Below are 72,089 nucleotides of genomic sequence, written 5' to 3'. Positions count from 1 at the left end.
TAGTCCAGCTCCACCTGGCTGGTGTCCTGGATGAGCAATGGTTCGGCATGGACGTACTTCTCCGACAGCTTGTCGAAGAACTCCTGCACCCGATCCGCCCCCGGCTCGGCCCAGTTTGGGTCGAGCCCGTGCGCGTTGAAGTCCGGCATCATGGCGATGATGTCGTTTCGGCGAGAGTTGTTGCTTAGCGGGACCACTCCTGCCGGCAACCCAAACAAGGGCCACTTGACGACCTTGCCGGCCTTCGCGGCCTTGCCGGACCTCTCGGCCCTGCCGTCGTGGTACACGTCGAGCTGAAAAAGCATCTGGCAAAGGTGGGTGTGCCTTATCACCGTGAAGTTGTGGTCCAAGCCTGGGCGAAGCCTCATCATGTCAGCCGCGTTCCTGAAAGCCAGGCCGGCCTCCCCTTGTTATGCAGTGGAGCGATTCGGCGGCGGATGAAATTCGCCCCAATCATCTCAAGGGTGAGCCCGGCCATGGTGAGGCGGTGAATCCTGGTGGTGGCGACCGTGAGCTTCTCATCATCGGCGTCGACATTGCTCCAATCATCTCTGCGAACTGGAGGCGCCTGGCAGACTCGGCAAAATTCCTGTGGGTCCTCCTCCTCAATCCAGCACCATCGGCCCCGCCACTCCTCCCACCTCTCCTTCTGAGCGCCCTCCGGATATGTCCCCTTTCCCTGGCTCCTTGGGATCCAGGCGACACAACCGGAGATGGCGCCTCCCTTTTGGATACGAGGATAAAAGTAGTGGCGGAAGAGCGCCGTGCTCGGATGCACTCCGGCGAAGCCCTCGCAGAGATGGGCAAAAAGGGCCATGCACGCCACGGCATTTGGAGTGAAATCCAGAAGGTGGAAGCCATAGGTGTGCATGATGTCGTTGAAGAAATTGGAGAAAGAGGGGCAGAGCCCGTAGGAAAAGTAATCAACGAAGAATGGGTACCGATTCGGGCCGGCCTCGGCGAAACCGGCGGGGATGATGCACGTGGCAGGGTGCCCCTTCGTCTTGCATCCCCACAGGGGCTTGAAGTAGTCCCGGAGGTGGATCGCGTCGATCGTCGAAGGAAAGTAGGCAAGCTGCATCCGCCGCGCCGCCAACTCGCTCTCCGGCGCCTCCTTCCCCCCCGACGTCCTTTGCCACTCCCTTGCCCTTGCCGGTTTTGGGTGCCATGGCGGCTGAGGAAGACGAAGGATGAGGGACAGCAAAGCGCGGCGGCGGCAGCGACCGAAAGCAAGAGCTTGAGAAAGAAGAAGGGAAGGACGGCGGTTCCGAGATTGAGAAAGGCTCAGAGGGTAAATGGGCGTCGCGCCTGCGGTTTTCCCTTTTTTACGGGGAACGCGCGGGCCGCTTCGTTACCATTCACTGTGATGTGACACATGAGGGCAGGAACCGCCCCACGCATGCGCCCCACGTCACGCACGACCCCCATGTCGCGCATTCAACGCGGGTCATGGGGAAGCTCAGCGAGCGGAGGAATTACTGCGGTAAAAATCCGCCCCGCCTTCCCGCGCACCGTTCTGGGCCCGGCCCAACAACGCGTTCCACTTATGTGTGACCCAGGCCCGGGGGCTCCTGTCGGTGTACAAAAGTAGGGGCTCTCCTTTTGACCCCTCTACTTGTGCACGGGCAGTCAGAGCCGCGCCTGCGGCCACACTTAGCAGAGCCAAGGGAGGAACCAGAGGCACAAAGACAAGCAGAGCAGCGCCAAGAACAGAGACACAAAGAGCAAGAGGGCGAAGCGGACTGCCCCGGCAAGACCCTTGCCGGAGCGGCCTCCGCAGCCCCGGCAAGAGCCTTGCCGGGGCGACTTGCCCAACACCAGCAGAGCGCGCCGCCCTTGAGCCCAAGGGTTCCAACACCATCAACCACGTTGGAACCAAGGCTCGGGAGGCACCTTCGTGGTGGCATGCAGATCTTTGTGAAGATCATAAGCACACAAGATCAGATGAGGACCAGAAGACGACGATCCCCGGCAAGATCCTGGCCGAGGAAATCCACGAGACCCCCGGCAAGACCCTTGCCCGGGACGATCGCGATGCCACGGCAAGACCCTTGCCGGGGCCCCGGCAAGACCCTTGCTGAGGACACTCGCGGGGCCACAGCCAGGCCCACGTCTGCCGAGACTCCACCGCCATTCCCATGCAGCTGCCAGCCCAACCAGCTGGGCAGGCACCTGCGTGGCAACGTGCGGCTTCCAGACCAACTCAGCAAGCACCTGCGTGGTGGCATGCAGATCTTCGTGAAGATCCTTCCACCACGCCATCTCAGCAGCCAGCCAGCCTACGTGGCGCTGCATGCCTTGTTGGCCTGGACGTGTGTCGGAGCAAGACGGAGCGGCGACGGACGGGACGGGCCTTGTTGCCGTCCCCAATAAAGCAACGGGACACCTAAGGAGCGCATTTATATTAATGTGTCTTGTCCCGTAATGACAGGCGATAAGCTTGTACACTGTACACCTTTCCACCTCCTGTGTGCCACTGTGGCGATCCCTTTTGACTATAAAAGGAGGCCCAAGGCGTCCAGGAGAAGGATTCGGATCTTTTGGACTACGCACACACCACAACTAGTTCAAGAACTCAAGAACACTCAAATATACACCAAAGCAGGACTAGGGTATTACGCATCCTTGCGGCCCAAACCTTGGTAAACGATCTTTGTGCTGGCTACCAGACCCGCTCTTTGCACAACTCCGCGCCCGCCAACCGTAGAAGGGATCCCAGTGATCCCATAGGTGTCGTTTCCCCCGACATAACTCATTAGTCACATTGCTTGCAAGGCTTATAGTGATGTGCATTACCGAGAGGGCCCAGAGATACCTCTCCGATAATCGGAGTGACAAATCCTAATCTTGATCTATGCCAACTCATCAAGTACCATTGGAGACACCTGTAGAGCACCTTTATAATCACCCAGTTACGTTGTGAAGTTTGGTAGCACACAAAGTGTTCCTCCGGTATTCGGGAGTTGCATAATCTCATAGTCATAGGAACATGTATAAGTCATGAAGAAAGCAATAGCAATATACTAAACGATCAGGTGCTAAGCTAAAGGAATGGGTCAAGTCAATCACATCATTCTCTAATGATGTGATCCCGTTAATCAAATGACAACTCATGTCTATGGCTAGGAAACTTAACCATCTTTGATTCAACGAGCTAGTCAAGTAGAGGCATACTAGTGACACTCTGTTTGTCTATGTATTCACACATGTACTAAGTTTCCGGTTAATACAATTCTAGCATGAATAATAAACATTTATCATGATATAAGGAAATATAAATAACAACTTTATTATTGCCTCTAGGGCATATTTCCTTCAGTCTCACACTTGCACTAGAGTCAATAATCTAGATTACACAGTAATGATTCTAACACCCATGGAGTCTTGGTGCTGATCATGTTTTGCTCGTGAGAGAGGCTTAGTCAATGGGTCTGCAACATTTAGATCCGTATGTATCTTGCAAATCTCTATGTCTCCCTCCTTGACTTGATCGCGGATGGAATTCAAGCGTCTCTTGATGTGCTTGGTTCTCTTGTGAAATTTGGATTTCTTTGCCAAGGCAATTGCACCAGTATTGTCACAAAAGATTTTCATTGGACCCGATGCACTAGGTATGACACCTAGATCAGATATGAACTCCTTCATCCAGACTCCTTCATTTGCTGCTTCCGAAGCAGCTATGTACTCCACGTCACATGTAGATCCCACCACGATGCTTTGCTTAGAACTGCACCAACTGACAGCTCCACCGTTCAATATAAATACGTATCCGGTTTGTGACTTTGAGTCATCCAGATCAGTGTCAAAGCTTGCATCAACGTAACCATTTACGATGAGCTCTTTGTCACCTCCATAAACGAGAAACATATCCTTAGTCCTTTTCAGGTATTTCAGGATGTTCTTGACCGTTGTCCAGTGATCCACTCCTGGATTACTTTGGTACCTCCCTGCTAAACTAATAGCAAGGCACACATCGGTACACATCATTGCATACATGATAGAGCCTATGGCTGAAGCATAGGGAACACCTTTCATTTTCTCTCTATCTTCTGCAGTGGTCGGGCATTGAGTCTGACTCAACTTCACACCTTGTAACACAGGGAAGAACCCTTTCTTTGCTGGATCCATTTTGAACTTCTTCAAAACATTATCAAGGTATGTGCTTTGTGAAAGTCCAGTTAAGCGTCTTGATCTATCTCTATAGATCTTGATGCCTAATATATAAGCAGCTTCACCGAGGTCTTTCATTGAAAATATCTTATTCAAGTATCCTTTTATGCTATCCAGAAATTCTATATCATTTCCAATCAACAATATGTCATCCACATATAATATTAGAAATGCTACAGAGCTCCCACTCACTTTCTTGTAAATACAGGCTTCTCCAAAAGTCTGTATAAAACCATATGCTTTGATCACACTATCAAAACGTTTATTCCAACTCCGAGATGCTTGCACCAGTCCATAAATGGATCGCTGGAGCTTGCACACTTTGTTAGCATACTTTGGATCGATAAAACCTTCAGGTTGCATCATATACAACTCTTCTTCCAGAAATCCATTCAGGAATGCAGCCTTTACATCCATTTGCCAAACTTCATAATCATAAAATGCGGCAATTTCTAACATGATTCGGACGGACTTAAGCATCGCTACGGGTGAGAAAGTCTCATCGTAGTCAACTCCTTGAACTTGCCGAAAACCTTTCGCAACAAGTCGAGCTTTGTAGACAGTAACATTACCGTCAACGTCAGTCTTCTTCTTGAAAATCCATTTATTCTCGGTGGCTTGCCGATCATCGGGCAAGTCAACCAAAGTCCACACTTTGCTCTCATACATGGATCCCATCTCAGATTTCATGGCTTCAAGCCATTTTGCGGAATCTGGGCTCATCATCGCTTCCTCATAGTTCGTAGATTCATCATGGTCAAGTAACATGACCTCCAGAACAGGATTACCGTTACACTCTGGTGCGGATCTTATTATGGTTGACCTACGAGGTTCGGTAGTAACTTGATTTGAAGTTACATGATCATCATCATTAGCCTCCTCACTAATTGGTGTAGGAGTCACAGGAACGGATTTCTATGATGAACTACTTTCCAATAAGGGAGCAGGTACAGTTACTTCATCAAGTTCTACTTTCCTCCCACTCACTTCTTCAAGAGAAACTCCTTCTCTAGAAAGGATCCATTCTTAGCAACAAATGTCTTGCCTTTGGATCTGTGATAGAAGGTGTACCCAACAGTCTCCTTTGGGTATCCTATGAAGACACATTTCTCCGATTTGGGTTCGAGCTTATCAGGTTGAAGCTTTTTCACATAAGCATCGCGGCCCCAAACTTTAAGAAACGACAATTTTGGTTTGTTGCCAAACCACAGTTCATAAGGTGTCGTCTCAACGGATTTAGATGGTGCCCTATTTAACGTGAATGCAGTCGTTTTTAAAGCATAACCCCAAAACGATAGTGGTAAATCAGTAAGAGACATCATAGATCGCACCATATCTAGTAAAGTACGATTACGACGTTCGGACACACCATTTCCTGTGGTGTTCCGGGTGGCGTGAGTTGCGAAACTATTCCGCATTGTTTCAAATGAAGACCAAACTCCTAACTCAAATATTCTCCTCCACGATCAGATCGTAGAAACTTTATTTTCTTGTTACGATGATTTTCCACTTCACTCTGAAATTCTTTGAACTTTTCAAATGTTTCAGACTTATGTTTCATTAAGTACATATACCCATATCTGCTCAAATCATCTGTGAAGGTCTGAAAATAACGATATCCGCCGCGAGCCTCAACATTCATCGGACCACATACATCAGTATGTATGATTTCCAACAAATCTGTTGCTCGCTCCATTGTTCCGGAGAACGGCGTTTTAGTCATCTTGCCCAAGAGGCATGGTTCGCAAGCATCAAGTGATTCGTAATCAAGTAATTCCAAAATCCCATCAGCATGGAGTTTCTTCATGCGCTTTACACCAATATGACCTAAACGGCAGTCCCACAAATAAGTTGCACTATCATTATCAACTCTGCATCTTTTGGCTTCAATATTATGAATATGTGTATCACTACTATCGAGATTCAATATAAATAAACCACTTTTCAAGGGTGCATGACCATAGAAAATATTACTCATATAAATAGAACAACCATTATTCTCTGATTTAAATGAATAACCGTCTCGCATCAAACAAGATCCAGATATAATGTTCATGCTCAACGCTGGCACCAAATTACAATTATTCAGGTCTAAAACTAATCCCGAAGGTAGATGTAGAGGTAGCATGCCGACCGCGATCACATCGACTTTGGAACCATTTCCCACGCGCATCGTCACCTCGTCCTTAGCCAATCTTCGCTTAATCCGTAGTCCCTGTTCGAGTTGCAAATATTAGCAACAGAACCAGTATCAAATACCCAGGTGCTACTGCGAGCATTAGTAAGGTACACATCAATAACATGTATATCACATATACCTTTGTTCACCTTGCCATCCTTCTTATCCGCCAAATACTTTGGGCAGTTCCGCTTCCAGTGACCAGTTTGCTTGCAGTAAAAGCACTCAGTTTCAGGCTTAGGTCCAGACTTGGGTTTCTTCTCCTGAGCAGCAACTTGTTTGCTGTTCTTCTTGAAGTTCCCTTTCTTCTTCCCTTTACCCTTTTTCTTGAAACTGGTGGTCTTGTTGACCATCAACACTTGATGCTCCTTTTTGATTTCTACCTCCGCAGCCTTTAGCATTGCGAAGAGCTCGGGAATTTTCTTACTCATCCCTTGCATATTATAGTTCATCACGAAGCTCTTGTAGCTTGGTGGCAGTGATTGAAGAATTCTGTCAATGACGCTATCATCCGGAAGATTAACTCCCAGTTGAATCAAGTGATTGTTATACCCAGACATTTTGAGTATATGCTCACTGACAGAACTATTCTCTTCCATCTTGCAGCTGAAGAACTTATTGGAGACTTCATATCTCTCAATTCGGGCATTTGCTTGAAATATTAACTTCAACTCCTGGAACATCTCATATGCTCCATGATGTTCAAAACGTCGTTGAAGTCCCGGTTCTAAGCCGTAAAGCATGGCACACTGAACTATCGAGTAGTCATCAGCTTTGCTCTGCCAGACGTTCTTAACGTCATCAGTAGCATCTGCAGCAGGCCTGGCACCCAGCGGTGCTTCCAGGACGTAATTCTTCTGTGCAGCAATAAGGATAATCCTCAAGTCACGGACCCAGTCCGTGTAGCTACCATCATCTTTCAACTTAGCTTTCTCAAGGAACACATTAAAATTCAACGGAACAACATCACAGGCCATCTATCTACAACAACATAGACATGCAAAATACTATCAGGTACTAAGTTCATGATAAATTAAAGTACAATTAATCAAATTACTTAAGAACTCCCACTTAGATAGACATCCCTCTAATCATCTAAGTGATCACGTGATCCAAATCAACTAAATCATGTCCGATCATCACGTGAGATGGAGTAGTTTTCAATGGTGAACATCACTATGTTGATCATATCTACTATATGATTCACGCTCGACCTTTCGGTCTCACTGTTCTGAGGCCATATCTGCATATGCTAGGCTCGTCAAGTTTAACCCGAGTATTCTGCGTGTGCAAAACTGGCTTGCACCCGTTGTATGTGAACGTAGAGCTTATCACACCTGATCATCACGTGGTGTCTCGGCACGACGAACTTTCGCAACGGTGCATACTCAGGGAGAACACTTTTACCTTGAAATTTAGTGAGAGATCATCTTATAATGCTACCGTCAATCAAAGCAAAATAAGATGCATAAAAGATAAACATCACATGCAATCAATATAAGTGATATGACATGGCCATCATCATCTTGTGCCTTTGATCTTCATCTCCAAGGCACCGTCATGATCACCATCGTCACCGGCGCGACACCTTGATCTCCATCATAGCATCGTTGTTGTCTCGCCAACTATTGTTTCTACGACTATCGCTACCGCTTAGTGATAAAGTAAAAACAATTACAGGGCGATTGCATTGCATACAATAAAGCGACAACCATATGGCTCCTGCCAGTTGCCGATAACTCTGTTACAAAACATGATCATCTCATAAATAAAATTTAGCATCATGTCTTGACCATATCACATCACAACATGCCCTGCAAAAACAAGTTAGACGTCCTCTACTTTGTTGTTGCAAGTTTTACGTGGCTGCTACGAGCTGAGCAAGAACCGTTCTTACCTATGCATCAAAACCACAATGATATTTCGTCAAGTATGTGCTGTTTTAACCTTCAACAAGGAGCGGGCGTAGTCATACTCGATTCAACTAAAGTTGGAGAAACTGACACCCGCCAGCCACCTGTGTGCGAAGCACGTCGATAGAACCAGTCTCGCGTAAGCGTACGTGTAATGTCGGTCCGGGCCGCTTCATCCAACAATACCGCCGAATCAAAGTATGACATGCTGGTAAGCAGTATGACTAGTATCGCCCACAAATCACGTGTGTTCTACTTGTGCATATAACATCTACGCATAAACCTAGCTCGGATGCCACTGTTGAGGAACGTAGTAATTTCAAAAAAATTCCTACGCACACGCAAGATCATGTTGATGCATAGTAACGAGAGGGGAGAGTGTTGTCTACGTACCGTCATAGACCGTAAGCGGAAGCGTTATGAAAACGCGGTTGATGTAGTCATACGTCTTCACGATCGACCGATCCTAGCACCGAAGGTACGGCACCTCCGCGATCTGCACACGTTCGGCTCGGTGACGTCCCACGAACTCACGATCCAGCAGAGTGTCGGGGAAGAGCTTCATCAGCACGACGGTGTGATGACTGTGGCGCAGGGCTTTGCCTAAGCACTGCGACGATATGACCGAGGTGGATTATGGTGGAGGGGGGCACCGCACACGGCTAAGAGATCAATGATCAACTTGCATGTCTATGGGGTGCCCCCCTCCCCCGTATATAAAGGAGTGGAGGAGAGGGAGGGGGCCGGCCTCCTAGGCGCGCCCCAAGGGGAGTCCTACTCCCACCGGGAGTAGGATCCCCCCTTCCCTAGTTGGACTAGGAGAGAAGGAAGGGGAAGGAAGGAGGAATGAAGGAGGAAGGAAAGGGGGGCCGTCCCACCTCCCAATTCGGATTGGGCTTGGGGGGCGCCCCCTCCTTTTCCCCCTTCTCCTCTCTCACACTATGGCCCAATAAGGCCCATATACCTCCCGGGGGGTTCCGGTAACCTCCCGGTACTCCGGTATATCCCCGATCTCACCCGAAACCATTCCGATGTCCAAATATAGTCGTCCAATATATTGATCTTTATGTCTCAACCATTTCGAGACTCCTCGTCATGTCCGTGATCATACCCGGGACTCCGAACTACCTTCGATACATCAAAACACATAAACTCATAATACGATCGTCACCGAACGTTAAGCGTGCGGACCCTACGGGTTCGAGAACTATGTAGACATGACCGAGCCACGTCTCCGGTCAATAACCAATAGAGGAACCTGGATGCTCATACTGGCTCCTACATATTCTACAAAGATCTTTATCGGTCAAACCGCATAACAACATACGTTGTTCCCTTTGTCATCGGTATGTTACTTGCCCGAGATTCGATCGTCGGTATCTCAATACCTACTTCAATCTCGTTACCGGCAAGTCTCTTTACTCGTGCCGTAATGCATCATCCCGCAACTAACTCATTAGCCACATTGCTTGCAAGGCTTATAGTGATGTGCATTACCGAGAGGGCCCAGAGATACCTCTCCGATAATCGGAGTAACAAATCCTAATCTTGATCTATGCCAACTCAACAAGTACCATTGGAGACACCTGTAGAGCACCTTTATAATCACCCAGTTACGTTGTGACGTTTGGTAGCACACAAAGTGTTCCTTCGGTATTCGGGAGTTGCATAATCTCATAGTCATAGGAACATGTATAAGTCATGAAGAAAGCAATAGCAATATACTAAACGATCAAGTGCTAAGCTAACGGAATGGGTCAAGTCAATCACATCATTCTCTAATGATGTGATCCCGTTAATCAAATGACAACTCATGTCTATTGATAGGAAACTTAACCATCTTTGATTCAACGAGCTAGTCAAGTAGAGGCATACTAGTGACACTCTGTTTGTCTATGTATTCACACATGTACTAAGTTTCTGGTTAATACAATTCTAGCATGAATAATAAACATTTATCATGATATAAGGAAATATAAATAACAACTTTATTATTGCCTCTAGGGCATATTTCCTTCAAGGATCATGGTTTGGTGGCATACACATCAACCGCGATAGAGCGGAGGGGCGTGCCAAGATCATGAGAGACTACTTTGATCCAAAGCCAACCTATCCGGGGAAGCACTTTCACCGGTGCTTTCGGATACACACAAGTCTTTTTATGACCATTGCAAAAGCCGTTGAGAGGTATGATGACTGGTTTAAGCTCCGGAGAAATGCAAGTGGAGAGATAAGTGCAAACGATTGATGAAGTGCATTGCGGCTGTTCGAATCTTATAATATGGGTGTTCAGCCGATGTAGTTGACGACTATGTCCGCATTGGTGAAGACACAATCTTGGAGGCCGCTCGAAGGTTCACTAAAGCGGTGATCGCTGTCTTTGACCCAGAGTACTTGAGAGCACCTAACGAAGAAGATACCCAGAGGTTGATGGCAGAGAGTGAAACAAGAGGATGGCCAGAGATGCCTGGATCACTTGATGGTATGCACTGGACATGGAAGAATTGTCGTGCAGGGTGGAAGGGTCAGTACAAAGGTCACGGCAACGATCCAACGATCATTATTGAGGTAGTTGCAACGAATGATCTTTGGATATGACATTCATTATTTGGTTTGCCTGACTCTCACAATGACTTGAATGTGTTGTCGAGATCACCACCGTTTTCTAGGCTTATTACAGGAGATGCTCCTGCTTTCAACTACTCGGTCAACAGCCACAACTACTCGATGGGTTACTACCTTGCATGTGGCATCTATCCACCATGGTCCACATTGGTCAAAACAATTCCGTGTCCAAAAGCTAAAATAAATATTCACTTTTCCCAATGTTAAGAAGCTGCTAAGAAAGATGTGGAGAGAGCCTTCGATGTGCTTCAGAAGCACTTTGCAATTGTTCATGGCCCTGCCAAGTACTGGAGCTCCAATGTTCTATGGCAGATCATGTCTTGTTGCATCATATTGCACAACGTGATAATTGAAGACGAGAGGGATATGCCTGAGAACTTTCAGTACATCACCAACGTGACTCTGGTTGAGCAAGAGTATGATACGAACATGATCCTAGCATTCCTTAAAGAGCATCGCAAGATCGAGAACCGAAAAGTTCATGCTCAGCTCCAACAAGATCTTATTGAGCATCACTGGCAACGTCTTAGCGAGTCCTAGTTGTTCTATCACATGTTATTTGCTACATTTGGGCCATTTGGTGTGTTCAAATTTGAATAATTTAGTTTGTACACTTTAAATTTGGTGTGTAAACTATACTCATGATTTGCTTGAACATTCATATTATGTTTAGTTTCTATATGTGTGCAATATGTAGTTGCAATGTATACTAGAATTGCAAAGTTTAGATTTTTTTTACTCCGTTATATATAGGAGATTGGCTAGGTCCGGCCAAAACTTAGTGGAGTAAATATACTCCACAAGGGTTTACACGGCCGGATCCTCCTCTATTTATTGGGGATCGGTTAGAAATGCCCTAAAGGATCTTGGTAGATGAGAAAATGTTTAATCTCTTAAGAAAATAGGAAAATGGGATAAGGGGAAGCTTTTGTACTTTTAGGATACGATATCTTCTAGAGATGCCCTAAATGTCACTAAAACACAAAATGATCCAGTTTTAATATCCATGAAAAAGATTGCCATGCATATTTTAAAAACACAAAATAATCCAGTTTTAATATCCATAAAAAATATTGTCATGCATATTTTTTGCATAACAATGCTCATGCACTTCACTAATTAAGGCCATCTCTAACGCCGTCAACATAGTCCAGACACTTTTTCACTTTTTTTCATCAAATGTTGTGCATCAAATGTCCGTGGACCGGTCTGCACGTGAATTCCCCCAAACCGAAAAAACTTATGGAAGGCTTGTGGGAGTCCAGATGCCCGCCATTTCGGACTCTGACACACCCCGTCCACCAAAAACCCCTTGCGGAGCCTTTTCCCCTGAACCGTTCCTCCCCCTTGCTCTATATCCGTACCCACCAAGAAAACCGCTGCACGTACACTACTCCGACCGCCGCCCAGATCTTGACGGACCTTCGCTGCTCTACCCAGGCGCCTTGACGGACCTTCCCTGCTCTACCCAGGCGCCTTGTACTTCGCCACTGCTACACTCCGGATCCGTTCACAGCACAAAAAATGTGGTTACAACATAAATAGTACTAATAAATTTGATACCTGATAGGTTGTGATGGATAAGGTTCTTATCCAGCCACCTTTTCCTTCTCTTTAGAACAAATTCACAATATTGCTCTCTGTAGGTTGGTCCTAGAAAACAAAGTAAAATGGTCCTTAGTGTGTGTGAAGAGGCCTTGGTATGTAAGTAATGCTTTCTGAACAGTCTCATGCATCAAGATGTTGTATCCTCCTACATTTGTGAATTCTTTCAAGTACTGTGCAAGGTAGGCATACTTATGCATAATGCATTTGGTGTTCGTGTTGGTCAATAAAACCGCTCCTGAATAAGGGAGAATATCAAACGGAAACCAACATTCAAAGAAAACTTCGTGGAAACCACGTTTGTAAGTTTCAAAAAAATCTGAAAAAATGTGGATGTTAAGAGGATGATGTTCTATTGTCGTGTGAAATTTTCAGTTAAAACACATTACTGGATGTCATCATAAAAAAACATTACAGGATGTGAGCTATGAAAAAGACAACCGCTGAATTTGTGTTTTTCATCGTCTTTTTCATAGCTCACATCCCATAATGTATTTGAAATTGAAATTTGCATGGCAATAGAACATCACCGTCTCAACATCCCATATTTGTGTGGGATTTTTAGAAAACTTCAAAACGTCATTTTCGCGTGGTTTTGACCGCTTTCCGTCGACTGTTGGTTTCTGTATGATATGCCCCCCCCCCCCGAATAAAGCAATAAGCAATTGGTGTTGGTCAATCAAGTAGCTGTCTGAATAAAATTTCAACTTCTGTTGCAGATACGTCGGTTTCTACAAGGGGGTGCAGAGTGCGGGAGCAGCGGTGGCATGGCTGGTCGACACCCACAAGACGTCCCTGCTGTCGCAGCTGATCGTGAACTGGGGGCTGACCACCGTGAGCTACCCGCTGCTCGCCGTCTTGGTGCTCTTGGCCGTGAAGGACGAGGACTACTTTGTGTCCAACGTCGACGACGGCGGCAAGGAGAGAGACACCAAGATGGCCGCGCCATCAAGCTTCCAATGAGGAGAGAATATGTTTCAGTCATTCAGTGTGCTCGCCTGCCGCGATACTTCACAAGCACAATGGTTTAGGCCGTGGTGTAGGCGATCGTGCAGTGTTCGTGTTGTGTCAGATTGCTTGTTACCGGTGTGTGTGGTTCATGGCGGTGGTGTAATGTTCTTGGTTACATCATGTGATAATTTTTTCTCTGTTGTTGTTGTCTTCAGTTCACTTTAGCTGCATTACACAGTATACACAGTTCATTTCTTGTTCAGACCGCTACGTCAATCAGGAAATGGTAACCAGTTATACGATAGCGCGCTTCTCTTCGGAGCTATTTCGGTTCATATTTGAGCTAATGGAAACGGAATTCTGAACTGCAGATAGCTAGTTCTGTGTTTTCTAAATTTTCAGGCTGTCTGGAGTAGGCACATCTTGAGCATATGGATTGGAAGCAGCATGATCTTCGAATTCCATGGCGTATCCGGCAAAATAAACACAGACAATGTGCGATACTCTCCATTTCTTATAAACACTCGTGGGCTAGCTAATATGTTTGAAAAACTGTGTAAAAGCAATCTTCTGTACTTGGAATATGTTTGAAATTTTTGTTTTGCTGCTTAGCTAATAAAAAGGTTTGGTTAAAAAAGATTGCCGAGCATATTTGTCATATGCTTGCTTAGCTAGACGGTGGCATTTTTAATCATTAATCCTTGGGTTGTTATGCTAAATGTGCATGCCGCACATGGTACCACCATGACACGAGGCAACTCATGACGGTGGCATTTTCACAGACATTTTTTAATGGTATGAACATTTTCTAAAATTTACATGAATATTTTTTTACACTGCATGAATATTTCCTAAAGGCGAGATGAACACTTTCAAAATTATAAGTCATATGTTTTGAAAAATATGTATTTAGTTTTTTTGAAAAAATATAAAAAAGAAACAAACGAGCCTAGTGAATAAGTGAAGAAACGTGCTACTAGGCTGGCCCAGTAGGGTTTTAGTTCAGGTGACACGGCAATATAATTTGCAACAACCAAGCTATAACGTTGCCCGCTGGTGAATCCATTTGCTGGGAGTTCGTATTGCAGGCCCGCGATTGTGTTGCGCGCAGCAAGACAAAATAGCCACTCAAGCCCTCGCAAGCTAGCACATGTCATTTTTTTTTTTTTGGTTTTAGTACTTCTAATTATATTTTTGCAATGGGAAAGTATTTTACTTAAATATTAAATAACATTCATAGAGCGTTTGAAAGATCCTGATGTGCTGTAAATAAGATGCTTGTGCAACTTTTCAAAAATGTTAATAGTATTCAAGCAAATGTTCAGTACATTTAGAAAATGTTCCTGAATTTCAAATTTTTGGTCACGTTTAATGTTTTTTAATGCCATATGAAAATTATTAAGAAATTTAGGAAACAAATGTATCATACCATACAAAATAAATGTTCATGCGTTTCAAAAATATGTCAGTGACATTTTTATAAAAACATTTATCAAATAAAAAAATGATTTGAAATAATTTTGATCTTTTCAAATAAATATGCCTGAAATTTTATTAAAAAATTACGTATTCGAAAAATATGTGTTCAAATATTTTAGAAATGTTAATACAATGTAAAACTATGTCATGTAATTTTTTTTTTAAAAATCGTACCATTCAAATAAATGTTCAATGTGTTTGACAAATGTTTAACATGTTTTCAATAAAGGCTCAAACATGTGTTTGGAAAGGAAAATTGTCATGTGTTTCAGAAATGTTCAATATGTATGACAATTTTGTTCATGCGTATGGAAATGTAGAACTTGTATTAATAAACAGGCATTTATTTGAAATGTAAAATTAAAACAAAATAAAAAGAGAAGCCAGAGAAGACCAATAAAGAAACACACAAAAATTAACCCGCATTGAAGGCTCTAAAACCGGTCCATGGGACTTCCCAGAACCACTTTAATTGACTGTCCCAGTAAGGCGAGCGTGCCCTCAACAGCACAGGCGAGGTCGAGCTATGTCTCGCAACGCGTACTCCGCATGCTTAGTGACAAATTGTCACTGAAACGCACAAGCTTACTGGATATGGCCGTCCCAACTATCTACGGTGTTCCATGTTACAGCTCACTTGCATGGAAAATCGATAAACCTTGCTCGGTAAAGAATCGGTCATGTTGGAATGAGGAAAAAGGTGCTAGAGATACCTGCAGCACGTGGCTCGGGGAAAAACCGGATAGGATATTTTGAGAGGGTTAAAAAAGTTCACAATTTCAAAAAAATCTTCATATATTATATTTTTTGGATTTATAGAAAACTATTCATGAAATTCAAATTATTCACAAAATGTAACAATATTAATGAATGTCAAAACATATTAATGGATTTTAAATTATTCACAAATTTAAAAAAGCTTTGTGGGTTTTTTGAAAAATCATGAATTTTAAAATTTTACATGGATGATAAAATGAAATAGAAAATCATAAAGAAAACCATACAGAAAGGAAGAAAAGAATGAATACACAGACAAGAAAACATGAAAACCTCGCGGTATTTAAAAGTTGTAAAAAAATGGTCAGGGGATGTTGTATGTAAGCTAGGTGATACAAATAGCCTAAAACACGTGACCCGAACGGATACTAGACTCTCTAATCGGGATACAAATGAAATAATTTGGTCATTCAGCAAAGTTTGTTGAAAAACCTCGGAATAGCCGCCACCACATTCGATTGACCCATCCCGCCGCCGACACACGTGTTGCATGTGACATATGGATGTCTCCCGCTCGTGCCAATGGGCCAGATCCGCATACCCGTGAGGCAGGAGACCTAAAACAACACATGGAGATCGATCCTGACGCTCACCACTAGCTGTAATTGAGGCTTGAACATCGGCTCGAACGAAGGTTCAAAAATACCTCCACCCCGCTTACACACTGTAAAGTCCATTCGAGAGAGATCTTTCCACCTTTGGCTATGGCGCGCTACCACAATGACATAGCTGGCAATAATGTAGTCATAATCACAATTCTATGATATGATTATATGACTTTACAATCCAAACAAACCCCTCTGATTATGCAATTATGCTTAGTAGAATATATGTTTATACAAGATAGTTAGGTCCGATTCAAAATCACGATTCTAACTACCATGGCTGGCAACCACGCGGCAAGAGGGGCGAGAGTATGGGGGCTAGAGATTAGCGGTGAGCCCCCGGTCATCGTAGGCAAGCAACACATGAGTGGGGTAGGTACTATAATGAACTATGTAAGTTAAGTTCTCACTAGAAAATATGTTGATTTCTACTTTCCAAGAAAAAGTAAGAATAAGAGTATGAAAACAGTATAAGTTTGTTTTCTTACATGCCACAATAAGAAAGACATTTTCGGAAACTTTAAAATGTGCACTGTGCACATAGCAGACGGGCATCTATACATGCGAATTTTCTTTGATCTGTTATTTACATGAAAAATTCTTAGGGCATATACATGAGTGTTTTGTCAGCAGCCGTCTGTAAGGACTACCACATAGGAAATTTAGTGGTCTGGATGAATGAGAAGTAGAGAGATAAATAGTACTTCCTTCGTTCCATAATTTAGCGTAAGTGGTTTTTTCTTTTCTTTCAAAAGTCAAACTTAACAAATTTTGAGCAAGTTTTATAGCAAAAGACATCTACATCCAGAATATCAAATACATATCAATTAGATACATTAGGAGATGTATTTTCATATTATTTATACTTGATGTTATAGATAGAAATAATTTTCTCTATAAACATGATGAAAATTTACAAAGTTTAACTTAAAATTTATATTCACTACATTATGGACAGAGAGAGCACGTCTCTGCATGTACAGACAGACAACCCTACAGGGATTTTGCTACTTTACGTGTGTTGTGTTTATTTACAATCACAAGTAATTATGGCTAAAAGTAAAAAAAAAGTAGACTGTCTGTACTCAGATCATTGCACTGAAGAATTTTATGAACCCATACGGTCTATAGTCGTACACGTACTTAGTACTGTTTGGAAGAACTAAAGTAGTATTAGTTTTTAGTCGGGAGCAGATGCTTCGGGCTGCCGAGCTGTTGTGCATATTACTACCTCCGTCCTGATTTATTGGTCCCCGTTGTATTTCATGCCAAATTTTGACCATAAATTAACTAACAAAATATTTATGCATGTCACCAAAAATAATATCATTGAAAACTACGTTCAAATACGAATCAAACGATATATTTTTGTTGACATGCATTAACATTTCACTAGTTAAATCTTTGGTCAAAGTTTGTCACAGATTACAAAAGGGACCAATAAACCAGGACGAAGGTAGTACCTGATAGACGTGGATGTTGGGTGGTTGGCAGTTGAATTAATGTGACTGCCCGTGCTCTCTTAAACTGATAGTAAATAAGCACCTAACTTATTCGGAGATTGATTTAGACCGCCCAAATGAATTTTGGAACTCGATCCATTCTATATATGGAAGCCATACAGAACGGGTTGAGGAAGCATGTACCGGTAGGAGTACTTTAAGTGCTCGTGAGAAGATATGTTGATTTTTTACTTTACAAGAAAAGTACTAAAAATAGCTTAAAATGTTCAGTTTGTTTTGTTGACATGCCATGAAAAAAGAAGACTTCTCGCGAAACTTTAAATGTGTAAATAATAGTTGCTCATCTAAATTGACATACCATACAAAATAAATGTACGTACATTGGATTTTGCCTGTGGTGGTTGAAGGTTTGGCAGTTGGCAGTTCTTAAATTGAAACTAAATGAACGCTTAACTTACTCTGTAGATGGATTTCGACTGCGCAAATGTTTTTTCTAAAGACTCGGTGCTTCTATATATATAGGCCACACGGAACGAGTTCAGGAAGCATGTGCTTGCAGTTGCAGGAGTTGAAGTTCTTGTTCAGGTATGCTTGATGTGTTAGCTCTTATGTTATTTGTGTGATTGTGAATTCTTTGAAGTTTGTTAGTTGCATTAGATATCCAAACTATTAGTGTTGCACTAGCAAAGTACCCAAACACATGCCCAGGCAACATCTTTTTTTTTTGCGAGGACAACATCTATAATTATTATTAACCTATTCAAAATAATAATTTGGTTAATGATCAATCAAACTTTTATTGTAAGAAGTCTTCAACTACAGTTATATTTATTTCAGGCCCTTAAGGTGGCATGTTTATTTTGACCAAAAACAAATAAAGGTGCTACCTACTTATTTCAGTCAGAGCCCACATGTATCACATCCCTTAATTTAAATAATCTACCTATGGCCCCACTGCAGCACATAAGCTTCATGCTCGCAAGCAAGCCAGGAAGAAATTACTTACTCCGATCAAAAATATAAGTCTTCTAGGATATTGACATGGTTCTCACCATGGTGCTTTGATTTCCGGTATCTCTACAAACATGTTGCCTCACATAAAAATAATTGTACACAAAAATATTGCTAGGATTAATCTAGTAATATCATTGTCTTATTTTAGACGTTATAGTTATTTTTTTGAGACAGCGAACCGCTCATATGAAGCAATGATGATATAGTTATTAATTTATAGACTGCAATATAAGTTATAAAAAAGGCATACATTTTGGATTAGAGATACTATGGGACATTATTTGTAATATGTTCTCAAGACCTTAACTATAACATACCTAATGCAAATTCTTGTTGTTGTTTTTTATATTCATGAATCTCCTATCCTCGAATTGTTTTCTCCATCTCCCTTATAGCATAATGAAAAATACGACCGATTCAAAATGTTTTACCACAAAGTACTTGAATACTACTACCAAAACCATCATGACTTGCTACTTAACCATTTCTCCATTATGCTCTTTTACATGAACCTAGGTTATTTATACAAAGAAAATACATAATCCATATAAAATACAATATAGAATTGAATTGGTATGAGATACTTTCCCTAGATAGATCATTTATTGCTAAGGTAAACCTAAATGCTCAACTCTACCAAAGTGAGGGCTGAATAAACACAGTTTGTGTCGCAGAAATACAAATTTTACTCACCGATCAATTCCACACATTCCTTTGAAAATATCACTTTGGCTGCCCCATGGTTCCAAGCCTGCTAGTAGTAATATACGTTCATAAAGATTGTACAAGCAAATTTCACTATAACAAAGAAATTACATAAGCTTAGCACTTAGTACTATGAAACAATGATACATATATAAAAGCACAGTCTGAACAATGCAAAAATGGCACGAGTAAAAAATGATATTAGAGAACAAATATATTGTGTTCTTATAAAGTCTAATTAGCTCCAAGTGACGTAACAGAGTACTAAATGCAATGTACAATCATGTGTATTAATTAGAAGGACATTGAAGACATAAACAGTATAGTTTGTGTGGTAGAAATATATTACCTGAGGTTTAATGGACTGATGTAAGGAAAAGGTTCCCGTGTGAGTACATCATTGCCCTCTCGCCTTTGCTCCATGGAGGTCCTCCTTGCATTAGGCTGCTAGGAAGATTACCTAAGCGTTAGGTTGGTAAATTCTTTCAACTTCAATGTTAATAAGTTGCTTCTTAGATCTATTGGTCATGATTTATTGATTAATAATGTCAATGGTGAGATGTTTCATATTTTTGTGAGATTTTCTAGTCTATTTTTTTCTATTTTTGATAATAGAAGATTAGTGCTGTAACTACATCTTGCCCAATCTACACCACACTATTGCTTAGCCTCGTAGAAATTAGTATTTTGGTTCTCATGCGTACATAAATTTATCCTTTATATTTTCAAGAATTTTCCTCTTTCTCTTTGTTTTTTTAACACAGTACAGACGCAAGCGCTCATATACACGCGCATACACTCACCCCTATGAATGCACACACGCACACCCTACCCATATGAGCACCTCCGAAAGACTGAGCCGGCATATCATCTTGAAATTTACAAAGTCACCATAGCCACCTCGTCATCGACGGGAACGTCTCCTCTTTCTCTTTGTTGTAGAGGTGAGTTTGGAAGATTTCCATGCATTAGTAGTGTACGTGTACATGCAGTACGTACTAGAAGTGCATGCACATAATAGATGTGTTCTCGTAACGTCCGTGCTGTGATAGGTTAATTGTGACCGAGTGGTGCATGGTTTGGCTTAGTGATGTATGAGCACTAGCCAAGTTTGAGCTAGTTGGTTACGGGAGTAGGAGTTAGGTACTAGTCTGTCGATTGTCGAAGGGCCATTGGCCGAAATTTTATAGAAAAAAGGCAGTACAAAGGGTTAACAGTCTAGGCGTTCTAGAGCTGAAAACCTATGGAGCAAAGGCTCCGAGGAGTTAGTATACTAGTCTGATTCGGTTAGGTTGGTCAATTTTGAGTCCAAGTCGGGTTTTTTTTCGTAAATAGAGAATTTCATTCAATCATGGTGGTTCATTACAATCCTCTTGACAGAGATTGCTAATCTCATCTGGTCCATGGCGGATCCAGACGGCAGTAAGAGTAGATACTCTACCCATTTGGGGAAGTGCGTGAGCTACCTTGTTCTGTCCCCTACCCACATGTGTCAATGAGTACTCACGCCCACACTTCAGGAGATGCTTTGCCTCCTGCACTACCGTGGCCACCGGCGATCTATTGAGCTTGTCCTCGCTGAGCATGTCAATAGCCACCGAACAATCTGATTCTAAGATGAATGGATCAGTGCTCCATTCCAGCGCAAGTGCTATGCCCTCCGCACATGCCGCCATTTCCGATTCGAGAGCGCTGGAGCACGTATGGAGGAAACGACACGATGCAAAGATGGTATTTCCTTCGTGGTTCCGCAGAATCATCCATGCTCCAAGTCGGTTTTAGCTAGCTAGCCCAGGTCGATGCATATATGCATAGCACGATGTGCAAGTTTGTAATAGGAAATTGAGAGAAAAAAATAGAGGGTACCATAGATGTCCTTGGCTAAGAGTTTTCATGGTATTTTTTGATGTGTCGATGGGTGGGCAAATTCAGCACACTTTGCACTCTAGGCTCAGATCTACCGCCCCTCCCCGCCTCCGCCCCCAGCAATTCGTCGCTCATCCATAGGAACCCTGTATTTTTTTTTGCAAAAATGCATCCGGTACCTTTTCCTCGCTAAGACGGATCCTTGGTACTAATGGGCCCGCATGCCAATGCTTAGCCGTCGTGCCCGTGTGGCCTAACACCACCATGAGTTACGAAGTTGTCCAACAACGCATCCTAGTGAGATAACTCATGTTCCGACAATGATATCGGAAGTAATTGTTGCAGAATCTCCCGACGGGTACCTGCGGGTTGTCTTTAGTATGTTTTCTATTAGTACATGGATTGGACCCCTAAATCTAGTGAACTGAACTACTATGTTATAACAATATAATCTAGTTAGTCAATATTTTAATTAGCAATATTCGCCTGCCGGTAACGAATGAATACAGTCACATATGTTCTTACTATGAGTGAATGTATTATTCCAGGTTTCCCATATTTAAGTCACACAGTTTATACATAATATATTATTCAACTTTTCCTATACTTTAATGTTGATGGAAATTGCCAGGCTACGATAAGCTTTTGCACTTCCAATGATTCTGGAGTTTTTATTTTATTTCACAATGTTGAAACCCTATTGCATTAACTGAACAAAGAAAATTTGTCATTTCACAAATTCGGGATATTAGTGGGTTAGACATAGGCTGGAGCGGATACAGCAGTGGCCGATATCATTCACGAAATAGGCATTTGAGTAAACCAGACGTTTTCTCTATCATCACAAACCTGTTAGTTATGCATTTTACTTATTTATTATTATGGTAATTATCATCAAGCGAAAATAGAAGTGAAAAGGAAAATGTTTAGGCAGTATGGTAAATTTAGTGCATTAGCCTTGTTTCCTGTGAGTAGATTTAGGTCCAAGGACATTTCAGTTTACCAAGATACGTCCTTTATGGAGATTAATGTGTCATATTCATAAGATTACATATCGATACAACATGCATAGTAGATATGACACTTTAGAAACTTTTAATTTCCTAACATATTTGCATTTAAGTTTTAATTAGCTTGCTTGCCTTGGTCATATTTAATTTGTAGTTTAAGAAAGCGATCTTAGCTTGTTTGGTTGGGGACATGGAATGTACAATTCTGTTCATCACTTATGTTCAAGTCCTTGGAGGCACGGTTTTTGTTTCCTACTTAGGGTCAACCTTATAATTTTCCTTCAAAACATATTTTTGGGTTAATGGTACATACATGAAGTTATCTAGCAGTCACAAATAATTTAACTTCATACTTATGATTTTCATGTTTTCGCAATACCAACATAATTACAAACCATAGCAGCATGGACTTGACAATTGGCACTATGTTGTTGGTCCTAGCTATTATTCTCATCACCGCAATAGTCATCAAGATTGCAAATGCAAGAGTCACCTTTGATCCAGTTTGTACACGACCACCTCCACCTGTGGTGAATAGCATTGCTCTTCTAAAACTCTTACCTACCCTGTGTACAAAGGGCCCCGAAATTACAATGACCTATCTGTATAACAAGTTTGGTAGTGTTTTCACAGTTAGTATTCTTTGGAAAAGGATAAGCTTCTTGGTCGGGCCAGAGGTCTCTGGTCCCTTTTTTCAAGGTTCCGAGTCAGAGGTTTCCCAAGGTAATTTCAATGAGTTCACTGTGCCCATGTTTGGCCAAGAGAATGGATTTGCCGTAGATTGCTCCACTCGAATGGATGAGATTCGCTTCTACATTGATGCTCTAAAGCCATCACAGCTGAGGAGCCATGTTGACCCCATGCTTCGTGAAGTGGAGGTAAGAATATCAGTCATCGTGCCTACTCACATAATTAGATTTCTGAACAGAACTTGCAATTGATTCAAGCAGTATACAAAGCTTGATACTTTTGTTCATTTCAAAATAGATGAATTTTTTTTACTTTTCAAATTCTCAAGACAACAACTTTGACTCTAATCTTTTGTTTTCATTCCAGTTTCTAGTTTTTTAGTCCAGTGTACTATGCATTATTTAATTTAATCAATGAAGTTAGATTGTTTTCTCAAAGGATCACTAAAGAACCTACTTGATACTTCATGTTACTCCCTAAATAGACAATGTTTCTTACTTTGCAAAGTCTCAAGAGAGAAAGAGGACCCTTAAGGTTATTGTGAAATTGTAAGTATAATTTGATAAAATAAATATCTAGTGGGCGAAGTCCTATCTAACAATTTTTCTATTTTTCTGCAAGTTCTGGCTTGTTTATTAATGAAAAAAGTAGTTAAGTTTAACCACATGCGCTTTCTATTATGCAACTAATGTATTCTGGTATGAGATTGTACACAGGGTAGCTATTATTCTCATCACCGCAATAGTCACCAAGATTGCAAATGCAAGAGTTATCTTTGATCCAGTTTGTACACGACTACCTCCACCTGTGGTGAATAACAATGCACTTCTAAAACTCTTACCTACCCTGTGTACAAAGGGCCCCGAAGTTACAATGACCTATCTGTATAACAAGTTTGGCAGTGTTTTCACAGTTAGTATTCTTTGGAAAAGGATAAGCTTCTTGGTCGGGCCAGAGTTCTCTGGTCCTTTTTTTCAAGGTTCTGAGTCAGAGGTTTCCCAAGGTAATTTCAATGAGTTCACCGTCCCCATGTTTGGCCAAGAGAATGGATTTGCCGTAGATTGCTCCACTCGAATGGATGAGATTCGCTTCTACATTGATTCTCTAAAGCCATCACAGCTGAGGAGCCATGTTGACCCCATGCTTCGTGAAGTGGAGGTAAGAATATCAGTCATCGTGCCTACTCACATAATTAGATTTCTGAACAGAACTTGCAATTGATTCAAGCAGTATACAAAGCTTGATACTTTTCTTCATTCCAAAATAGATGGCATTTTTTTACTTTTCAAATTCTCAAGACAACAACTTTGACTCTAATCTTTTGTTTTCATTCCAGTTTCTAGTTTTTTAGTCCAGTGTACTATGCATTATTTAATTTAATCAATGAAGTTGGATTGTTTGCTCAAAAGATCATTAAAGAACCTAATCTCAAGAGAGAAAGAGGACCCTTAAGGTTATTGTGAAATTGTAAGTATAATTTGATAAAATAAATATCTAGTGGGCGAAGTCCTATCTAACAATTTTCTATTTTTTCTGCAAGTTCTGAATTGTTTATTAATGAAAAAGTAGTTAAGTTTAACCACATGCAATTTTTCTATTATGCAATTAATGTATTCTGGAATGAGATTATATATAATTCTTAAATTAATACAACTATGATAAAATCCACACTATTTTAAGTAGTCTGTACGTGCCATAGATAAAATTAGTCTGATATCCATGCTCAGGTAGTTCTCCTTTGTAAAATGGTACAATAAACAAGTAAACAAATGTAAATAACACTATTTGTTCATTTTTTTTTCTTTAGAAGTCTGTATAGTTTGTCACTTAATCTGGTTACTACGCAGAACGGTATCAAAATAAGATGGGAAACATTATCAGAAAATCATTTTTTGTAACAAAACTACTATGAAAGCAGCGTCAGTATATTATTAATAACTAGATACATCAGTCCTTCTTAAATGTAACAAATGGGCTTCCATGGTATTTGGTAGGGTAAGGTTTAGAATTTTGATACCAATATTATTTTGGACCTCTAATAAATATGAAAAAATTATCCATTTCATATTTATTTCATTTATATTATGAATTCAGATATATTTTTTTAAATATAGTCCATACTGTTGGGGTAAGTAGGATTCTGGCACCCACGAAATTACCAAAATTTTGGAAATATTGTTTAAAATTTTAAACCTCTATACAATGTACTACATGGACAATTTTCCTGTTTGAAATTATTGTACTAGAAAGATAAATATTCATTTGAAAAATGAATTATTAATTTGCATTATATTAGTGTAACGTATATTTCGTTAGCTCAGACATGTTGCACAATACAAATATTATATCAATGTTTCCTAAAAGTTATAATATTTCGAGATGCTATATATGTGCACAAATTTTTCGTGCTTGTGAATTTGCTACATAGGGTTAACACAACTAACAGACGTTGTGATAATGTATTATATTCAACAGGACTACTTTGGAAAATGGGGAGATGTGGGGGTAGTCGATCTAAAATATGAGTTCAACCATATACTCATGTTGATCGCAAGTCGATGCTTGCTCGGAAAAGAGGTTCGAGGGAAGATATTTGGCGAGTTTTACACATTGTTTACTGAAATTGACGAAGGGGGAGTGAACTTGGTCAGTTTCATGCTCCCATATATCCCTATTCCAGTAAACAGGCGAAGCGATCGAGCTTGCATTAAGCTTACGGAGATCGTTACAGAGATTCTAAGGTCACGAAAGATATGCAACCGCATCGAGGACGATGTGCTCCAGAAGTTGATGGATTCCAGGTATAAAGACGGCCGCCGTACAACATAAGCGGCTGTTGCGGGAATGATCATCGCGCTGATATTTGCTGGAAAACATACAAGCGCTGTCGTATCCACCTGGACTGGAGCTTGCCTATTGACCCATGAAAAGTTCTTAGATGCTGCTATCAATGAGCAAAAGGAAATAATGAGGACATATGGGGACAAGATAGACTATAATGTCTTGCTAGAGATGGAGACACTACATAGTTGCATCAGAGAGGCTGGACGCATGAATCCAATATCGTTTGGGTTGGTTGGCCAAGCACAAAAGAACATCATAGTGAGGACAAAAGAGGGCGTTGAATATGACATCCCGAAAGGTGACACCTTAGTAAATCTTGTAATGCTAACCCACAAATTGCCACACATTTACAAGGACCCCAAGGTATATGACCCCGATCGGTTTCGTTCCGGAAGAGACGAGGACAAAGTTGGTGGTAAATTCTCTTATGGAACTTTCGGTGGTGGAAGGCATGTTTGCACTGGGGAGGCCTATGCTTTTATGCAAATAAAAATTATATGGAGCCATTTGCTGAGAAATTTTGAACTCAAATTGACTTCTCCTTTTCCCAAGATAGATTGGAGCAAGTATGCATTAGAGCCTAAAGGGAAAGTGATGGTAAGTTATAAGCGATACCGTGTGCCTGGAAACTAGGATATCTCATCGGCCTAGCAACATGTATTTTCATGGATATGTAGCTTTGCGTGAATGTGGTGATACATGTTGGCTAGTTGTCTATGGTTTTATGAGTATCATAAGTTCACGTTATGTATAATTTCATGTTTGATTACTTCCACTTAATTGTCACAACATTTGGCTTGTCGGCCATATTTTGTAAGACTATAACAATTATTGGTGTATGTTTCTACTTATCTACAACTACATTTAGTTTATTGTTCTATTTATGCATGGATGTGCTGCGATGACCTAACTAGTGCACTTCAGAGTAACAATAGACTTAGTAGGTGTAGATAAGCTAGACACCTTTAGGCAAGAAATTTAGTATCACTGCATACTCACTAGAGATCGTTTTACAATGGGAAAAGTCGGTCCATGCCACTGCCAAAGTTGCATATTTGAGTTCTTCCACTCAAAATTGCGTATTTTGGTCTGTGCCACAAACACTTGCAAAGAAATTAGATCCATGACACTCTGCGCCGTCTCTGCGGGTTGTCGTTAGTTTGCTGTCAACTTTTGTTGTTTCCATACATTGGGATCCATCGTTTCACCATGTCAACCTTAGGGAGGAGACCTAGTTGACCCTTTCAGATAATATGCGCCTCACAATTGAAGGCATACCTTTATCTTTTGCACTCCAGTGTGTGCCGACTCGGTTGATTCTTTGAGTGTTCCCATTGATGCGGGATGCCGTCTGTCAGGTCATAATATCTATTTTTGCTACTTACTGCTGACTCGGTTGACTCTTTGACCGTTCCTGCCAATGTGGGGGCCTACCATTGAAACCATAATTTCCACCTTGCTACTCCAATGTGGGCCCACAAATAATAACTAGGAGACTCTTTTTACCATTCCTGCATGTTGAAAATTGATGGTCTACAAGACACACATGGTAGTGTAGCACCTTCTTGTAAGTTTCCCAATAGTAATCGTCCCAACGAAGAGCGGAGGAGAGTATTTATGACTGGCGTTTTGGTCACACACACAAGTTGTTACTAGTCTTGTATGAGGTAACTGTTTGATTATCTTGAGAAGATATTAGTGTTCCTTGAGACAAATAAACCAGAATGGTGGAAAGGATTGATTGTAGAGGCAAGAATAGTAACAACTTAGAAGATTTAGATAAATAATTTATCACTATGATTGAACTAAATGAAGATTGCTTAGAACAATTATACCTTCCAAGTTGGTCAAGAGGGACTAGAAGTGCTGAAGGAGACACTAATTGTCAGTGTACTAAAATTTGGGTCCTTATTACCCTAGACTTATGCACAGGCAGCGGTAGCCTTCTTGACGGCAAGGCTTGCCGGGGGCAACTAAAGATAAACTCAAGACCAGATAACAAGATACGAAGAAGACCTCTAATCCGGAGATCAAGAGTTCAGAAGATCAAGCTTGGGATCTTGCCGGGGAGTTGGCTTAGGCCCGACAAGCCCTGAGCTCGGCAAGCTCCGAGCCCGACAAGAATCCCACTACCTTGCCATCGCTCCACCTCATCGATCAAGTTGTCACTTGTCGTATAGGTGTCAAGCGGGCAGGTAGTTAGGTGAGTCCTGTCTGGGCACGTGTCAGCTCACCGGCAAAGATACAACTTTAATGAGACCCGTCCCATAATCGCTTCACATGGCTAGGTTCAATATTAAAATGCTTGAAACATGCCATCTGAATCATCATCAGTGTGGAAAGGGGGTCATATTTTTCATGTAAAATACAGTACTGAACTGAAGTGAGTGTGATGACCTGGGGGATTGAAGTGCCATGACCATCACGGCAGATAGTACTGTACTCGTTAAGACTTAAGACACAAGGATGATAACATCAAGATATGATCCACATCTCTTGATTTCTGAATGTTGCCTCATTCCAAAATCTAACTACAAGGGAAACATCATTTCAGTCTCACTCTAGTGTTATCCAGCTTTAGAAATTCTTGCCCACTTGTTCTGCTCCTATATATTGATAATAGTAACTAGATGACACCCCGCGCATTGCGGCAGGAATTTGTAGAAAGCGACTATAATGTGAAAATCTTAAGGGGAAGTAATCTCTAAATCTAAAAGGTAATACAGTTATAGAAAAATATGTAGGTTGAGAATCACAAACACTAAGACCTCAAATGCATGTTTTATTAATTTCTACTCGCAATGGGCAAAGTATTAGCGAGTAGAAACTACCAACTACTTAAGCATAACAATATCATGCATGAACTACACAAATTAGATGCTACAGTTCTTTCATAGCAGCCGCGTTTGTTGACCAACTATGAGGATGCAAGGTAATATCAAAGTGATGCTTCACGGGTATGGTAATGCAAGATTGTTCAGTAATGTGAGTAACTTCTGCAATAATATGTTACTGGTCATCATTAGAACTAATGTGGTGATTTAAGAGATCTATCAAGATTCAAGAGAGGCAAAAGTATTTACATTAATCCTGTCACAATTTCTAAAGGGGTATAAAAGTGCTGAGACAGATTTTGGCCTTGAACTGATGGTGTCACTCAAACTGAAGATTACAGTTTTGAAGAAAAAATTAAAACATATATAATCCATCTTACACACATGCAGGTGCACAAATGACTGAAGCTGCTTCAGTGCAGAAACGTCTAGCAAACAACATCGGATGGCAGAAAAAAACAATATTGTATGATTGTATAAAAACCGATCATATAAAAAGGGTTAGTGTATAGTTACACCATTGCAAATAAGGTGCACCAATCTAGCACTGCTAGCTCTGCCTGCAAGTCAAATAGGAAGATATAAAGATAATCCCCGTGTAAATCGTGTTAGTATTTGAATAACCCAAACTGAATTATGGCATGCACCCGACATACTGGAATAAGAAATCGGTATGCTTTCCATTGCATACAAATACATGAGCAGATGAGCAAAAAGGTAAGAAAAGCTGAACCTCTTTCATTGAACAATAGGTGTTCCCGTGGAGGCCGAAGTGCGCTGCAGAAGTGCTCGACGACCACATACTGGTCCGTGAGCACCACCACGAGCGAGCCTTTCTTGGGGAGGGCACCTCCCACGAGCTGGAAGATCTCGACCAGGGTCAGCGACTTGTTGAAGGAGTAGGTCTCATCAGAGACCTCATCAGAGACCTGACCGCCCACAAGGATGTTGGTTGTCGCGTTCGTGGCGCCCAAACAATCAAGTATTATGGCAGCAGTCGTCGCGTTCGTGGCGCCCAAACAATCAAGTATTATGGCAGCAGTGCGCGGGTCTCCGATGGCGATGGACCCATGGCCGGCGCCGGCGGCGCAAGATGGAGAGAGAGAGGTAGAGATGATATTGAGAAGATGAGTAAATAAAATTTACTCTTTGTCGAAAAAGTGCTATAGATAAAACTAGTTTAGTCTCCATGTTCATCAAATTTGGTTTATAGAAGGGTACAATACATAAATAAATAAATGGATACAGTAGTTTTTTCACTTTGTCCTTATATGTCGGTGTATTTCACACAGAAATTTGGATGCTATCGCAAAATGATATGAAAATAAAACAATAAAAATTATCAGAAAAATCATTTCTTGTAACAAAACAACTATCAAAACAAAGGTGATACATTATTAATAATTAGATACATTGTTCCTTCCTTAGATGTATTTACTTATTTCCCCTGATATTTGGCAGGGGCAGGGTTTAGAATTTTGGTACCACATATTTTTGTAAAATCCAGATTTTACTTCATAATTATTTCATCTAAAGTTACTTTAATTTACTACAAATTTGAATTTGGTTTGAATATAGTATAATTTATGTGGTAACAAGTATTTTGGTATCCATGAAATTACCAAAATTTTGGAAACATTGTTGAAACTTTTAAACATGGATACAGACATGTTCCCATATGAAATTATTGTACTTGAAAGAATAATATTAATTTGACAAAAAAATTGGTTTCCTTCGTAGTAGTGTTACATGTAGTTCATTAGCATGCACACGATTGCACAATACGCTCATTATTCAAGCCTTCCCTAGAAAGATATGGTATTTCACGATGTTATATGTGTAGACAAACTCGTGGTGCATGCTAATTTGCTATATATGTTAATTCAATTAGCCGACGTTGTCATAATGTATGATATATATTTTCCACATGACTACTTTGCAAAATGGGGAGAAGAGGGGGTAGTCGATCTCAAAGATGAGCTCAACCAGATACTCATGTTGATTGCAAGTCAATGCTTACTTGGAAATGAGGTTAGAGAAAAGCTATTTGGTGAGATTTACACATTGTTTAGTGGAATCGAAGAGGGGGTGAACTTGGTGAGTTTCATGCTCCCATATTTCCCTGTCCGGCAAACCACCGACGAGACAAAGCACGAATTAGACTTACAGAGATTGTTTATGATATTATGAGGTCAAGAAAGACATGCGGCCGTGTCGAGCAAGATGTGCTTGTTGGGGAACGTAGTAATTTCAAAAAAATTCCTACGCACACGCAAGATCATGGTGATGCATAGCAACGAGAGGGGAGAGTGTTGTCCACGTACCCTCGTAGACCGACAGCGGAAGCGTTATCACAACGCGGTTGATGTAGTCGTACGTCTTCACGATCCAACCGATCAAGTACCGAACGCACGGCACCTCCGAGTTCTACACACGTTCAGCTCGATGATGTCCCTGGAACTCCGATCCAGCCGAGTGTTGAGGGAGAGTTTCGTCAGCACGACGGCGTGGTGACGATGATGATGTTCTACCGACGCAGGGCTTCGCCTAAGCTCCGCAATGATATTATCGAGGTGTAATTTGGTGGAGGGGGGCACCGCACACGGCTAAAAGATCTCAAGGATCAATTGTTGTGTCTCTGGGGTGCCCCCCTGCCCCCGTATATAAAGGAGCAAGGGAGGAGGAGGCCGGCCCTAGGAGGGGGCGCACCAAGTGTGGAGTCCTACTAGGACTCCCTAGTCCTAGTAGGATTCCACCTCCCATATGGAATACGAAAAGAGGAAGGGAAAAAGAGAAGGAAGGAAGGGGGCGCCCCCCTTCCCTAGTCCAATTCGGACCAGACCAAGGGGAGGGGTGTGGCCACCCTTGAGGCCCTTTTTCTTCTTTCCCGTATGGCCCAATAAGGCCCAATACGTATTTCCGTAACTCTCCGGTACTCGGAAAAATACCCGAATCACTCGGAACCTTTCCGAAGTCCGAATATAGTCGTCCAATATATCGATCTTTATGTCTCGACCATTTCGAGACTCCTCGTCATGTCCCCGATCTCATCCGGGACTCCGAACTCCTTCGGTACATCAACATACATAAACTCATAATAAAACTATCATCGTAACTTTAAGCGTGCGGACCCTACGGGTTCGAGAACTATGTAGACATGACCGAGACACGTCTCCGGCCAATAACCAATAGCGGGACCTGGATGCCCATATTGGCTCCCACATATTCTACGAAGATCTTTATCGGTCAGACCGCATAACAACATACGTTGTTCCCTTTGTCATCAGTATGTTACTTGACCGAGATTCGATCGTCGGTATCTCGATACCTAGGTCAATCTCGTTACCGGCAAGTCTCTTTACTCGTTCCGTAACACATCATCCCGCAACTAACTTATTAGTCACAATGCTTGCAAGGCTTATAGTGATGTGCATTACCGAGTGGGCCCAGAGATACCTCTCCGACAATCGGAGTGACAAATCCTAATCTCGAAATACGCCAACCCAACAAGTACCTTTGGAGACACCTGTAGAGCACCTTTATAATCACCCATTTACATTGTGACGTTTGGTAGCACACAAAGTGTTCCACCGGTAAACGGGAGTTGCATAATCTCATAGTCAGAGGAACATGTATAAGTCATGAAGAAAGCAATAGCAACATACTAAACGATCGGGTGCTAAGCTAACGGAATGGGTCAAGTCAATCACGTCATTCTCCTAATGAGGTGATCTCGTTAATCAAATGACAACTTATGTCTATGGCTAGGAAACATAACCATCTTTGATTAACGAGCTAGTCAAGTAGAGGCATACTAGTGACACTCTGTTTGTCTATGTATTCACACATGTATTATGTTTCCGGTTAATACAATTCTAGCATGAATAATAAACATTTATCATGATATAAGGAAATAAATAATAACTTTATTATTGCCTCTAGGGCATATTTCCTTCAGTGCTGCAGAAATTGATGGACTCTAGGTATAAAGACGGCTGTCGTACAACAAAAGCGGCGATCGCTGGGATGATCATCGCATTGATATTTGCTGGAAAACACACAAGCTCAATTGTATCCACCTGGACAGGAGCTTGCCTATTGACCCATACAAAGTTTTTAGATGTTGTTGTGGAAGAGCAAAGGGAAATAATGAGAAAATATAAGGACAAAATAGACTATAATGTCTTGTCAAAGATGGAGACATTGCATAGTTCTATCAAAGAGGCCGGACGCATGCATCCAGCGACACTAGGGTTGATTCGCCAAACACAAAAGAATATCACTGTGAGGACAAAAGAGGGAACTGAATATGGCATCCTGAAAGATGACACCTTAGTAAATCTTGTAATGCTAACCAGTAAGTTGTCACACATTTACAAGGACCCTGAAGTGTATGACCCATACCGTTTTCTTCCTGGAAGAGAGGAGGATAAAGTTGGTGGTAAATTCTCATACGCAATATTTGGCGGTGGAAGCCATGTTTGTCCCGGGGAGGCCTATGCTTTCTTGCAAATTAAAATTATATGGAGCCATTTGCTGAGAAATTTTGAACTCAAACTCGCTTCTCCTTTTCCCAAGACAGACTGGAGCAAGTTCATGTTAGAGCCTAAAGGGAAAGTGTTGGTAAACTATAAGAGACGTCATCTGGAAAGCAGCTGAGATATGCGTGCCATATGTCCATCAACATGTATTTGCATGGACGTACCTTTGCATATGTGTGGTAATACATGTTTGGTAGTTGTCTGTGGTTTCTAGGGCATCATAAGGTCACGTTATTTGCAACTTGAGTGTTCAATTACTTCTACTTCATTATCCAAACATTTGGCTTGTCGGCCCTGCTATGTAAGAGACTATAATAATGAGTGGCATATCTATCTTTATGTTTATCTACACGCTGCACCCAGTTTATTATTCTATTTATGCATGATTTGATGTGATGCAATGACACAATTAGTGTATCTATTACATACTAAAAGCACAATATGGGTCAAAAATAAGAAAACAGGCTAGAAATTCCCACAAAATTTAGGAACATCTAGCCTAATAAGACAAAAAATCACAACCTATATCCTAGATGTACTGTTATTATACTCAAAGTTAGAACAAATTACCCATCGTTGCCACCATTAAAATCACCTCCGCTTTGACCTAACAAAAGGAAAAAAGTCCCAGTCCTTACTCTCTCCGGGTACTGTTATTATACTCAGTGTGCAATATCGACGATGGTGGCAAGGAGAAAGACACCAAGATGGCCGCGCCATCAAGCTTCCACTGAGGAGACGATATGTTTCAGTCATTCAGCGTGCTCGCCTGCCGCGATACTTCATAGGCATAGGAAGCAGCATGATCTTCGAATTACATGGCGTACCGGCAAATGTTATCATGTTACAACAGTACAGACAATATTCTCTCCAAAAGAAAAATAAATACAAACGATGTGCGATACTTTCCATTTCTTATAACCACTCTTTGGCTTAGCTATAATATACTCTGAATACAAGCTATCTTATGTACTTGAAATACGTTTGAAATTTTGAATACAAGCAATCTTCTGTACTTGAGATATGTTTGGCATGCTGCTTAGCTAATAAAAAGGTTTGGTTAAAAAAAAGATTGACGAGCATATTTGTCATATGCTTGCTTGGCTAGACGGTGGCCTTTATCATTAGTCCTGGAGTTTGTACGCTATATGTGCATGCCGCACATGTTACGACCACGACACGAGGCAGCTCATGGCTCTCGTGCGCTGGGTGTGCCTCCATTTGGGCACGCCTACTCAGCTGACTGCCCACTTAAGAGGTGGAATGCAGACGCTGGAGTAGCCGAGGTGGGACTATTAAAACAGAGGAAACTCTGGCCATTCTGCTGCTCTGTTCGTGACTGAGGACTGAAGGCCGTGGGTAGTGAGCAGCTGCTGTTGGGCTGGGCCGCATGGAGGAACGGTAAGCACTGCGGTGATTTTGTTCACCTCACGGACTGCTGCTGCACTTCACCTTGTTGTGAACAGAGAGCAGTAATGCAGGCAGCACCAAATGCTGGCCGGCGTCGCAGTCATGCACATGCGCATATCATCGTCAAAGGTTAGTGCCATGTACAGTTAAATAGGAAAAGCATCAAACGTTTGTAACACATATAAACAGAGTAGAAAAAAAAGAAAAAGATTGCCCAGCATATTTGACATATGCGTGCTTATCTAGACGGTGGCCACAATCATTAATCCTTGAGTTTGTATGCTGAGTGTGCATGCCGCACACGGAACCACCACAACACGGGGCACCTCACGGCGCTCGTGTGTCTGGTGTGCCTTCATTCTGGCACGCCTACTGAGCTGACTGCTCACTTAAGAGGTGGTTCTCACACCACTGAGTGGCCGAGGTGGGACTAAAGAACCAGGAAACTATGGCCATTCCCATTCGCGAGGAGGGGCTGAGGTCTGAAGGCTGTGTGGGCTGTGAGCAGCAGCTGCTGGGCTGGGCCGCATTGAGGAATGGTGAGCTGGGTCTGCGAAATGTAATTTACTCTGTCCAGAACACTGCGGGTGCACTTCACTATGCCACGTTCAACACTGGTGGATTACGATAATCTCACCCGCAAAAAAAAAGATAATCTAGCTTATCCAACGATCTTATATTAGTTTACAAAGAGAGTATATGAGTATATCGCAACACAGTTCAGCAAACGCGGACTGACCAGTTTTTACCTATTTTGGTGTAAATTTAACCCACTTGTCTCTAGTTTTTGAAGTGAAGATAAAACCTATCTCTAGTTTCGTGACTATTTTTTCATAGCACGTTGTACCGTGAACTGAGCCTGACTGGAGAAGAAATCTACACAAGTACGTGATTGAAACTCCACAGCATGAACTAAGCATTGCTTTATTGCGAAAATTATTATAAGCTTATAACATCCAGATAGCTACAAGGAAAAATGGAGTAAACTATAGTACAAAGGTCGCCCCGGAAACTGGCCCAAAATTGCAAACACAAATTACTGGGTACCCAAATTACTTGTCAGACGCCTATCGGAACAATTTTACATGTTGACACAGTAGCACCTGAAATAGGGCCACTGCCAACCTTTATCTTGTACATGCTCAATGAACCCAACCAGGCACTATCTTATCTTTTGGTTGTTACAGGATTTGGTTGCACTTTTACGCAAGCTCGAGAACAAGTGCGGATGCTCCGCCTCCGCCGTTGCAGACACCGGCGACCCCGATTTTGCCACCCTTCTCCCTGAGGACCTGTGGAGCAGCAACATGGTTACTTGGTTCATTTACATAACCAACTATGAAAAATGTGCTTTGGCGATGCGTTGTTGTAAAATGGTGACAAGTGAGAAAATCTGATGAAGTCAAAGGAAACAGGTGACAGCACAGGATATAACTTTTTCATATCAGAGTGGGCAAAAATCTCAACTATCAATGTGGTAAACTATTTTTTTTTTCGCACGGGTTACAGACTTGGGTATGATCATATTTGCAAACATTTTGCAGAACGTTTTTTTAATGATAATTAGCAGTCATAGACTGAAGATAAGATGTCTAGTACTACTTTTGAGTATCACTAGGTTTCGATGTTTACTAGAGGAACAGCTTCTACTAAGTAAAAAAAGCAATATACCCGTCCTCAGTTCGTGTGCCTTGGATCTTAAGCCCCTTTCTTTGTCTGCCTCCCTTCTAAGCCCCCCAGTTCGGTCGAGTTGTTGCTGATTCCCCCCTTTGGCATGCTTAACATATTTGTCAATATATAACCAACAAAAGGGCACATGATTAGACAGAACTGCTCCTCAATTTCTACCCAGCAGCAGCGGACAACCTGGAGACAGCGTGCTCCATCCGGCTCTGCCCTTGACTGCTCCGGCCTCCCTCGAGCGACCCCCGCCGTCTTACTGCTCATCTCCAGGTCGAGCTCCATATCGACGCTCCAGATCGACGCAGACCTCAGCTCCACCGGTCGCCACCAATCTCTGCTCTAATCGGCCGCCGGACCGCCTCCTGTCCCCAATCCATGGTCCCGCTCGCCGGACCTCCCGCCTCCAGGTCGACCCCGCGTCTCCCGTTCGTCCGCTGCTACCGAGCGAGCCGGAGCATGAGCGCGCCGAACTCTACTATCTCCCTTCCTCCTCCGTTTTCCGTGGCACCCAATCCAGTCTGACGCCGAACATGGCCGAGCGAGCCTTCTCTATCTCGCGACGGACGGGACGAGCAGAAACAGAAAAAGGAACGAGCGACTTCTCTGTCTCGACTTAAGAAAATATACGAGGGCAGAGTGGTCATTTCAGAATATAATTAGACTAATATATTGGATTATTAGCTTAATGAAGAGATAACTATGCCAAAGGGGGGAATTAGCAACAACTAGACCGAACTGAGGGGGCTAGAAGGAAGGGAGACGAAGAAAGGGGCTTAAGATCGAAGGCACACGAGCTGGGGGGGTTATAATCAATTCTCCCTCAAACAACAGGCTCTGGCACGTGATCACAACACAGGACAACACCTCAAGAGAGAACTTACACCAATAAGGGTGACCAAGATGCGAGCACCGCTGCATCCAAGAGGGTGTCCTAAAGACACAGCTCCCCCATGTACATTAATCTTTTCCTGCAAGTACACCTGCTGTCAGCACCGCATCTAATTTACACTAATGAATACTGCTAATGGACAGCAAATAGTAAAGATCGACGTGCATTTTCCGACAGGAATGTTAGCTTATATTCAGGCCCCGAAACAAATTTAGCTGTTCTTTAGCGCGGAAACGGAATTAGTTGAACCAAGGCAGCACTTACTGAAGGAATTCCAAGAATCTTCTGATTTGCGAGTGCAACAGCCTGCAATAAGGAGTGGAAATAAAATATTGATTGTATGCAAATTAGTAAAAAGTAGTAAAAAAGGATCAAGATCGTACCGCAAAGGCTTCATTAATTTCATAAAAATCAACAGATGAAGATTCTAAGCCAGCATTTGAGAGAGCCTTCGGTATGGCAAGTGCCGGGGTGGTGGTAAATAGTTCGGGAGCCTGAATAAAGAATTGGAAGTTAGAAATATCATTCCAGTTTATAAATTGATAGAGAACAGCCTTCAGTTATTGTAATTACACAGAACTCAATTCAAGAGAAGATGGATTCATATTTCACCCAGGACCTAGATCCTTATGTACACTTTCCTAAGATTTTAATCTAGTCCAAACTAAGATAAGAACTGGTACTTTAGCTTACTTGAGCTGCATCGGCAAATCCTTTGATCCTTGCAAGAACTTGCAGTCCAAGTTCTTGAGCCTTCTGCCCACTCACCAATACTAATGCGGCAGCACCATCACTGCTCCATGTAAAATAAACAGATAAGCATCACATATTTAGTTACATTCAGGGTAGTAGATTGGATAATGGCAGTCGACGAACAAAGAAATCCAGTAAAACGTAAGATGACAAGAGAATCTGTGGCAACAAATAACTATATACATAAGAATTTTAACATTTCTGTAGACTTGGTTAAATATCAAGAAGTTTGACTTAGGACAAAGCTAGACCTTCAATTAATTTGGAAGGGAGGGGGTACATCAGAATCTCAACATTTTCAATTTAGATGGACATTTACAAAAGTCCTGCTAGAAATACAAATACGAAGTAACATACTAAAATTTACCATTAACTGGATTGTAAAAACATACCACGCAGATGGAACATAAATAGGAGTATTAAACAGGACTAGCAATTTGCAACAACAAACAGCAGTTGAATGCAGTACAAAGGACAGCAAGAAAACTAGTCAAGTTTAAAGCCCTGTATAGAACATAATCTTAGGATTCAAGAAAACAAAGACAGAAAAACACATCAAGGCTAAGATCTGAAAAGAAAGATAAGCACCTTATACTAGAGGCGTTCCCAGCAGTAACAGTGCCAGCGTTCTCCTTGAAACTTGGGCGGAGCTTCCTCAGTTTCGCTGGGTCAAACTAAGAGGCGTAAAATGCTCACATTACACAGTAGTATAGTATCACATACAAAGATTATACAGGTAACCAATGTCATATTTTCCTTGTTTTAATTAACCAGAAGACTATCAGCAACTTTGCCAATAACATAGAATGTACTGCCTGATATTTCTTGAGCCTGCCCTGGTACATATTATATTTCACTACAGAATGCATGAAAAAAAAAATAGATACAGAATGGAGACAAACACAACATGCTTCAAATAATATATAATTTTGCGAATAATTTGGTTGTTCTTAAAGGAAATTTACATCTACTGGTAACAAAAATTGCACAGGATATAGCCTTATAGTTCATTGTTCCCAGTTTTTCTCTGTTTGAAAAGAATTACCCTGTCTAGGCTCTCGTCTTTTTCAACAAGTACCGGTTGTTTTCCTCTGCCAACAGGAACTTCAACCTGGTAGATAGGACAGAGGGCATTAGGAAAACAAATAAAGGAATGGTTACTAATATTGGCAAAGAGGCAGAAAATGACAGGAACGATCTCCCATGCAAAAGCGCCACTATCACGAGCAGCAATTCCCCGCTCATTACTTTGAATAGCAAAAGCATCCTACATAAGAGTGTATAAATTCAGATACGTCACAACTAATAAATGCATGGGTCATAATGTAAAAGGACATTACATCAATACCTTAAAAAGATGTCAAAGATAGTATTTGACAAATTTAACTCTGCTATATCATATTCTTCCACAATAAAATGGAAAATAGAATAAAATTTTGGGAAGTGATTATTGTCCAAAAGCATGGTGTTCTGTACTAAAGAGCTACATTGCAATCATACAATTAATATTGATATCCTCACCCCAAAGTGAGGTATCAGTAATTTTGGCAAAATGATCTCTTGCACATTAATACAAAAAATTCACTTCCACGTTTGAAGCAAGCAACCGAAGGTTCGTGTACTCATGTAGAGCATTATTGAAACCTACCGTAGAAATTTCATGGGAGCATCCCTGCTAGAAAAATTAAAAGGTTGATAGGCCCAAGCTGGTATTAATAGGGCATCGCTGAGATAAGACATTGGCAGTTATGTATATATTGGTCCAAACCAAACAGGATTGCACCTAAGATGAAGAAAGAACATAGATAATCAACTTGTATGGGGCGGTAATGACAAAGTTCAGTGCACTCAAAAGACCAACTTTCCGTGTGTTTCTGTATTTAATAATCACCTCTACTGAATCTCTAGAAGTAAAAACTGACAAAAGACATGCCCTTCTGTGCTAGAAAAATATAAGAATGATAACTACATTAGAAAGTGGTTACTACAATCTGTCGTGACTTACTTGGTCTTCCCTTGTCAGAGCATGATTATCAGCACAAAGCTCAGCACACACTCCCATGGCACAATCGCCATATACATCCCAAAGGCCGTCCTTAAGCATACCGTCAACAAGGCTGTCATGTCCGAAGCGAGAACCTTTTCTGCATTTGATTGCACAAATCACTAAATTGCCGGCAAGACATACAAGAGGCATACACTAACATTGTACATTTGTACTGTATTATGCATCAATGCTAACAGATCACATAATACAATTTAAACTTTTAGCCGACTGCTTTGTTCATGTTCCTTGAACAAAGCAAAACAGAGCAATCTAAACACAAGGTGTCAAACAAACTGTTTCAAATGGATATCTTGGCATTCTCCTTCTCCTAGTATGCTTAGTTTATTCAGACAAAAAAACAAGATTGATTTTCAGCTATGCACTACATCCAGATACAATCAGAGAAACACTTTACTGACCTAGCTTCAGCGATGTATTTCGGAGCATTTGACATGCTTTCCATACCACCTGCCACTACAATATCATTGCTGCCCAGTTGAATCGACTGTGCAGCAAACATCGTTGCTGCAGAAAGAGAAAAAAGAAACAAGATCATGGTCAAAAAATGTCTCAGTTACAGAAACTGTAAACACAGATTATACAGACATGGTCACATGAGCTCGAACCTTTCATGCCAGAAGCGCAAACTTTGTTGACTGTCGTGCAAACAACCGTGTTCGGTATCCCTGCACCTAAAGCAGCCTGTCTCGCGGGAGCTTGCCCCAAGTTAGCACTCAAGACATTGCCGAAGAAGACCTCCTGCACAAGGGATGGATCCACATTCGCCCTTTTCAGAGCGGCTGATCGCCCCCCAGCCAGCGTGTTATTATTACTGTCGGGTTAAACAGAGTGAACAGATTATACCTTCAGGGGGGCATACAGAGAAGATACTGATCTCACCTTCGATAGCTACGGAGCCGAGTTTGGTAGCAGACAAGGAAGACAGGGCGCCGAGGAAACCACCCATAGGGGTGCGCGCGACCCCCACAACGCAGACATCTGTCAGAAAGGAAGAAGTTACTAACTGCAGCATATATTGCAGCACACCACATACAGTAAATTTTCTTTTGTCTGATCTTTCCCTTAATTTTCAGTTTTTCTGACGATTTTTACAAATATGTGCACACAAGAAAATCAAAGAAAATAAAACCAGTTGTGTCTCACATCACGCCACACTCACACCAGTAGCGAATCATTTGTTTACACCTTTGTGCGGATCGTTGTCAAATTTTTAATTTTTTTTATTATTATGAAGTCTGAACTAGTAAGAAGGAGCTCATTGTGAACATTATCATAGACAAGCTGCCCGCGGTTGGTTCAGAAGAACACAAACCGGGATACTATACGGGGCGGGGCGGGGCGAGATGAGGAACAAGGAAGCGGCAGTACCTCTGGGGCCGATGTTCTCTGAACCCATGGCAGCTCCCCGACTGCGACCTGCAAAATCGGTCAGGCGAACAAAAACAAACTCCGGTTCAGTGTCGCCGCGGGATCAGGCAAGCAGCCGTCGCGTCAGGCGCGGCCACGAGGGGGGCGACAGACGTCGCTGCCACGCCGGCGGCGCCAAGGAGCGGTCCGCGATTATTGACGGCCATCTGCATCAGGCCAAGAAAATGCAGAGAACGAGAGAGAGGGAGGGAGGGAGCGTGCCTGGGGTTGTCGGATCTGGCGGCGGCGGAGGCGGAGGCGGAGTGCACGAGGCGCGGGAGCGGGGGTCAAGCAGCCGGGATCGGACGGGGGTCTGCTGGCTGCTCGTGCCTGGTCTGGAGTCTGGACTTGTTGCGCTGTTTATAACGGGGGAGGGGTTCAGTTCAGTCGCTGAGGGTCAGAGTCAGTGGGGCTGCGGTCCAAGGCCTACAAAGAATGCCCGCTTCGCAGCCATTGGAGATGAAACGTGGACTTTTACCAAGAATCTTTAAAAAAAACACGTCAGCTAAATGCCAGTTGACTGACTTCGGTTTGGGGTCAGTCGATTTCGAGAGTTCACCCGAGGGAGGCCGGAGGGAAGGAAGGAGCTCGCGCGAAGGGCTACCCCATCTTAGGGTGGGGGTGGGGCGGCAACACGACGGCGGTGGGGGCGGCATAACGGCGGATGGTGCAAGGTCGCCGGAGCTAGAGGGATGGCCGGGGGGAGGGAGGGCGACAGCACGGCGGTGAGCCACGGTTGGGGGGAGGGTGGGGCGGTCGAATGGCACGGGAGCGCCGCCGGCCGCGGGAGGTGGAAGCCAGTTGTTCAGCCGGTGGTACGCGAGGTGGTCAGATCAGGAGGAAGATCAGCGGGAGGTTGAAGATGCAATCTCGGCCGTCTGTTTTGTATCCGATGGCTAATAGGAATCGACTGACCCAGATGATTGTTTTTCCAGACGACTTGCAACCAGCCGCACAAAAAAACCCACCAAAACTACTACAATTGATGTGTTTGGAAAAGAGTAACTCGAACATCCGAATGACAACGATGATGTCATAGATTATTCACGATTGGCCAAGATGATGCGCTCCTCGTCCGTCGCCAACGACCTCCTGCGGCCGTTTCCTCGAAGATTATGCTGGGGGCAACTGCCGCGACTTAGGCGACGTGACTGGCATCTCATACCTCCCTACCAATGAGGCGGCGGAAAACCAGTCGTGGCAGGGCACTGGTGTGTGTCGGGTGGCCTCCGACGTGGCGGGGGGGGGGGGGGCTTTGGCATGGCAGCTAGCGGTATGCGACAATCTTCAACCTGTCCCGAAGATCTCACTCCTCCTCCGCGATGAGGGCAGTCTCCTCCTGCACGACCTCCTTGTCCAAGCATCGTTCCTCCTCCTTGGTGAGCGATACCAAGTTCGGCCTTGGCCGAAGCGACATGCTGAGGACAAGGAAGGGAAGTGGAGTTGTGGGGACGATAGGGAGATGAGTTGGGACGGAAAGGCACCGACCTTTTATAGTCACTGACGGTGAAAAATGGTACGCCTGACGGGAAACAGGACAGGCGGCAGGAAAATATGCGGGAAACAGATGTGGGCAGTTAGCCATGCGAGGATGACCATTAGTTCTTCCGTTTCACAATGACATGAGCAACATGATTGGCACTGCCGTCTGTGCCATCGGCGGGGGGAGGGGGGACAGGTCATGACGCAGAGGATGACGGGAGAGAGATGAAACTTTCCTCCCGCACAGATGGTCAATGCTGAAGCGCACTGATATGGCAACTCTACTAGACTCGCCTCTTGGATCTCAAACTCTATATGAACAGTTACCATACTGATCAGACCAATATGATGCATCCACTAGAGTTTTTGGATCTCAAACTCAATATGGACAATTATCATATCGATTTGGACCAATATGACGCATCCGCAAGTGTTGCTTGAAGAGCATAATTTGCATACCTACAAAACAAACATAACTTTGCATTATGTGCATTAGAAGTATATAAAAGTTGCCCCACGGCATGGGAAGTATGTTCCATTAAAATCAATATAAAAGTCACCTATTGTAGACTAATTTGTGGATCAGGACTACTACTCCTAGGAGCATAATGGTGGTCATCAAATTGGTAATGATGACCAAAAGGAAAACCCTGGTTCATCTGATGAACAACAATGGGGTCTCACGAGTCTCATGGCTCGGTAGACTGTGGATCCTCAAGAGAGGCACTTGCGTGCTCAGTCGGATAGTTCGTGTGCACAGACCTAACTTCAAGGATGTTAGCCTAGCTCTTCTCCGCGGATGAACTTTTTTTTTCCTTTTTCAGTGTTTCCATCCGGGTTTAGTCTATTTTATTGTTCGTGTTTTTTATTTCTACCTTTTCAGTTTTGTCATAAAAACGTTTTTTGCAATGCATGTTTTTCCCCAAAAATAATAAACTTTCTTTAAGATAGGCAAACTTTTCAAGACATTAACATGTTTTAAACATGATATATATTTTTTCTAATACATGATTTTTTTAGAAAAACGTTAACATTTTATAAAATAATTGAATTTTACCCCATAAATGTTTTTGAAACATGATACGACAATATTTTCAATATATTTTTCGCAATATGTGTAGTTTATAATTTATAGTTACTGATTTCAATATATACTTTAATTTTTTTAGTATTTTTTGAATGTTATTTCAATATAAAGAATGAAAAGGCTGCCACTACTGGGCCTAGGCCGTGACACCCCATTATGGGGGCCCTGACGCGATTTCCTCCTATCATTCGGCCAGAGGCGTAGAGTAGGAGGAGCACGCCACATGCAGCAGCGCCGCGTGGATAGGTGGATAGGTCGACGTTCTCAACAACAACAAAAAAGTGGATAGGTCGACCAGTCATTGGTCTCTTGACTGCCCGGTGTTGCGTGCCGGCTTGACTCCACATGCATGCACATTTATTTTTTCTTTTTCTTTTTTGAATTATTTGTATTGCTTGTGCCATGTGGTATGCATGCACGTTTCGACACGTACTCCACCGTTAGTTTCTTGAATTCAAAATCTCTTGCGGAGAAAATACCACACGATCGATGTCGGTCATTGTTTATTCAGAGAATTCCTTATTTGACCCATTTTTAAAATCTACTCCCTCCGTTCCTAAATATTTGTCTTTCTAGAGATTTCAAATGGTTACTACATACGGATGTATATAGACATATTTTAGAGTATAGATTCACTCATTTTGCTCCGTATGTAGTCATTTGTTGAAACCTCTAGAAAGACAAATATTTAGGAACGGAGGGAGTAGTTCCCTTTTTACCCTAAAAATTTTATTTTTCCTTTTTTGACACCACAACTTCATTTTCTTCCTTCTTTGACACATCTGTCAGTTTTTGCCGTTAGCAACGTTAACTGTGACTGGAAATGTCGTTCTTACCCCTGCTAGGACGCTGGAAAAAAAACTGGTTGACCGAACCGTCAGGCGCTGCGCTGGGTCACCCCCCGATCCCCTCCCTACTCTCCTCGATTCCCCTTTCCCTCGATCCCTAACCCTAAAAAAATCGCGGATGGAGGAGGGCGTGGCCGATGCTGCTACTGGTGGCGGGATGGACGGCGCGGTGGAGGGCGTGGCCGACGCTGCGCCGGTCTCGGCCTCGGTCGGCCATGGTGGGGAGGCGAAGGGCGTCCATGGCGGGGAGGCGGAGGGAGTTCCAGGCGCGCCACTGGAGGGCGTCCATGGCGGGAAGGCGGAGGGAGGTCCAGGTGCGGCGCCGGAGGGCGGCCATGGCGGGGAGGCAGAGGGAGGTCCAGGTGCGACGGCCTCGGATGCAAGTGCTCCGGCATGGCTACAAGGGTAAGTGCCTGTTTTCTCTATATTTGAGGATTTGCCGCCATGATACGTCCTTGAACGAACATATTACTTAGAGATGGATCCAAAAGGCAACATATTTGCTTCACCTTCCTTGACATGATTTTTCTCAAAATGCAACACTATGTTCATATTAAACAATGTACTTGAGATGGATCGAAGATGCAACAGAGTAGTTAGATGGATATTTGTTGCTGCCAAATCTACAATGAAACAATAGACAAAGATCATGGTCATATAAAACAAATATGTTATATTGGATCATCTGTTTACACATATCACTTCTTTTATTTAAAACACGAAGCAAGTATGTTCATGCACAATTGATCTTTTGCTTTTATAGGATGGATCCAAATTCAACATATTTGCTGAAAATCAAATTGCTTGGCAACCCAAAAAAAGCTAGGAAGGATATCAAATGCTTTTGTTATGATAAGGTTATTGATTCCGACTTAACAAATTATAAGGACTTGGTTGAATCAATCGTAGAGCAGTACTCGCCTCGCTATTTGGAAGTTGCACATGTTCAGTACTATGATCCTTCTCTTAAAATCTACCCAGAAGTAACATCTGACCAGGAATTGGTGTCTATGTTTGAGAAACTCTCTAAGACAAAGGTTGTGCACTTGTTTGTTGCATATTGTGATCCATCTGAACCATATGAGCCTATCACGGAGTGGCATATTGATGTGCATATCCAACCTAGCAACACAGAACAAGACGATGATGATTATCTTCGCAACCCAATACCTGAGAATGAACATGTTGGTGTTGATGAGGAAAATATTTATTTAGACGATGATGATTATGATAAATTAGATCCTCTTATCATGGTTCGCTGTTCCGATAAAGAAAGGGACGAAGACTATGTTCCTGATCATGAGAGCGAGGATGAGAGCGATGAGGAAGTAGAGGAAGATGAGGAAGTGCACGAGGCAGAGCATGCACCACATTTAGAATATGATAAATTAGATCCCCCAATGACCGAAGGAAGAAAATATCCCAATATGGCAGAGTTCAAGTTGGCGCTTTCTCAACATGCAATCAAACATGAATTTGAGTTTAACACCGAGAAAAGTGCACCACATAGGTTCAGGGCTTATTGTTCAAGAAGGGATGAAGATAAGTGTCCATGGAGGATATATGCTTCTACAATGGAAGATGGGTGCACCGTAATGGTAATTTCTAACTTTACTCATGTGTGCTTAAATTGTTAAAAGATCTTTACTAATTATCTATGTTTGTCTTTTGTAGGTGAGAAAGAACTCTTGTGGTCATGATTGCTCAAGTACAAAAAGGAAAAAGAAGATAAAGAATGCAACCAAGCGGTGGATATGTGAGCACGTGAAGGATTGGCTAATTGAGGATGCAACTCTAGGACCAAAGGCATTGCGAAAGAAGCTTAAAGAGCACCATGGAATCAACATCAAGTACAAGAGAGTAAACATGGGTAAGCTGCTAGCCTTGAAGGAACTATATGGTGATTGTGATACAAGCTTTGATAATCTGTATAGTTTTAAGGCACAAATTGAAAGGTGTTGCCCCGGTAGCATAGTGATAATTGAGCACCACACAATAAAATATAAAATCAGATTTAAGAGATTTTTTGTCGCTTTGAAGCCTTGCATCGACGGGTTCCTTAGTGGTTGCAGGCCATACTTGGCAGTAGATAGCACCTTCTTGACAGGCAGATTCAAGGGGCAACTGGCTAGTGCTACCGCCGTTGATGGCCATAGTTGGATGTATCTAGTTTGTATGGGTGTTTTTGATTCTGAAACTAATGAGAACTGGATCTGGTTCATGCAATTGGTTAGGCAAGCCATGGGGCAAGCCATAGGATCCCCAAGGGGTTTAACCATATGCACCGACGCTGGGCAGCCAGTGATGACAGGTGTAAAAGAAGTGTTCCCAGAGGCTGAACATAGGGAATGTATGTTTCACTTGGTGTCCAACTTCAAGAAGAAGTTTCATGGAAAGGTTTTTGATGACCACCTTTGGGCTGCTGCTTACTCATGGAACCCATATTTATTTGTGAAAAATTGGGTTGCAATGGACATAGCAAAGCCAACGGCAACTGCATATCTTAGGAAGTGGCACACTAGGTTGTGGTCTAGGAGTTAGTTCTCAACAATTTCCAAGGTGGATTATGTTACAAACAACTTGGCTGAGTGCTTCAATAATTGGATTAAGCATCACAAGTCCTTGAACTTGGACGACTTCTTTGATAAGCTTAGGCAATTGATTATGATCATGTGGAACCGAAGGAGAAAGGTAGCAAGATAGTTAGTTGGGTTGATTCTTCCCCACATAATTAAGAAGTTGAATGCAAAGACCAGAGAATTAAACTTGGAGGTGGTTGAAAGCTCAGAAGAAGTTGCTGAAGTAACCGCATTGGGAGGCAACGGCTTTAGGTTTGTGGTCAACTTGCTTGACAGGACATGTTCTTGTAGACAATGGGAAGTTTCTGGCCTTCCTTGCAAACATGGTCTAACATTTATTGAAGGAAATATGCCCTAGAGGCAATAATAAAAGTTATTATTTATTTCCTTATATCATGATAAATTTTTATTATTCATGCTAGAATTGTATTAACCGGAAACATGATACATGTGTGAATACATAGACAAACAGAGTGTCACTAGTATGCCTCTACTTGACTAGCTCCTTGATCAAAGATGGTTATGTTTCCTAGCCATAGACATGAGTTGTCATTTGATTAACGGGATCACATCATTAGGAGAATGATGTGATTGACTTGACCCATTCCGTTAGCTTAACACTTGATCGTTTAGTATGTTGCTACTGCTTTCTTCATGACTTATACATGTTCCTATGACTATGAGATTATGCAACTCCCGTTTACCGGAGGAACACTTTGTGTGCTACCAAACGTCACAACGTAACTGGGTGATTATAAAGGTGCTCTACAGGTGTCCCCGAAGGTACTTGTTGGGTTGGCGTATTTCGAGATTAGTATTTGTCACTCCGATTGTCGGAGAGGTATCTCTGGGCCCACTCAGTAATGCACATCACTATAAGCCTTGCAAGCATTGTAACTAATGAGTTAGTTGCGGGATGATGTATTACGGAACGAGTAAAGAGACTTGCCGGTAACGAGATTGAACTAGGTATTGAGATACCGACGATCGAATCTCGGGCAAGTAACATACCGATGACAAAGGGAACAACGTATGTTGTTATGCGGTTTGACCGATAAAGATCTTCGTAGAATATGTGGGAGCCAATATGAGCATCCAGGTTCCGTTATTGGTTATTGACCGGAGACGTGTCTCGGTCATGTCTACATAGTTCTCGAACCCGTAGGGTCCGCACGCTTAACGTTTTGATGACAGTTATATTATGAGTTTATATGTTTTGATGTACCGAAGGTAGTTCGGAGTCCCGGATGAGATCGGGGACATGATGAGGAGTCTCGAAATGGCCGAGACGTAAAGATCGATATATTGGACGACTATATTCGGACTTCGGAAAGGTTCCGAGTGATTCGGGTATTTATCGGAGTACCGGAGAGTTACGGGAATTCTCCGGGGAGAAGTATTGGGCCTTATTGGGCCATACGGGAATAGAGGAGAGAGGCCAAAAGGAAGGAGGCGCGCACCCCCCCCTCTGGTCCGAATTGGACAAGGGGTGCAGCCCCCTTTTCCTTCTCCCTCTCCCCCTCTTTCCTTCTTTCCTACTCCAACAAGGAAAGGAGGAGTCCTACTCCAGGTGGGAGTAGGACTCCCCCCTTGGCGCGCCCTCCTCCTTGGCCGGCCGCCTCCCCCCTTGCTCCTTTATATACGGGGGCAGGGGGCACCCCATAGACACAACAATTGATCTATTGATCTCTTAGCCGTGTGCGGTGCCCCCTCCATCATATTACACCTCGATAATATCGTAGCGGTGCTTAGGCGAAGCCCTGCGTCGGTAGAACATCATCATCGTCACCACGTCGTCGTGCTGACGAAACTCTCCCTCAACACTCGGCTGGATCGGAGTTCGAGGGACGTCATCGAGCTGAACGTGTGCTGAACTCGGAGGTGCCGTGCGTTCGGTACTTGGTCGGTCGAATCGTGAAGACGTACGACTACATCAACCGCGTTGTGTTAACGCTTCCGCTTTCGGTCTACGAGGGTACGTGGACAACACTCTCCCCTCTCGTTGCTATGCATCACCATGATCTTGCGTGTGCGTAGGAAATTTTTTAAATTACTACGTTCCCCAACAGTGGCATCCGAGCCTGGTTTTATGGGTAGATGTCATATGCACGAGTAGAACACAAGTGAGTTGTGGGCGATATAAGTCATACTGCTTACCAGCATGTCATACTTTGGTTCGGCGGTATTGTTGGATGAAGCGGCCCGGACCGACATTACGCGTATGCTTACGCGAGACTGGTTCTTCCGACGTGCTTTGCACAGAGGTGGCTAGCGGGTGTCAGTTTCTCCAACTTTAGTTGAACCGAGTGTGGCTACGCCCGGTCCTTGCGAAGGTTAAAACAGCACCAACTTGACAAACTATCGTTGTGGTTTTGATGCGTAGGTGAGAACGGTTCTTGCTCAGCCCATAGCAGCCACGTAAAACTTGCAACAACAAAGTAGAGGACGTCAACTTGTTTTTGCAGGGCATGTTGTTATGTGATATGGTCAAGACATGATGCTAAATTTTATTGTATGAGATGATCATGTTTTGTAACCGAGTTATCGGCAACTGGCTGGAGCCATATGGTTGTCGCTTTATTGTATGCAATGCAATCGCCATGTAATGCTTTACTTTATCACTAAGCGGTAGCGATAGTCGTAGAAGCATAAGATTGGCGAGACGACAATGATGCTACGATGGAGATCAATGTGTCGCGCCGGTGACGATGGTGATCATGTCGGTGCTTCGGAGATGGAGATCACAAGCACAAGATGATGATGGCCATATCGTATCACTTATATTGATTGCATGTGATGTTTATCTTTTATGCATCTTATCTTGCTTTGGTTGACGGTAGCATTATAAGATGATCCCTCACTAAATTATCAAAGTATAAGTGTTCTCCCTGAGTATGCACCGTTGCGAAAGTTCTTCGTGCTGAGACACCACGTGATGATCGGGTGTGATAGGCTCTACGTTCAAATACAACGGGTGCAAAACAGTTGCACACGCGGAATAATCAGGTTAAGCTTGACGAGCCTAGCATATAACAGATATGGCCTCGGAACACGGAGACCGAAAGGTCGAGCGTGAACCATATAGTGGATATGATCAACATAGTGATGTTCACCGTTGAAACTACTCCATCTCACGTGATGATCGGACATGGTTTAGTTGATATGGATCACGTGATCACTTAGAGGATTAGAGGGATGTCTATCTAAGTGGGAGTTCTTAAGTAATATGATTAATTGAACTTAAATTTATCATGAACTTAGTCCTGATAGTATTTTTGCAAATTATGTTGTAGATCAATAGCTCGCGTTGTTGCTTCCCTGTGTTTATTATTGATATGTTCCTAGAGAAAAATTATGTTGAAAGATGTTAGTAGCAAAGATGCGGATTGGATCCGTGATCTGAGGATTATCCTCATTGCTGCACAGAAGAATTATGTCCTTAATGCACCGCTAGGTGACAGACCTATTGCAGGAGCAGATGCAGACGTTATGAACGTTTAGCTAGCTCAATATGATGACTACTTGATAGTTTAGTGCACCATGCTTAACGGCTTAGAATCGGGACTTCAAAGATGTTTTGAACGTCATGGACCATATGAGATGTTCCAGGTGTTGAAGTTAATATTTCAAGCAAATACCCGAGTTGAGAGATATGAAGTCTCCAACAAGTTCTATAGCTAAAAGATGGAGGAGAATAGCTCAAGCAGTGAGCATGTGCTCAGATTGTCTGGATACTACAATCGCTTGAATCAAGTGGGAGTTAATCTTCCAGATAAGATAGTGATTGGCAGAATTCTCTAGTCACCATCACCAAGTTAGTAGAACTTCGTGATGAACTATAATATGCAAGGGATAACGGAAACATTTCCCAAGCTCTTCGTGATGCTGAAATCGACGAAGGTAGAAATCAAGAAAAACATCAAGTGTTGATGGTTGACAAGACCACTAGTTTCAAGAAAAGGGCAAAGGGAAGAAGGGGAACTTCAAGAAGAATGGCAAGCGAGTTGCTGCTCAAGTGAAGAAGCCCAAGTCTGTACCTAAGCTTGAGACTAAGTGCTTCTACTGCAAAGGGACTGGTCACTAGAAGCGGAATAGCCCCAAGTATTTGGCGGATAAGAAGGATGGCAAAGTGAACAAAGGTATATTGGATATACATGTTATTGATGTGTACTTACTAGTGTTTATAGCAACCCCTCGGCATTTGATACTGGTTCAGTTGCTAAGAGTAGTAACTCGAAACGGGAGTTGCAGAATAAACAGAGACTAGTAAAAGGCGAGGTGACGATGTGTGTTGGAAGTAGTTCCAAGATTGATATGATCATCATCGCACACTCCCTATACTTTCGGGATTAGTGTTGAACCTGAATAAGTGTTATTTGGTGTTTGCGTTGAGCATGAATATGATTTGATCATGTTTATTGCAATACGGTTATTCATTTAAGTTAGAGAATAATTGTTGTTCTGTTTACATGAATAAAACCTTATATGGTTACACACCCAATGAAAATGGTTCGTTGGATCTCGATCGTAGTGATACACATATTCATAATATTGAAGCCAAAAGATGCAAATTTAATAATGATAGTGCAACTTATTTATGGCACTGCCGTTTAGGTCATACTGGTGTAAAAGCATGAAGAAACTCCATGCTGATGGGCTTTGGAATCACTTGATTATGAATCACTTATGCTTGCGAACCATGCCTTATGGGCAAGATGACTAAGACTCCGTTCTCCGAAACAATGGAGCGAGCAACTGATTTATTGGAAATAATACATACTGATGTATGCGATCCGATGAGTGTTGAGGCTCGCGGCGGGTATCGTTATTTTCTGACCTTCATAGATGATTTGAGCAGATATGGGTATATCTACTTAATGAAACAGAAGTCTAAAACATTTGAAAAGTTCATATAATTTCAGAGTGAAGTGGAAAATCATCGTAAGAAGAAAATAAAGTTTCTACGATCTGATCATGGAGAAGAGTATTTGAGTTACGAGTTTGGCCTTCAGTTAAAACAATGTGAAATAGTTTCACTACTCACGCCACCTGGAACACCACAGTGTAATGGTGTGTCCGAACATCGTAACCGTACTTTATTAGATATGGTGCGATATATGATGTCTCTTACCGATCTACCACTATCGTTTTGGGGTTATGCATTACAGACAGTTGCATTCATATTAAATAGGCTACCATCTAAATCCGTTGAGACGACATCTTATGAACTGTGGTTTGGCAAGAAACCAAAGTTGTCGTTTCTTAAAGTTTGCGGTTGCGATGCTTATGTGAAAAGGTTTCAGCATGATAAGCTCAAACCCAAATCGGAGAAGTGCGTCTTCATAGAATACCCAAAGGAGACAGTTGGGTACACCTTCTATCACAGATCCGAAGGCAAGACATTCGTTGCTAAGTATGGATCCTTTCTAGAGAAGGAGTTTCTCTCGAAAGAAGTGAGTGGGAGGAAAGTAGAACTTGATGAGGTAATTGTACCTGCTCCCTTATTGGAAAGTAGTTCATCACAGAAATCTGTTCCTGTGACTCCTACACCAATTAGTGAGGAAGCTAATGATGATGATCATGTAACTTCAGATCAAGTTACTACCAAACCTCGTAGGTCAACCAGAATGAAATCCGCACCAGAGTGGTACGGTAATCCAGTTCTGGAGGTCATGTTACTTGACCATGACGAACCTGCGAACTATGAGGAAGCGATGATGAGCCCAGATTCCGCAAAATGGCTTGAGGCCATGAAATCTGAGATGGGATCCATGTATGAGAACAAAGTGTGGACTTTGGTTGACTTGCCCGGTGATCGGCAAGCCATAGAAAATAAATGGATCTTCAAGAGGAAGACGGACGCTGATAGTAGTGTTACTATCTACAAAGCTAGAATTGTCGCAAAAAGGTTTTCGACAAGTTCAAGGTGTTGACTACGATGAGAGTTTCTCACTCGTATATATGCTTAAGTCTGTCTGAATCATGTTAGCAATTGCCGCATTTTATGAAATCTGGCAAATGGATAAACAAAACTGCATTCCTTAATGGATTTATTAAAGAAGAGTTGTATATGATGCAACCAGAAGGTTTTGTCAATCCTAAAGGTGCTAACAAAATATGCAAGCTCCAGCGATCCATCTATGGACTGGTGCAAGCATCTCAGAGTTGGAATATACGCTTTGATAAGTTGATCAAAGCATATGGTTTTATACAGACTTGCGGTGAAGCCTGTATTTACAAGAAAGTGAGTGGGAGCACTACAACATTTCTGATAAGTATATGTGAATGACATATTGTTGATCGGAAATAATGTATAATTATTCTGCAAAGCATAAAGGAGTGTTTGAAAGGAGTTTTTCAAAGAAAGACCTCGGTGAAGCTGCTTACATATTGAGCATCAAGATCTATAGAGATAGATCAAGACGCTTGATAAGTTTTTTCAATGAGTACATACCTTAACAAGATTTTGAAGTGGTTCAAAATGGAACAGTCAAAGAAAGAGTTTCTTGCCTGTGTTACAAGGTGTGAAATTGAGTAAGACTCAAAGCCCGACCACGGCAGAAGATAGAAAGAGAATGAAAGTCATTCCCTATGCCTCAGCCATAGGTTCTATAAAGTATGCCATGCTGTGTACCAGATCTATTGTATACCCTACACTGTATGTTCCTATGACTATGAGATTATGCAACTCCCGTTTACCGGAGGAACACTTTCTGTGCTACCAAACGTCACAACGTAACTGGGTGATTATAAAGGTGCTCTACAGGTGTCTCCGAAGGTACTTGTTGGGTTGGCGTATTTCGAGATTAGTATTTGTCACTCCGATTGTCGGAGAGGTATCTCTGGGCCCACTCAGTAATGCACATCACTATAAGCCTTGCAAGCATTGTAACTAATGAGTTAGTTGCGGGATGATGTATTACGGAACGAGTAAAGAGACTTGCCGGTAACGAGATTGAACTAGGTATTGAGATACCGACGATCGAATCTCGGGCAAGTAACATACCGATGACAAAGGGAACAACGTATGTTGTTATGCGGTTTGACCGATAAAGATCTTCGTAGAATATGTGGGAGCCAATATGAGCATCCAGGTTCCGCTATTGGTTATTGACCGGAGACGTGTCTCGGTCATGTCTACATAGTTCTCGAACCCGTAGGGTCCGCACGCTTAACGTTTCGATGACAGTTATATTATGAGTTTATATGTTTTGATGTACCGAAGGTAGTTCGGAGTCCCGGATGAGATCGGGGACATGATGAGGAGTCTCGAAATGGCCGAGACGTAAAGATCGATATATTGGACGACTATATTCGGACTTCGGAAAGGTTTCGAGTGATTCGGGTATTTTTCGGAGTACCGGAGAGTTACGGGAATTCGCCGGGGAGAAGTATTAGGCCTTATTGGGCCATACGGGAATAGAGGAGAGAGGCCAAAAGGAAGGAGGCGCGCACCCCCCCTCTGGTCCGAATTGGACAAGGGGTGCAGCCCCCTTTTCCTTCTCCCTCTCCCCCTCTTTCCTTCTCTCCTACTCCAACAAGGAAAGGAGGAGTCCTACTCCCGGTGGGAGTAGGACTCCCCCCTTGGCGCGCCCTCCTCCTTGGCCGGCCGCCTCCCCCCTTGCTCCTTTATATACGGGGGCAGGGGGCACCCCATAGACACAACAATTGATCTATTGATCTCTTAGCCGTGTGCGGTGCCCCCCTCCACCATATTACACCTTGATAATATCGTAGCGGTGCTTAGGCGAAGCCCTGCGTCGGTAGAACATCATCATCGTCACCACGCTGTCGTGCTGACGAAACTCTCTCTCAACACTCGGCTGGATCGGAGTTCGAGGGACGTCATCGAGCTGAACGTGTGCTGAAATCGGAGGTGCCGTGCGTTCGGTACTTGATCGGTCGAATCGTGAAGACGTACGACTACATCAACCGCGTTGTGTTAACGCTTCTGCTTTCGGTCTACGAGGGTACGTGGACAACACTCTCCCCTCTCGTTGCTATGCATCATCATGATCTTGCGTGTGCTTAGGAAATTTTTGAAATTACTACATTCCCCAACATTTATCACATCTCTTACCAATGCACGCATAGAGAACTATGTGGACTCGTGTTACTCCATTCACAAATTTAGAGCAGCTTATGACCAACTAATCCCTGCCATGGTTGACAAGAACCAGTGGCCTAAATCAGACCATGGATTCTTCATGTTTCCACCACTACTAAAAGCCACAGCGGGCAGGCCTAAAACTAAGAGGTATAAAGGCTGCAGTGAGAAGAAAAGAAAAAGCGACCAACACTTATGCCCTATTTGCAAGGACTATGGGCATCATTGGCACAAATGCAAGAAGGGTAACCGAGATGACATTGTTGCTATTTTAGCTGTGAGGTAATGAATTTTATTGTATATTGCATCACTTGCATTTTTTTGTAAAAACCATACATGTTAACTACTTTTTTGTTGCTCATGTAGAGGACCACCAAAGAAGAGGACAAAGACCACCAAATCAGTTCAGTCATCAATTGTGCCTTGCGAGGATGATGCTCCATCAGCCATGCGTTTTCCTCCAAGGTTAGCAACAACCATGCTCATAATTAAATATAATTAATTGTGCCTTTGTGTTCTAAGTGCATTCTTCTCATCATAGCCAAATCTTGGAGAAAACAACCAAGGAAAAAGGGAAAGGTGGTAAATCTGGATCCGGAGGAGCAAAAAGGTAACCTATGGTAGTTTCAAAGTTCTAATGTTATGTTATGCATTGTTCTATTGTTAACTTGGGCTACCTGTATGTCATGTATGTGTATGTCTAGATCAAGAACACAACCCATTTGTGGCGAACATGATGTCGCCAAAAAGAAAACACATGTTGCTGTGAAGGTACATGCCAAAAGAAAAAGCAAAGAGCTTGCTGAAATTACTCCGCACCTTCCTATGGTGCCACTTGACAGCCCTGCAATGGGTACACGCAGCAAGAAATTCAACCCTGCTAGCCCTGCAATGAGCACACGAAGCAAAAGAAGACTTAGTTTGTGATTCTCATGTCATTACTTTCTGTATCATGTTTCATTTTGAAAACTGAGCTGTTTATGTGATATATGTGTGGACCTTGGCTCTTTACGTGCTACTCCCTCCGTTCCTTTTCTAAGGTGTATTCTTTTGAGCACGGTGACCAAGGCACCAAATTATAGAGAATTTAGGACGAAATTACCCTTGGCTAATTTTGTTGTTAGTGACAAGTAAATCAGTTAGGTATATGCGACCTGTTGTGAACCCTCTTTACGTGCTATATGCGACCTGTTGTGAACCTGGGCTATTATGTCATCTTTATGTGAACCTGAACTATTGTATGTCACTTTTATGTGAACCTGAATGTGTGTAGATGACCAGCTATGTGGGCTGTTTGCATATATGTGAACCTGGAGCAATTATGTGTGTTTTTTGTGCATATGTATATTGTACAGGGGATATGCCTCCAAAATACAAGGGAGGCTCTGTCCAAATTTTCAATTGAAATTTGTGCATGTGTGTACTGTACTGTACAGGGGATAATTGCAGATTTTGTTTCATTTGGTAATATATTCCAGTTCATATTGCCACTGTTTTGACTTCCATTTTGGTCAGAAAATACACCAGGGGTAAAATGGACTTTTCATGTGTATTTAACGGTGTTAGTTGGTAAAACTGACGGAAATGTCATAAAGGGAACAAAATGAAGTTTGAGTGTCAGAAAAGGAAAAAAAATCTTTTAGGGCCAAAAAGGAACCAAATTTTAAGAGAGGGCCAAATAAAGAATTCTCTCTTGTTTATTCCACAGGCCCTTCACTCCCTCAATGTTGCTTGCTCATAAAAGTACTCAAGTACATCACCAATAATACATCAACGGCAGGCACAGATCTCAGAGTAAAGAATAGCATTGCTCCAATGAAGAGCGCATTCATCCATGCATGTGCACAGCACGGTGGTGGTACCTCCTACGTTTCTAGACTTCCATCTTGCGCGACATTATTTGGTTCTCGTACTGGGGCTCAGGCATGAGTTCACCAGCAGTACTGTATGAGTATGACTGATGCATGCCTCCACCGGCAAACTCCTCCGATGCACCGCCGGTGCACCTACCGCCTCGGGCCAGTCGAGCTCCTACCGACGCTCCCATCAGCTCTTCGTCGGCGACGAGCCTGACGAGCACATCAGGAGCGAGGCACACCTCCAGCTCCATGCCGCCACTCCCTCCGCCGTCCTCGTACACCGTGACCATCCCGTCCAGCTTGCTCCCGGCGCCGCTCCGGACGGCCACCGGCCTGCCCCACCCGAAGTCGTTGCCGTACACGTCGAACCGCGGCGAGCTGCTCATCACCAGCACCGCAGGCTCCGTGCCGTAGTCGGCCGCGTACCGGAAGCTGGGGTTTCGGGACCAAGACGCGAGCTCGGCCGTCAAGCCCGCCTCGTCGAACGAGGCGACGGCGCGGTTCAGGAGCCACGCCGTCCGGCCCAGCCGGCCGTCTCCCAGGATCTCGCCGACGGGCGTCCTGCCGACTGCGCCTGCCACCGCGTTGCCGATGTAGCCCTGCGGAATGCCCTTTATGCGTGTCCGGCATCCCATGGGGAGCGTGAGCTTCGTCTCCTGCTCCGGCGCCAGCCCCCGGGCTCGACACACCGCTCGCCATAGGTGCGCGAACAGGGCCTGCAGAGACGAGATGGTGGCCGTGGCCGTGCCGGCCATCTCGGCATTGGCCTTCGCCTTCAGCTTCTTTATGCTCTCCGGGGAGAAATGGATCGAGCATTCCTGCACCGGCGGATACTCGAACCGCCTGGCCATGTCTTGCACCTTGGCGAACGGCAGAGGGATCGGCACGGGGCAGCCGTCGTGGAACCACCTCTGAACCCGGAGTGGCGGCGCCGTAGATATGCCGCTCTTGTTTCGGCTGATCTCCGACCATGTGTTGAACAGGTCCCAGAACGTCGTCCCGTCGGCGGCACAGTGGTTGAGCGACATGGCGACGAAGACGCCGTCGGCGAGCTCGGTGACCTGCGCGGCCAGGAGCGGCAGGCTGGGGTCGACGACCGCGTCCGTCCCGAGCACCCCGTTGAGAGGGAAGAAGGACCAGACCACACGTGGGGTGCAGAGCGCCCCGGTGATGTCGGCGACGGTGACCCCGGGCGCCACGGCGTGGACGAACTCGGCGCCTTCGTCGCTGCAGCGAAGCGAGATCGTGAGGCCCGGTCGAGGTGACGGCGCCCCGTTGCCGTCGTTGGCCACTGGCGCGACGGTAAAGCGGCCGGCGAGGGGGTAGAAGCGGCCCAGGGCGCGCGCGAAGGACGACGCGAGGTGTTCGACGACGTGGACGCCGGTCGGAGGCTTGGGCAGGAGGACGCCCTTCTGGATGTAGTCAACGGTGATCCGCCGCAGGTCCCATGGCGTCAGGTGGACGGTGTCAGGCTCCCGAGGCCGCGAGCTCGCTTCGTACTCCGGCATGACCATGCGCCGCGACAAGATTTTGACACCGCCACCTTTCATTGATCGCCGGAGCAGCAGCCAGAACGTGAGTTTGCGCTCGATCGTGTGTGTGGACTGCGTGCTGTATGGCTTTTTTTTTCGATAAGGGTGTGCTGTGTGGCTTGGGGGTGTCCTACGAAGGGATTTACAAAGGCTTATGAATAAAACTCAACGTAAGGCTTTCTGGGTGTAGCATTTCCTTGCTCGTGGGATATATATGGGGAGCAGGAGCAAGTTAAGATCTCGCAGCTTTCCTTTTTTTACTTTTTGCGGAAATGACCACGGCGTGGTTCGCGTGGTTCATTAAACCATGACCACACCCTACATACTGACACATTTTTCTGGGAACCTGCGGAAGGTAACGAGAACCAAACTACAAACACCTCCTGTCCAATTTCGTTCGGTACGACATTGCAATCCAACGACGTGATGCATTTTGGTTCGATCTTCAACATCGTACAAAAATCCAATGAAAATAGCCATACGTATAGCATGCATGGTTGGGTAGACCAAAAACGCACAACGACTTTTCGACTATCTATCATAATAATGTTTGCTCTGCTTCGATAAGGAAGTGGCAATGCAAGTTTTGTGGAGAGCATTAGTACGGCGAGCATGGGGGTGGTGGAGCCCAGACCAGACCACACGCGCGGTCATAGTCTCCTCCTGGGATTTCATTGGACTTTGTAAAAGTATGGAGGAGGCGGAGCTCCGTGCTTACATTGCCGGTCTTTATATAGGTATTACTCTATAAAATTCTATAATCTTAGAGACTGACTGTGCGTTTGTGGTGGCGACCCTGGAAAATGAAAATTTTGATAGATCATCGTTGGTGGATTTGAAGAAGGAAGCGATGAGTATCTTCAAGCTTATATCTAGTCTTAAGATCTTCAAGATCAATCGCTCGGCCAATGTGGTGGCCCATATGATTGCTAAATTTAGCTTTGATAATAGATCAGATGGTATCTTAGTTAGTGGTGTTCCGCCCTACGTGGTGAATTTTGTAATGAGTGATTGTAATAACTATGTTGGTTAATTAATATATGAGGTGGTTTTAAAAAAAAAAGAAGATAAGGAAGTGGTGATGATGGCGGTGCGCCTTCGCCTCGCTCCAGTGCTTGTGGTCGTCACTAGATGGACTACGGACCTGAATGTAATGTTTTTTTTTACTTCTAATGTTCTTTGTACTATCTTAATAGTTGATGAATATGCAAAAAAAAGGTCTGCGCCAAAAAATTGTATCGTACAAACATATGGATGTGCTTTGTATGTATCGTATAGATAGGAATGTAATTTTTATAAATAAGGATCCATTTTCCTAAACAAGTAAGCCAGGCTCACCTACAAGGCAGGATCAACTTCACAAGACACTTCGAAGACACAATGATCAGAGCTAGGCCTGGTATCAAGGAGGGCATGATTTCTTGACTAGATAGTATGTAATAATTATTTATGTAATCATGTTCCTCACTAACCGGCTGTAACTGGCATGATCATGCCACCTTGTAACTCTTTTTAACCCCTAATTTATAATGAAAAAGAGCACAGTAGTGATTTTTCCCTACTGTAAATGGTCAAAAAATTAAGCCAGGTTCACTTTACGATTTCCCCTTTATTTTATTTAATTATTGCTATATTTTATTTATTTTATTTTCTGTCAGGGCCCCGATCCTAGGTCACATCGATCTAGCATGTAACACATCATATCACTTTGCGGCCTCACGCACGGTATTTCCACGGGTGCCACCTTACCTGGCCCGGGATCGTTTGCGCCTTTTGGCTCACGTATATGATAGTGCCGCTAGCATCCATATGACAGAATCCGGACCGACATGACTAGTCGTAAACCCAAGATGGCGCTAATGTGACGCCCCCGATTTGACCGTACACTAATCATACACGCAAACGTGTACGATCAAGATCAGGGACTCACGGGAAGATATCACAACACAACTCTAAAAATAAAATAAGTCATACAAGCATCAAAATACAAGCCAGGGGCCTCGAGGGCTCGAATACAAGTGCTCGATCATAGACGAGTCAGCGGAAGCAACAATATCTGAGTACAAACATAAGTTAAACAAGATTGCCTTAAGAAGACTAGCACAAACTGGGATACAGATCAAACGAGGCGCAGGCCTCCTGCCCGGGATCCTCCTAACTAACTCCTGGTCGTCGTCAGCGGGCTGCACGTAGTAGCAGGCACCTCCAGTGTAGTAGGAGTCGTCGTCGATGGTGGCGTCTGGCTCCTGGGCTCCAGCATCTGGTTGCGACAACCAGGTAGAAAGGAAAGGGGGAAAAGAGGAAGGAAAGCAACCGTGAGTACTCATCCAAAGTACTCGCAAGCAAGGAGCTACACTACATATGCATGGGTATATGTGTAAAGGGGCATATCAGTGGACTGAACTGCAGAATGCCAGAATAAGAGGGGGATAGCTAGTCCTGTTGAAGACTACGCTTCTGGCCATCTCCATCTTGCAGCATGTAGAAGAGAGTAGATTGAAGTCCTCCAAGTAGCATCGCATAGCATAATCCTACCCGGCGATCCCCTCCTCGTCGCCCTGTTAGAGAGCGATCACCGGGTTGTATCTGGCACTTGGAAGGGTGTATTTTATTAAGTATCCGGTTCTAGTTGTCATAAGGTCAAGGTACAACTCCGGGTCGTCCTTTTACCGAGGGACACGGCTATTCGAATAGATAAACTTCCCTGCAGGGGTGCACCACATAACCCAACACGCTCGATCCCATTTGGCCGGACACAGTATTCTGGGTCATGCCCGGCCGCGGAAGATCAACACGTCGCAGCCCCACCTAGGCTCAACAGAGAGGTCAACACGCCGGTCTAAATCCTATGCGCGCAGGGGTCTGGGCCCATCGCCCATTGCACACATGCACGTTGCGTACGCGGCCGGAAGCAGACCTAGCCTAGCAGGCGTTCCAGTCCAATCCGGCGCGCGCCGCTCCGTCGCTGACGTCAAGAAGAGCTTCGGCTGATACCACGACGTCGAGTGCCCATAACTGTTCCCGCGTAGTTGGTTAGTGCGTGTAGACCAAATGGCCAGACTCAGATCAAATACCAATCGTTAAGCGTGTTAAGTATCCGCGAACGCCGACCAGGGCCAGGCCCACCTCTCTCCTAGGTGGTCTCAACCTGCCCTGTCGCTCCGCCACAAAGTAACAGTCGGGGGCCGTCAGGAACCCAGGCCCACCTCTACCGGGATGGAGCCACCTGTCCTTTCAGCCCCCTCATCAGAATCACTTGCGGGTACTCAACGAGCCGACCCGACTTTAGTCACCACATGTGTCATGTATATAAAGTATATAGTACATACCCATGTGTAGGTGAACGTAGCAGAAATTCAAAATTTTCTACGCATCACCAAGATCAATCTATGGAGTACTCTAGCAACGAGGGGAAGGGGAGTGGATCTACATACCCTTGTAGATCGCGATGCGGAAGCGTTGCAAGAACGCGGATGAGGGAGTCGTACTCGTAGCGATTCAGATCGCGGTTGATTCCGATCTAAGCACCGAAGAACGGTGCCTCCGCGTTCAACACACGTGCAGCCCGGTGACGTCTCCCACGCCTTGATCCAGCAAGGAGAGAGGGAGAGGTTGGGGAAGACTCCATCCAGCAGCAGCACGACGGCGTGGTGGTGATGGAGGAGCGTGGCAATCCCGCAGGGCTTCGCCAAGCACCGCGGGAGAGGAGGAGGAGGGAGAGGGGTAGGGCTGCGCCAAAAGGAGACGTTCTCGTGTCTGTATGGCAGCCCAAACCTCAACTATATATAGGGGGGAGGGGGCTGCGCCCCCCTCTAGGGTTCCCACCCCCAGAGGAGGCGGCCAACCCTAGATCCCATCAAGGGGGGCGGCCAAGGGGAGGAGAGGGGGAGGCGCCCCACTAGATGGGCCCTAAGGCCCATCTGGACCTAGGGTTTGCCCCCTCCCACTCTCCCATGCGCCTTGGGCCTTGGTGGGGGGGCGCACCAGCCCACCTGGGGCTGGTCCCCTCCCACACTTGGCCCACGCAGCCTTCTGGGGCTGGTGGCCCCACTTGGTGGACCCCCGGGACCCTCCCGGTGGTCCCGGTACATTACCGATAACACCCGAAACTTTTCCGGTGACCAAAACAGGACTTCCCATATATAAATCTTTACCTCCGGACCATTCCGGAACTCCTTGTGACGTCCGGGATCTCATCCGGGACTCCGAACAACATTCGGTAACCACGTACATACTTTCCCTATAACCCTAGCGTCATCGAACCTTAAGCGTGTAGACCCTACGGGTTCGGGAACCATGCAGACATGACCGAGACGTTCTCCGGTCAATAACCAACAGCGGGATCTGGATACCCATGTTGGCTCCCACATGTTCCATGACGATCTCATCGGATGAACCACGATGTCGGGGATTCAATCAATCCCGTATTCAATTCCCTTTGTCTATCGGTATGTTACTTGCCCGAGATTCAATCGTCGGTATCCCTATACCTTGTTCAATCTCGTTACCGGCAAGTCTCTTTACTCATTCCGTAACTCACATCATCCCGTGATCAACTCCTTGGTCACATTGTGCACATTATGATGATGTCCTACCGAGTGGGCCCAGAGATACCTCTCCGTTTACACGGAGTGACAAATCCCAGTCTCGATTCGTGCCAACCCAACAGACACTTTCGGAGATACCTGTAGTGCACCTTTATAGCCACCCAGTTACGTTGTGACGTTTGGTACAGCCAAAGCATTCCTACGGTATCCGGGAGTTGCACAATCTCATGGTCTAAGGAAATGATACTTGACATTAGAAAAGCTCTGAGCAAACGAACTACACGATCTTGTGCTAGGCTTAGGATTGGGTCTTGTCCATCACATCATTCTCCTAATGATGTGATCCCGTTATCAACGACATCCAATGTCCATGGTCAGGAAACCGTAACCATCTATTGATCAACGAGCTAGTCAACTAGAGGCTTACTAGGGACATGGTGTTGTCTATGTATCCACACATGTATCTGAGTTTCCTATCAATACAATTATAGCATGGATAATAAACGATTATCATGAACAAGAAAATATAATATTAACCTATTTATTATTGCCTCTAGGGCATATTTCCAACAGTCTCCCACTTGCACTAGAGTCAATAATCTAGTTCACATCACCATGTGATTAACACTGACAGGTCACATCACCATGTGACCAACACCCAAGAGTTTGCTAGAGTCAACAATCTAGTTCACATCTCTATGTGATTAACACTCAATGAGTTCTGGTTTGATCATGTTATTCTTGTGAGAGAGGTTATTAGTCAACGGGTCTGAACCTTTCAGATCCGTGTGCTTTACGAATATCTATGTCATCTTGCGGATGCTACCACGCGCTATTTGGAGCCATTTCAAATAATTGTTCTACTATACGAATCCGGTTTACTACTCAGAGTCATCCGGATTAGTGTCAAGGTTCGCATCGACGTAACCCTTTACGACGAACTCCTTTTCACCTCCATAATCGAGAAAATTCCTTAGTCCACTAGATACTAAGGATAAGTTCGACCGCTGTCATGTGATCCATTCCCGGATCACTATTGTACCCCTTGACCAACTCATGGCAAAGCACACTTCATGTGCGGTACACAGCATAGCATACTGTAGAGCCTACGTCTAAAGCATAGGGGACGACCTTCGTCCTTTCTCTCTCTTCTGCTGTGGTCAGGTCTTGAGTCTTACTCAATACTCACACCTTGTAACACAGCCAAGTTCTTTGCTGATCTATTTTCAACTCTTTCAAAATCATGTCAAGGTGTGCGTTCTTTGAAAGTATCATCAGGCGTCTTGATCTATCTCTGTAGATCTTGATGCCCAATATGTAAGTAGCTTTATCCGGGTCTTCCTTTGAAAAACTCCTTTCAAACAACCCTTTATCATTTCAGAAATTTTACATCATTTCGGATCAACAATATGTCATTCACATATACTTATCAGAAATGTTGTAGCGCTCCCACTCACTTTATTGTAAATACAAGTTTCTAACAAACTTTGTATAAACCCAAAGACTTTGATCATCTCATCAAAGCGTACATTCCAACTCCAAGATGCTTACTCCAGTCCTTAGAAGGATCGCTGGAGCTAGCATACCTTTTAGCATCCTTAGGATCGACAAAACCTTTCTGATTGTATCACATACAACCTTTCCTTACGAAAACTGGTAAGGAAACTAGTTTTGACATCCATCTGCCAGATTTCATAAATGCAGCTAATGCTAACGTGATTCCGACGGACTTAAGCATCGCTACGGATGAGAAAATCTCATCGTAGTCAACTCCTTGAACTTGTGGAAATACTCTTTGCCACAAGTCGAGCTTCATAGACGGTAACATTACCGTCCATGTCCGTCTTCTTCTTAAAGATCCATTTATCTCAATGGCTTGCCGAACATCGGGCAAGTTCACCAAAGTCCATGCTTTGTTCTGATACATGGATCCTATCTCGGATTTCATGGCTTCTAACCATTTGTCGGAATATGGGCCCACCATCGCTTCTCCATAGCTCATAGGTTCATCGTTGTCCAACAACATGACTTCCAAGACAGGATCACGTACTACTCTGAAGTATTACGCATCCTCGTCGTCCTACGAGGTTTGGTAGTGACTTGATCCGAAGTTTCATGATCACTATCATAAGCTTCCACTTCAATTGGTGTAGGTGCCACAGGAACAACTTCTTGTGCCCTGCTACACACTAGTTGAAGTGACGGTTCAATAACCTCATCAAGTCTCCACCATCCTCCCACTCAATTCTTTCGAGAGAAACTTTTCCTCGAGAAAGGACTCGTTCCTAGAAGCAATTACTTTTGCTTCCAGATCTGAAATAGGAGGTATACCCAACTGTTTTTGGGTATTCTATGAAGGTGCATTAATCCGCTTTGGGTTCGAGCTTATCAGCCTGAAACTTTTTCACATAAGCTTCGCAGCCCCAAACTTTTAAGAAACGACAACTTAGGTTTCTCTAAACGGTGTCGTCTCAACGGAATTGCGTGGTGCCCCTTTTAAAGTGAATGCGGTTGTCTATAATGCCTAACCTTTGTAATTCGATAAGAGACATCATGGCATGCACCATATCCAATAGGGTGCAGTTATGATGTTTGGACACACCATCACACTATGGTGTTCCAGGCGGTATTAGTTGTGAAACACTTTCCACAATGTCTTAATTGTGTGCCAAACTCGTAACTCAGATACTCATCTCTATGATCATATCACAGACATTTTATCCTCTTGTCACGACGATCTTCAACTTCACTCTGAAATTACTTGAACCTTTCAATAATTCAGACTTGTGTTTCATCAAGTAAATACACTCAGCATCTACTCAAATCATCTGTGAAGTAAGAACATAACGATATCCACTGCATGCCTCAGCACTCATTGGACTGCATACATCAAAATGTATTACTTCCAATAAGTTGCTCTCTTGTTCCATCTTACTGAAAACGAGGACTTTTAGTCATCTTGCCCATTTGGTATGATTTGCATGTCTCAAGTGAGTCCAAACGATCCATCTGCATGGAGTTTCTTCATGCATATATACCAATAGACATGGTTCGCATGTCTCAATCTTTTCAAAAACGACTGAGTCCAAATATCCATCTACATGGAGCTTCTTCATGCGTTCTATACCAACATGACTCAAATGGCAGTGCCACAAGTATGTGGAACTATCATTACTATTTTATATCTTTTGGCACGAACATGTGTATCACTACGATCGAGATTCATTTTAGGTGCAAGACCATTGAAGGTATTATTCAAATAAACGGAATAACCGTATTGCGATAAACATAATCCAATCATGCTCAACGCAAACACCAAATCTCGATGGTAGAGGGAGCATGCGATGCTTGATCACATCAACCTTGGAAACACTTCCAACACATATCGTCATCTCACCTTTAGCTAGTCTCCGTTTATTCCGCAGCTTTTATTTCGAGTTACTAACACTTAGCAATCGAACCGGTATCTAATACCCTAGTGCTGCTAGGAGTACTAGTAAAGTACACATTCATATAATGTATATCCAATATACTTCTGTCGACCTTGCCTGCCTTCTTATCTACCAAATATCTAGGGTAGTACTGCTTCAGTGGCCGTTCCTCTCATTACAGAAGCACTTAGTCTCGGGTTGGGTTCAACCTTGGGATTCTTCACTAGAGCAGCAAACGACTTGCTGTTTCATGAAGTATCCCTTTTGCCCTTGCCCTTCTTAAACCAGTGATTTTACTAACCATCAACAATTGATGCTCCTTCTTGATTTCTACTCTCGGGGTGTCAAACATCGCGAATAGCTCAAGGATCATCATAACCATCCCTGATATGTTATAGTTCATCACGAAGCTCTACTAGCTTGGTGGCAGTGAATATGGAGAACTATCACTATCTCATCTGGGAGATTAACTCCCACTCGATTCAAGCGATTGTGGCACTCAGACAATCTGAGCACATGCTCAACGATTGAGCTTTTCTCCCTTAGTTTGCAGGCTTTAGAAACTTGTCAGAGGTCTCATACCTCTTGACGTGGGCACTAGTCTGAAATCCCAATTTCAGTCTTCGGAACATCTCATATGTTCTGCGACGTTTCAAAAACCGTATTTGGTGCCACAATTCTAAACCGTTAGCATTACTCACTGAACTATCACGTAGTCATCAAAACGTGTATGTCAGATGTTTCGTAACATCTACAGACGACGCCGAGGTTCAGCACACCGAGCGGTGCACTAAGGACATAAGCCTTCTGTGCAGTAATGAGGACAATCCTCAGTTCACGGACCCAGTCCGCATAATTGCTACTACCAACTTTCAACTAAATTTTCTCTAGGAACGTATCTTAAACAGTAGAACTAAAGCATATGACATAATTTGCAAAGACCTTTTGACTATGTTCATGATAATGAATTTCATCTGATTATTTAATGAACTCCCACTCAGATAGACATCCCTCTAGTCATCTAAGTGATTCATGATCCGAGTCAAACTAGGCCGTGTCCGATCATCACGTGAGACGTGTTGGAAATATGCCCTAGAGGCAATAATAAATGGTTATTATTATATTTCTTTGTTCATGGTAATTGTCCATTATTCATGCTATAATTGTATTGTCCGGAAATCGTAATACATGTGTGAATACATAGACAACACCATGTCCCTAGTGAGCCTCTAGTTGACTAGCTCGTTGATCAATAGATGGTTACGGTTTCCTGACCATGGACATTGGATGTCGTTGATAACGGGATCACATCATTAGGAGAATGATGTGATGGACAAGACCCAATCCTAAGCATAGCATAAAAGATCGTGTAGTTTCGTTTGCTAGAGCTTTTCCAATGTCAAGTATCTTTTCCTTAGACCATGAGATCGTGCAACTCCCGGATACCGTAGGAGTGCTTTGGGTGTGCCAAACGTCACAACGTAACTGGGTGACTATAAAGGTGCATTACGGGTATCTCCGAAAGTGTCTGTTGGGTTGGCACGGATCGAGACTGGGATTTGTCACTCCGTGTGACGGAGAGGTATCTCTGGGCCCACTCGGTAATGCATCATCATAATGAGCTCAATGTGACTAAGGCGTTAGTCACGGGATCATGCATTGCGGTACGAGTAAAGAGACTTGCCGGTAACGAGATTGAACTAGGTATTGGGATACCGACGATCGAATCTCGGGCAAGTAACATACCGATTGACAAAGGGAATTGCATCGGATTGATTGAATCCTCGACACCGTGGTTCATCCGATGAGATCATCGTGGAGCATGTGGGAGCCAACATGGGTATCCAGATCCCGCTGTTGGTTATTGACCGGAGAGGCGTCTCGGTCATGTCTGCATGTCTCCCGAACCCGTAGGGTCTACACACTTAAGGTCCGGTGACGCTAGGGTTGTAGAGATATATGTATGCGGAAACCCGAAAGTTGTTCGGAGTCCCGGATGAGATCCCGGACGTCACGAGAGGTTCCGGAATGGTCCGGAGGTAAAGATTTATATATGGGAAGTCTTATTTTGGTCGCCGGAAAAGTTTCGCACTTTATCGGTATTGTACCGGGAGTGCCGAAAGGGGTCCGGGGGTCCACCAAGGGGGCCCACCAGCCCCGGGGGGCCACATGGGCTGTAAGGGGTGCGCCTTGGCCTATATGGGCCAAGGGCACCAGCCCCAAGAGGCCCATGCGCAAGAGATAAGAAAAAAGGGAGAGTCCTAAAGGGGGAAGGCACCTCCGAGGTGCCTTGGGGGGGAAGGACTCCCCCCTGGCCGCACCCTTCCTTGGAGGAAGGGGCAATGCTGCGCCCCCCCCTCTCCCTTGGCCCTATATATAGTGGGGGGAAGGGAGGGCAGCAAGATCACAGCCTTGGGCGCCTCCCTCCTCCCCTGCAACACCTCTCTCTCTCTCGCAGAAGCTCGGCGAAGCCCTGCCGGAGAGCCGCTATATCCACCACCACGCCGTCGTGCTGTTGGATCTCCATCAACCTCTCCTTCCCCCTTGCTGGATCAAGAAGGAGGAGACGTCGCTGCACCGTACGTGTGTTGAACGCGGAGGTGCCGTACGTTCGGCACTCGGTCATCGGTGATTTGGATCACGGCGAGTACGACTCCATCATCCACGTTCATTGGAACGCTTCCGCTCGCGATCTACAAGGGTATGTAGATCCACTCCTTTCCCCTCGTTGCTAGTAGACTCCATAGATGCATCTTGGTGAGCGTAGGAAAATTTTAAATTATGCTACGATTCCCAACAGTGGCATCATGAGCCAGGTCTATGCGTAGTTACTATGCACGAGTAGAACACAAAGCAGTTGTGGGCGTTGAGTTTGCCAATTCTTCTTGCCGCTACTAGTCGTTTCTTGTTTCGGCGGCATTGTAGGATGAAGCGGCCCGGACCGACCTTACACGTACGCTTACGTGAGACAGGTTCCACCGACTGACATGCACTAGATGCATAAGGTGGCTAGCGGGTGTCTGTCTCTCCTACTTTAGTCGGAACGGATTCGATGAAAAGGGTCCTTATGAAGGGTAAATAGAAATTGGCAAATCACATTGTGGTCATACGTAGGTAAGAAACGTTCTTGCTAGAAACCTACAAACCACGTAAAAACTTGCAACAACAATTAGAGGACGTCTAACTTGTTTTTGCAGCAAGTGCTATGTGATGTGATATGGCCAGAAGATGTGATGAATGATATATGTGATGTACGAGATTGATCATATTCTTGTAATAGGAATCACGACTTGCATGTCGATGAGTATGACAACCGGCAGGAGCCATAGGAGTTGTCTTTATTATTTTGTATGACCTGCGAGTCATTGAATAACGCCATGTAAATTACTTTACTTTATTGCTAAACGCGTTAGCCATAGAAGTAGAAGTAATCGTTGGCGTGACGACTTCATGAAGACACAATGATGGAGATCATGATGATGGAGATCATGGTGTCATGCCGGTGACAAAGATGATCATGGTGCCCCGAAGATGGAGATCAAAGGAGCATGATGATATTGGCCATATCATGTCACTATTTGATTGCATGTGATGTTTATCATGTTTTTGCATCTTATTTGCTTAGAACGACGGTAGCAAGTAGGATGATCCCTTATAATAATTTCAAGAAAGTGTTCACCCTAACTGTGCACCGTTGCGAAGGTTCGTCGTTTCGAAGCACCACGTGATGATCGGGTGTGATAGATTCTTACGTTCGAATACAACGGGTGTTGACGAGCCTAGCATGTACAGACATGGCCTCGGAACACACGCAATACACTTAGGTTGACTTGACGAGCCTAGCATGTACAGACATGGCCTCGGAACACGGAGGACCGAAAGGTCGAGCATGAGTCGTATAGAAGATACGATCAACATGGAGATGTTCACCGATCTTGACTAGTACGTCTCACGTGATGATCGGACACGACCTAGTTAAACTCGGATCATGTTTCACTTAGATGACTAGAGGGATGTCTATCTGAGTGGGAGTTCATAATCAGATGAACTTCATTATCATGAACATAGTCAAAAAGGTATTTGCAAATTATGTCATAGCTTGCGCTTTAGTTCTACTGGTTAAGATATGTTCCTAGAGAAAATTTAGTTGAAAGTTGGTAGTAGCAATTATGCGGACTGGGTCCGTAAACTGAGGATTGTCCTCATTGCTGCACAGAAGGCTTATGTCCTTAATGCACCGCTCGGTGTGCTGAACCTCAGCGTCGTCTGTAGATGTTACGAAACATCTGACATACACGTTTTGATGACTACGTGATAGTTCAGTGCGGTTTAGAATTGTGGCACCAAAGATGTTTTGAAACGTCGCAGAACATGTGAGATGTTCCGAAGACTGAAATTGGGATTTCAGACTAGTGCCCACGTCAAGAGGTATGAGACCTCTGACAAGTTTCTTAAGCCTGCAAACTAAGGGAGAAAAGCTCAATCGTTGAGTGTGTGCTCAGATAGTCTGAGTGCCACAATCGCTTGAATCGAGTGGGAGTTAATCTCCCAGATGAGATAGTGATAGTTCTCCATAGTCACTGCCACCAAGCTAGTAGAGCTTCGTGATGAACTATAACATATCAAGGATAATCATGATGATCCTTGAGCTATTCGCGATGTTTGACACCGCGAGAGTAGAAATCAAGAAGGAGCATCAATTGTTGATGGTTAGTAAAACCACTAGTTTAAAAAGGGCAAGGGCAAAAGGGATACTTCATGAAACAACAAGTCGTTTGCTGCTCTAGTGAAGAATCCCAAGGTTGAACCCAAACCCGAGACTAAGTGCTTCTGTAATGAGAGGAACGGTCACTGAAGCAGTACTACCCTAGATACTTGGTAGATGAGAAGGCAGGCAAGGTCGACAGAAGTATATTGGATATACGTTATATGAATGTGTACTTTACTAGTACTCCTAGCAGCAGCAGGGTATTAGATACTGGTTCGGTTGCTAAGTGTTAGTAACTCGAAATAAAAGCTGCGGAATAAATGGAGACTAGCTAAAGGTGAGATGACGATATGTGTTGGAAGTGTTTCCAAGGTTGATGTGATCAAGCATCGCATGCTCCCTCTACCATCGAGATTTGGTGGTTGCGC

At 43.7% G+C, this 72,089-nt stretch overlaps 4 protein-coding genes and 1 pseudogene across 6 annotated transcripts; 3 read left to right on the top strand and 2 right to left on the bottom strand.

Annotated features, from left to right (window-relative positions):
* Positions 1 to 20,444: 20,444 nt before the first annotated feature.
* On the top strand, positions 20,445 to 26,606 carry LOC109776878 (obtusifoliol 14-alpha demethylase). Its single transcript, XM_073509493.1, has 6 exons — positions 20,445 to 23,240; positions 23,560 to 23,600; positions 23,769 to 24,210; positions 25,528 to 25,853; positions 25,935 to 26,493; positions 26,574 to 26,606. Exons 1-6 carry the CDS (start codon positions 22,767 to 22,769, stop codon positions 26,604 to 26,606), a joined length of 1,875 nt encoding a protein of 624 aa, XP_073365594.1. The 5' UTR covers positions 20,445 to 22,766.
* Positions 26,607 to 29,371: 2,765 nt separating this feature from the next.
* LOC120973320 (obtusifoliol 14-alpha demethylase-like) lies at positions 29,372 to 33,480 on the top strand (annotated as a pseudogene).
* A 2,109-nt stretch (positions 33,481 to 35,589) lies between these two features.
* LOC109780467 (acetyl-CoA acetyltransferase 2) lies at positions 35,590 to 41,829 on the bottom strand. Of its 3 annotated transcripts, XM_020339055.4 has the most exons (14): positions 41,704 to 41,829; positions 41,443 to 41,490; positions 40,954 to 41,052; positions 40,680 to 40,853; positions 40,473 to 40,578; positions 40,012 to 40,150; positions 39,196 to 39,273; positions 39,052 to 39,117; positions 38,595 to 38,680; positions 37,947 to 38,046; positions 37,637 to 37,747; positions 37,518 to 37,559; positions 37,246 to 37,332; positions 35,590 to 35,973 (listed from the first exon to the last, which is right to left on the bottom strand). In XM_020339055.4, the coding sequence occupies exons 2-14, from the start codon at positions 41,468 to 41,470 to the stop codon at positions 35,884 to 35,886; spliced, it is 1,206 nt and encodes a 401-aa protein (XP_020194644.1). In that variant the 5' UTR covers positions 41,471 to 41,490; positions 41,704 to 41,829; the 3' UTR covers positions 35,590 to 35,883. The 3 variants fall into 3 exon arrangements, with proteins under 3 accessions (XP_020194644.1, XP_020194642.1, XP_040257289.1); XM_020339053.4 differs by having other exon boundaries at positions 39,052 to 39,273; XM_040401355.3 differs by lacking the exon at positions 39,196 to 39,273.
* Positions 41,830 to 44,787: 2,958 nt separating this feature from the next.
* Positions 44,788 to 47,868, top strand: LOC120961813 (uncharacterized). Its single transcript, XM_020339049.4, has 3 exons — positions 44,788 to 45,303; positions 45,662 to 46,496; positions 46,573 to 47,868. Exons 1-3 carry the CDS (start codon positions 45,017 to 45,019, stop codon positions 47,437 to 47,439), a joined length of 1,989 nt encoding a protein of 662 aa, XP_020194638.1. The 5' UTR covers positions 44,788 to 45,016; the 3' UTR covers positions 47,440 to 47,868.
* An 8,420-nt stretch (positions 47,869 to 56,288) lies between these two features.
* LOC109780455 (uncharacterized acetyltransferase At3g50280) lies at positions 56,289 to 59,608 on the bottom strand. Its single transcript, XM_020339041.3, has one exon. The coding sequence runs from the start codon at positions 58,991 to 58,993 to the stop codon at positions 57,458 to 57,460; it is 1,536 nt and encodes a 511-aa protein (XP_020194630.1). The 5' UTR covers positions 58,994 to 59,608; the 3' UTR covers positions 56,289 to 57,457.
* Positions 59,609 to 72,089: the final 12,481 nt, after the last annotated feature.

Source organism: Aegilops tauschii, chromosome 2, assembly GCF_002575655.3.
Source record: "Aegilops tauschii subsp. strangulata cultivar AL8/78 chromosome 2, Aet v6.0, whole genome shotgun sequence".
In the NCBI taxonomy this organism is placed as follows: domain Eukaryota; kingdom Viridiplantae; phylum Streptophyta; class Magnoliopsida; order Poales; family Poaceae; genus Aegilops; species Aegilops tauschii.
The sequence above is the reverse complement of the archived record's forward strand: the minus strand, read 5'-3'. Positions and strand labels throughout refer to the sequence as shown.

Coding starts and splice junctions, on each gene's coding strand:
- LOC109776878 (XM_073509493.1), top strand. CDS start 22,767: ATGGACTTGACAATTGGCACTATGTTGTTGGTCCTAGCTATTATTCTC. Junction 23,601..23,768: donor CTTAAGGTTATTGTGAAATT/GTAAGTATAATT, acceptor GATTGTACACAG/GGTAGCTATTATTCTCATCA. Junction 25,854..25,934: donor CAGAAGTTGATGGATTCCAG/GTATAAAGACGG, acceptor AAAACATACAAG/CGCTGTCGTATCCACCTGGA.
- LOC109780467 (XM_020339053.4), bottom strand. CDS start 41,470: ATGGGTTCAGAGAACATCGGCCCCAGAG. Junction 41,053..41,442: donor AGAGAACATCGGCCCCAGAG/GTACTGCCGCTT, acceptor CCTTTCTGACAG/ATGTCTGCGTTGTGGGGGTC. Junction 40,151..40,472: donor AAATACATCGCTGAAGCTAG/GTCAGTAAAGTG, acceptor AATCAAATGCAG/AAAAGGTTCTCGCTTCGGAC.
- LOC120961813 (XM_020339049.4), top strand. CDS start 45,017: ATGGAGGAGGGCGTGGCCGATGCTGCTACTGGTGGCGGGATGGACGGC. Junction 45,304..45,661: donor GCTCCGGCATGGCTACAAGG/GTAAGTGCCTGT, acceptor TTGCTTTTATAG/GATGGATCCAAATTCAACAT. Junction 46,497..46,572: donor AAGATGGGTGCACCGTAATG/GTAATTTCTAAC, acceptor TGTCTTTTGTAG/GTGAGAAAGAACTCTTGTGG.
- LOC109780455 (XM_020339041.3), bottom strand. CDS start 58,993: ATGAAAGGTGGCGGTGTCAAAATCTTGTCGCGGCGCATGGTCATGCCG.